The sequence below is a fragment of the Bacillus rossius genome, unplaced genomic scaffold, assembly GCF_032445375.1.
Source record: "Bacillus rossius redtenbacheri isolate Brsri unplaced genomic scaffold, Brsri_v3 Brsri_v3_scf57, whole genome shotgun sequence".
NCBI lineage: Eukaryota > Metazoa > Arthropoda > Insecta > Phasmatodea > Bacillidae > Bacillus > Bacillus rossius.
In genome coordinates, this window is record NW_026962777.1 from 9,530 (window position 1) to 81,618 (window position 72,089).

Sequence of the window (72,089 nt, forward strand, 5' to 3'; positions counted from 1 at the left end):
AAATTGTAATAATCCAAATTTCGTGATTATGTGATGTTAAATGGTTTAGTGGCATTTGGGCAGTGCTGTACGGGGTGTTGCTCGAAAATTAAAATCTGGGATTGAAGCTGACACTTAATTCAACATATTAACATATCAGCTTCATCTCTTCATACTTTCTTTGTACCTTAAAAAAATTGTAATAATCCAAATTTCGTGATTATGTGATGTTAAATGGTTTAGTGGCATTTGGCCAGTGCTGTACGGGGTGTTGCTCGAAAATTAAAATCTGGGATTGAAGCTGACACTTCATTCAACATATTAACATATCAGCTTCATCTCTTCCTACTTTCTTTCTACCTTAAAAAAATTGTAATAATCCAAATTTCGTGATTATGTGATGTTAAATGGTTTAGTGGCATTTGGGCAGTGCTGTACGGGGTGTTGCTCGAAAATTAAAATCTGGGATTGAAGCTAACACTTCATTCAACATATTAACATATCAGCTTCATCTCTTCCTACTTTCTTTCTACCTTAAAAAAATTGTAATAATCCAAATTTCGTGATTATGTGATGTTAAATGGTTTAGTGGCATTTGGGCAGTGCTGTACGGGGTGTTGCTCGAAAATTAAAATCTGGGATTGAAGCTGACACTTCATTCAACATATTAACATATCAGCTACATCTCTTCATACTTTCTTTCTACCTTTAAAAAAAATTAATAATCCAAATTTCGTGATTATGTGATGTTAAATGGTTTAGTGGCATTTGGGCAGTGCTGTACGGGGTGTTGCTCGAAAATTAAAATCTGGGATTGAAGCTGACACTTCATTCAACATATTAACATATCAGCTTCATCTCTTCCTACTTTCTTTCTACCTTAAAAAAATTGTAATAATCCAAATTTCGTGATTATGTGATGTTAAATGGTTTAGTGGCATTTGGGCAGTGCTGTACGGGGTGTTGCTCGAAAATTAAAATCTGGGATTGAAGCTAACACTTCATTCAACATATTAACATATCAGCTTCATCTCTTCCTACTTTCTTTCTACCTTAAAAAAAATTGTAATAATCCAAATTTCGTGATTATGTGATGTTAAATGGTTTAGTGGCATTTGGGCAGTGCTGTACGGGGTGTTGCTCGAAAATTAAAATCTGGGATTGAAGCTGACACTTAATTCAACATATTAACATATCAGCTTCATCTCTTCATACTTTCTTTCTACCTTAAAAAAATTGTAATAATCCATATTTCGTGATTATATGATGTTAAATGGTTTAGTGGCATTTGGGCAGTGCTGTACGGGGTGTTGCTCGAAAATTTAAATCTGGGATTGAAGCTGACACTTCATTCAACATATTAACATATCAGCTTCATCTCTTCATACTTTCTTTGTACCTTAAAAAAATTGTAATAATCCAAATTTCGTGATTATGTGATGTTAAATGGTTTAGTGGCATTTGGCCAGTGCTGTACGGGGTGTTGCTCGAAAATTAAATTCTGGGATTGAAGCTGACACTTCATTCAACATATTAACATATCAGCTTCATCTCTTCATACTTTCTTTCTACCTTAAAAAAAAGTAATAATCCAAATTTCGTGATTATGTGATGTTAAATGGTTTAGTGGCATTTGGGCAGTGCTGTACGGGGTGTTGCTCGAAAATTAAAATCTGGGATTGAAGCTAACACTTCATTCAACATATTAACATATTAGCTTCATATCTTCATACTTTCTTTCTACCTTAAAAAAATTGTAATAATCCAAATTTCGTGATTGTCATGTTAAATGGTTTAGTGGCATTTGGGCAGTGCTGTACGGGGTGTTGCTCGAAAATTAAAATCTGGGATTGAAGCTGACACTTCATTCAACATATTAACATATCAGCTTCATATCTTCATACTTTCTTTCTACCTTAAAAAAATTGTAATAATCCAAATTTCGTGATTATGTCATGTTAAATGGTTTAGTGGCATTTGGGCAGTTCTGTACGGGGCTATTGCTTTAAGGGATGTTTTCACCATAATCTAATTTTTTTTTGTGATTAGATATGATGTTAAATATTTATGAAAATTTAATTACGGAAATTCTGAAATTATTTTTTGTACAACCTGTGTTTAAGATACACCCACTTCTGCGGCACCCTGTACTTAAGCTCCGCCCTCTGTTGTGCTCTTCAGCGGGCTTGCTCCGCCCATTGCTGCGGCATCCTGTGATTTAGCTCCGCCCACTGGCGCTTGGTAGTTGGAGTGGGGGAATGGAGGGGAATCAGAATAAATCTGGGATAAAGCCAACTTCACCTCAGTGAAAAAGAGGCAGGTTTTTTAAATGTGTAGACAGTGACATTCCTCTAGTTTCAAAGGTTAAATGTGCAAAACTTTATTTGTGTAGAATAAAATTGTACATTTGTATATAAAAAAAACAGCATGCAAACAAACATATACACTTAATTTGTATCAATATAAATTTTTATTTACATGTTCGTAATTAATCTCCTTGATTGTGTTTGTAAGATGAATTTTTTGTTACAAGTAAAAAATATATAAATGTTGTAAGACCACCTAGTGAAAAATGACCAAGCTAATAGTAATTACAACAATTATGTGAACAAATAACCATCAATAATATAATCCACTATAACTCTAGTGTGTTAAAATGTAGTAAAAATTTATGTACCTACTTAAAATAATTCTTAAGTGACAGGATTTAAACCTGGAAACTTGTAATCCATAACTACGTACAAACCACTGAGCCAAATAAACATAATAATTTACTGTGAAAAATATTTCATTGTAGGTAAGTGTTTGTATCCTAGGAGTGTAACATCTTTTAAAACTTGCAATATTTATTTTTGTGACTATTAAATTTATTACTAAATGTACTCGTGATTATATTGATGATTTGCATTTCGAAGTCACCATTAATTTAACAGATTTTCATTATTTTTCATGCACATAACACATTTCTCCATATCTTAAATTGTTTTCATTTTATTAGATGCAGTCTGTATACTCTCATCATAATTCTTTACTGCTAGAAATAGTAACAAGGTAATTTTTCTCAAATAATTCATCAGAAATATTTCAACACTCCAAATCTGATCCCAGAACATATTTCATTACATCAAAATTCAGTATTTAACAAAATATATAGGTAATTCATAATAATCTACATTTCCTACTTATGCCTATTATAAATTGTGGTGAGTAAGAAGCTATAAAACAAATACAATTAGTCACTATGTTCTGTCATACAAACTACATCAATTGACATGATTTTTTTCTCTAAATATTTCATCAACATAAATAGGTACTTCAAGTATGTTTTATAATGAACACATATTTGAAAGATAAATAAAAATCTGACAAAAAATACACAATACTTTATTTTTTACTACAGGCATTATCTCATTACTATTTTGCTTTAATTGCTTTTTTCAATGCAAATGTGTAGGAATTGTTTTCCCAACTTGTAGCTGATCATTTATTACATTAATTTACATAAAAAGTAATTTAATATTTTTTCTGTAATTTTACATATTTGCGAAGTTTCAAATGGTTTAGCGTTAAGTCTCCTTAATGAAATATGTACATAAATAAATTTTGTTACCAAGATATTTATGTAAATGATATAACATTATTTACATGTTGGTTAATACCACCTCTATTAAATGTTAAATTTATTTATTATACTGTTGCCATTAGTTTTTTTTTTATAAGTCATTTCGCACAAAATCCTGGATAAAAAGAATTAGTGTGGCAGCTAGCCATGAAAATTAATACCATATTTTCTTTATCTCTGAAATTTATATGGCATATGTATGTGTGTGTGTATATATATACATACACACACACATACATTACTATATATTTGTACGAATAAAATATAAACTGCATGGCTTTCAATATCATCACACTTTAATGTGATTGTTAAATGGACAAAGTCACAAGACCCACTTGGCTGACCCAGCCACAGGCTGGAAACGGTGGATGATGATGCTTAGTATAAATTTTGGTGTGTGGTAGACAAATACAGGTTATAAATTGAGGTAAAACTAAGCATGACTCCCTAAATACTTCATTTGGAGCTAACAAGACATATTTTACATCACTAGATTATTACTTGTTACCATGGGCACCCATACCTGGGGCAAAGCACCCCCCCCCCCCCCCCTTGATAGAGAAAGACAAAAATGTAGTTACGTATAAGTCGTCCAACACTGAAATATTTTCACGTAGAAGATTTTAAATATATGTACCTACTTACAAATCACCATTTGTCTTCCAAAATATTTAAAACACCATATACCTCCAGATCTCACTCCCCCCCCCCCCCCCCCCCCCCTCAAAATATCTCATGGGTGCACTTGCTTGTTACATAAGTATACAAACACATTTGTAACTTTTCCATGCATCTGAATTACTTAGTTTGATATGCTACATATTTTCTATTCATGTTGAAAACAACTGTGGTTAGGTTCAGGTTTTTTTTTGTTAAACTGCATTAAATCACTGTGGCCCAATTATGACCACAAAACATATTAAAAATTATAAAATGCACAAATATGTAAATATAATAAGAACATAGACAATTACTTGTGAATGTAACAAGGGACAACTCTTTGCAATATGACCAGAGTTATTTATTTAGTTTCAATTTAGTGAAAAACCAGAGAAAGAAAACAATACAATGAAAGAATGAGTGATCTGACAAGCTATGGAATGTTTGCTATTTAAAGATAAACAAAGCAATGACAAATTCATTAAACCAGAAAATGAAGTTCATTAGGTGTGGTTCACATCAAACATGCTTTTATTCAATGAACGATGAGCAATATCAGGAGCCTTATTGTTTTCCTACAAACATAATACATCCAATAACATTTAGTCCTGTCAAACAGTTTTAGAAGTTCTATCTTGCGAAGTCATAAGTTTTTGTTAAACAATTCTGTAGCAAACACACATTCTGAAATTATCCATGACTGCAATTTACAAATAAATTATTTCATATGAAATACAAAAGATTACTATCACTCCAAACACACCCCACAATTTTTTTTTTTTGCTAAATCTAAATTAAATGACACTTCCTTCAAAAAGTCTATAAGCCTACTATTTATGTTACAATTTTTTTTCTTTTCTTGCACACTTTGTTGCTGCTTCTTCCAACACGTTTTTTACTTAGCTGTCGATTGAGATGATTAAATCTTTAAAAAGTCCTTATTCTTACAAATGAAGCAACCAATTTCTTCTCAACAGCAGGCATTTTTACATTACTAAACCACAGCACGAAAACAAAATCAAAACAAGCACGCAATTTCACAGTTTTGTTTACTTTCAAGGTCTAGCGAATACGTCATATCACGGAAACACCCGAACGACCAAACTCGTTTTTCTTCTGTTGAGACGACCTGGTATCTAATGACCTTGGGCTATATATACATATATATTACTTCAGTTTATAAGCATGGGGTGTAAACCATGGAGGTAAGAAGTTAGGGAGTGGTTGTTTGGCGTGGATGCTGAAGTCATTTTGCTTTTTGGGACACGCCCACTAATGCGACCAAAACAAACGGCGAATACAAGTTTGAAATGGTGTTTTTAATGAAATAAAACAATGTCGTGTTGTGCTTATGGTTGTACGAATAGGCTAGCGAAAAAGCAGACGGTAATTACATTTCACAAGTAAGTTTATATCAAACCAGGAGCTTCTATTATTGAAGTGGTGAGATGAATAAGAGAAGACAAGACATGTCTCAAGAAAGATGAAATAGTTATAGTAGCAGGTGGAAATTACGTGTTCAAGAAAGAATAAAAAAATTTGTGCTTATGGTTGTACAAATAGGCTAGCGAAAAAGCAGACGGGAATTACATTTCACAAGTAAGTTTATATCAAACCAGGAGCTTCTATAATTGAAATGGTGAGAGGAATAAGAGAAGACAAGACATGTCTCAAGAAAGAAGATGAGATAGTTATAGTAGCAGGTGGAAATTACGTGTTAAAGAAACAATCAAAAACTGTGTATCTCAGTTTGAAATATGTATTACCTTCATTATGTAACACAAAAGTGGCGGTATGTACAATCCCACACAGATTTGACTTGATGGATAACTCATGTGTAAATATAGGGATAAGGAAAACTAATGAAAAAATTCTGACTCTGTAGTAAGTACAATTTTGTACGAGTAAGGTATCTTTTGCTGATGACACAAATCTTCTTATAACTCCAGAAAAATATTCGAATTAAAAAATAAAACTGAATTTGAAATAATTAACTTGAATAAGTGGTTTGATGCAAATAATTTAAAACTTAATATAAATAAAACAAAATTTATTAAATTTGGTAATAAAAGACTGCTCGATCAAGTATTATCTAAATTTCAGAATCAAGCGATAAGTCAAACTGAATCAACTAAATTCTTGGGCTTACATATTGATGATAAACTAAAATGGAATGAACATATCAATCAAACTATTCATAAATTAAGTAAAGCTTGCTACGCCCTCAGAATTCTTAGCCAAATTATAGACAGAAATTCTCTACGAACTGCATACATTGCACTTTTTCACACACACATGGTATATGTAATTGAAATATGGGGTAAGTGTAGTAATAGTATTAAAATTTTTAGATAGCAAAAAAAAGCCATATGTATTATATGTTTAGCTGATACAAGAGCCTCATGTAAACCTTTATTTACTGAGTTGAATATATTCCCTTTTTTTTTCGTAATATATTTATAGGTTGCTCTTATTTGTAAAATTGTAAATAATTTTGTAGAATCTGAACATACTGGACCATATATCACAAGATATAACTATAAACTGAAACCAAAATTCCACACTTAAGAGGTATAACACTATTTAATAAACTACCTAAAGAAATTATATTACTACAAAATTTTAATGAATTCAAAAAAGTTGTTAGAGAATACATCAAAGGGAAAAAATATTTATTTAGCTGGTGAAATAACACCTTGTAATGACAATATAAATAATATGTAATTTGCTGTATAATTAATAGGACACCCTACAAATGATTCAGAGTATATTAAATGAAAAATATGTACTGTTTGTTGTGTTGTGTAAATTGTGAAAATTATAAAATTTGTGATTATTTGTTGAAAGTGTAGGTTACCAAAATTCATTATAATTGTAAACTTGATTATTTTATTGCAATTTTAACTATGTTTAATTTTTGTTTATAATGTGACAAGGTCAATATCCCTTGAGCTGTTGGCTCATGTAGGGATCTGCAGGTGGATTGAAAAAAATAAAAAAAATGAAATAAAATAGATTGTGTTATCTGCATGAAACCATAATATATTTTCCATTGATTTTTGTTGTCCAAATTATATACATTTATGTAATGTCTTGTTATTTGTTAATAAATTATAGTTTTTACTTCAGTACGTCTTGTTTTGTAGTTGATTTCGCATAATTTCACCCTATTTTAAATTTGCAACACTGTGCTACCAGCTTGCTTTTACCAAAGCCCAATAATGTACCAATTTTATCATCGACGATTATAAGACTTAACTTAAAAAATATGGTGAGGAAATGGATGAGGAGAAGTGATTTAATCTGTAAAACATTTCACTTTTAGTTTTATGCAGTGTGGTTTAGTATCATTTTGTTCTAAAATTCCCTCGGCGTAACTTTTCCGTAATTAAAGTAATAAAAATCAATTTCGAAAATATTTCTTTCGAAGTAGTCAAATGTGGATAGTGTTTGATTAGGCTAGGTTAGTAACAACACTAGATTGTAGGTTAGGTTAGTATAGCTACATTAAAAATGCTGTAAAATATTTTTAGTGTTTTTCAGGAATTACCAATTTAAGATGTAGCCCACCAGTTGCCAGAGGGAAATGCTGAAAATTCATTAATTGCACAGAAAGATAGAGGTGGAATAACATACCTGTCTAAGGACGTGCAAAGTATTTGTAAGACGAAAATACATTTTTTTCCTCTTTGAATCAGCATATGCATGACATGTCCCCATTGAATAATCATATTGTTTATTTGACAAAAGCAGTTTCTGATAAGTATGTTTGTATAAGGTTCAATTATTTTGCTAAGAATATAATTTAAACTAGTGATTCTGTTCAAAAGATGTTTACGAAGACAATTTTGTTTAAGGGTCAATGAGAATTTTTGCAGTCAAACTTCTAGTAGCTATGTATGCCTTCTTCCTTTTGAGCTTCGAGTGATCTTGTTATTCCATTCAAGAATAACTGTTTTACCTATTACAAATCAGAAACATAAGTATTTTTTGTATTTATATGCAGTCTTAGTAAGTATTGATTGGTTATTGCTACATAGTATTTATGTGTGTCATCAAGTAAGGGAAACCAAGAAAAAATCTTGACAAAAATAATTAGGTTTCCTAGAAAAAATTTCTATGAACTAATTTTTGCAAATCTATAGTTGAATGGATATGAATATTAGGGAAATTGTGGGTAAATATTGCCCCCTATGAGAACAAAAAATACAAAAATATAATTTTCAATTTAAATATATCTTCACTAGCATTTTATAATCCTCACTGATCTCAAAGAAGCTTAAGGCACACATTCAAGGCTAAAATTGTGGGATGAAAAATAATTAAAACGTAGACAGTATAAATATATAACACTTGGAATCGCTATAGTAAAAAAAAAAAAGTTGCAAATGGAATCACTGCAACATTGCTGCAGGTAGGCATGTGTGCCCTCTGTTATTACTGTTACTTTACAATACTGGCTCCTAAAGTGAAATATTCGTGCAAAGGACTAATTTAGCTCTGAAGAAACTACTGGTATGTTTACTATTGCGTGGCCACTGCAATAAATAAATAAATATATAAATAAAATGCAAAAGTTGTAGCATGTACAAGTTAATATAGGCGAGTGGGCTCGTGACAGCTAATCCATCCATACACATAGGCCTAATAATTATGACGAGAATTTAAATATCAGTTAATTTGTTCATTTCGTTTACAGTAACATGTAGGTAATAAGCTAATATCTTTAACATTGTAATAGTCCGATAAATGAAATGACGAAAAAAAACCTTCTTTAAGCACAAATAATGTAAACAAGGGTACTATAATGTTATTGACACAACATACTGCCTTAATAACATCAATGCACCCTACCTGAATGCTGTTAAGTAAGCAATAAATTAATTTTATAACCCATTTCGTCATTACATATATCGGGATTTATTGCCTTATTTCTACTAAAAAATCACACGTTACAGTCTTGCAACACAACATTATATTTCATTTCATAATCTTAACAAGATAAACTTGCACATATACGCCGTTGGTAGCTAATATCGGATTAACAAAATACAGTATTCTGCATTTAAATGCATTGCAACCAGTGATGTTTTGCTCTCACAAGGGGGCGTGGTCGTTTTTTGTTTTGACTTCAACTGTTAACACAGCAGAGATTACACACACCTACTCCCTAACTTCTTAACTCCATGGTGTAAACTGTATAGGGAGCGTACGAAACAATTTGTAGTTGAGTGTACGCCCGTGTTAGCGCTAAAAGCCTACTAAACCGTTGCATGCCGGGATCTTGTCGTATTTGATTATTAAAATGGCGGTTTTTGGTTATGAGAGGTGAGCCAATGAGTTACGTAGGATAGTTCTAAATAATCAAGCGTATTTGATTGTGAGTTATGGAAATATATATTTTATGTGTTTGTGTTCACATTAATTTCGCCTCGCACTGCTGAAATGGGTGGTATTAAGAAGTGTAGTGTACCGGGTTGCGATGATAGAAAATCAACAAGACTTCGTTTTCCTGTTTATGAGGAAGATGTATACAATATTTGGCTACAACGGATTCAGAACATAGATTTGAACAGCTTACATCCTCTAGATGTGTACAAATATAAAGTTATTTGTGACCGACATTTCAGTGACGTCTGCAAAATATTCGGCACCAAAAAATTGAAAGTATACAGCCTTCCAACGCTGTATTTACCTGGTAAGTACGTTATTTGGTTATTCATTTTTTTACATACATTACTGAATTCATATTGAGAATCTGATATTACACAGTATTCGTCTAAAAGCTTAATCAATCGTGCCTATAATATTTTTTCAAAAATTTTTAAAATGCAGGTGAGAGTGATGTGGGTCTGTAATTTTCTTTTTCATTTCCTATTTTAATATTGTTTTAACTCGTGCTACTTTTAATTTATCAAGGAACTCTCCCATATTTAATAGCATACTGTTGCAGATATCACTAACTGGTGTGGTAATTATATCACACATATGTACAATTTAGCTACTAACACCATCATAGCCATTAGTGGATTTATGTTTCCGTGCTCTAATGATTAGTTATATTTCATTTTTGTGTAGTTTGTGGTACCTACTTGGATATCGGATATAATTTTCGAAAGCGCTTCATATCTACATTGATAAAGTTTAAGAGAACAATTTGTCATACTTTCTGCTACAGAAATGAAATATTTATTAAATAGCTCTGCTACATGTAGTGGATTACTTACAAATATTATATTGTCTCACAATGTATGTGGTTCAGTGTTATCACTACATTCGTTACAGAATTAATTTCTAATTAGGTAATCCCCATGTTTTAACTTTATCCTTAGACTTCTTTACTTGTCTGTCTCCATTTGTTTTGCCCTATTGATAATCTAATGTAATATATTATGGTATCATTTGTAGTATTTTTTTATAGTTATCACAGCTAATTTTATAATCTCAAAAATATTTTTTTACATGAATTTTAATACTTTACATTAGCCATGGTTTATCTTTTTGGTAAATATGTATTGTACGGATTAGCGCCAAAAAAAATCTTACAAATATGAAATAACTTTCATTATATGCTATCTTACGTCCTCTTTTCAGAACCGCCTGCGGAGATAAAAAATTCCAAATACTTTTGGAGATATGGCCGTTCTTATTTTGCTATACCAGACGTGTGTATTAATTTGACCGTCGCCATTTTATATTTTGCCGTGTGCGCGTGAATGTCTAAATAACAGAAATTTTCCATTAGGTAAGGTTAGTTACATTATAAATACTTCAAAATAAACCGAAATTAAAAATTATATCAATTTATTTTACATGTTGTATAGTTTTAAGTATTTATAATGTAACTGACCTGACCTAACAAAATGGGACAAAGGTAGATTAGGTCAGGTCAGGTACATTATAAATACTTTGAAACTGAACAGACATTAAAAATAATAAAATTAATTTTATTGGTTGTTTAGTTTTAAAGTATTTATAATGTAGCTGACCTGACCTAACAAACCGGGAAAAAGGATGAACAGAATAAACTCACGTAAGTTTCTTTTTACATGATGTATTCGTTCACGTGAGAGTCCTAAGATCCACATAAAGTTCTGCCATTCCCGATTACACCCGAATATTCACCTTCGGCCAACCTCGGGATTTATTTATTTTTGCGCAGGAAAAATGAATTGAAATATTAAAAGTGGTCGGATAGGTTAGCTACATTAAAACACTTAAAAACCATTTGGATGGTTAGTTAGGTTAGTATAGCTACATTAAAATAAACACAGAAATATTAATAAATAAACCCGAGGTTGGCCGAAGGTGAATTGTTCGGGTGTAATCGGGAATGGCAGAACTTTATGTGCATCTTAGGTTTCTCCGTTTGGGAACATCGCAAAAAAAAAAAAAATGATACTTGTAAACAAGCAACCGTTATCGCCGCACGAGTTCACAGGATGAAAATTAAAAAATTCGATATCTCCAAAAGTATTTGGAATTTCTTATCTCAGCCGGGTTTAATGAAAAGAGGAAGTTTAAGAGCACAGAATAAAGGTATTTTCGGATTTTTAAATTTTTTTTTAAAAAAAATCGCCAAAAAATGAAGATTAAAAAATTCGATATCTCCTAAAGTAATTGGAATTTTTTATCTCCGCAGGCGGTTCTGAAGAGAGGACGTAAGATAGCATATAATGAAAGTTATTTCATATTTGTACGATTTTTTTTGGCGCTAATCCGTACAATACATATTTACCATCTTTTTTATTACTGACAATTTTGAATGGAATATTGAATGGAATATTTTCTTCAAGTAATTTCAAAATGCTTGGATGATATAAGTTATAGCTTAGCATTTTTCGTACATTCTTAACAAACGGGGTACCAATCTTGAACTAATAATCATTGCATACAAATGGTAATAGAATAACAGGATATGTGTCTTAGCCATTTTCCTATATTGGTATAAGGTTTGCAGCCAGGTTTAAACGGTGTATCACATGGTAATGACACATCTCCCACCCTGCTAACAGTACAAAATTTGTAATCCTCAATATTGATATGTTTTATTTCCTTCTCTTTTAGATGGTAGCCTATTCAGTAAAACACAACACTAAGACTTTAAAATTTTTCCCCTTATTTGGTAACTGTAAGTTGGCTATTAGCCTATTTCATTACTTTTGTTATGTAACCTTCTGATGTTTTGAGGTATAACACAAAATATTGTATGTTCATATCAGTGTTTTTATCACTACAAAAGCTGCATTTATGTTAAGTCCTTTACTACTACAACCATTTATGTTAATACAATTTTTTTTATGGTAAGTTGACTTGTTTATTTCTGAAAGAGCTTTCGTTCTAGTTTTTTAATTCTCAAGACACTAGATTGCCCAGATTCTTTGTGTAAATGCAGGTGTCACCATGTCAAATGAACTGTTCTCTCCCTAACTGAGATGTATCTAATACAGTTACAGTGCCAAGCTATGTACACACAATTTATTCTATTAACATTTTCCTCCTCCCTGTTCACACATTACAGTATATAATCAAGATAAAATTATTCATGTACCGTATAAGAAATATAAATTTAAAAAAAAACCTTTAAAAAAAAATTTTTTTAACATAAATTATATGGCAATAAATGAGTAATGTGAAATTATTGTTATTGGTTTTTCTCCTTTTAGGTTTCAGTGATGAAACAACTAGAGAAAACTCCTTCAAGTTCCCGGCACATGAAGGTAGGTACTATAGAGAGAAAGTTATTATTTTATTTTTTAGTTAATCAGAAATCTTTAAGCTCACAAACTTCCGATAAACATGCAGGGTGTTCTATTTTGTTTGAATTATTTTCAGAGAATGCACAAACAGGAGGCCTTTATAATCATGTAGCTGAATTATGTGTAGGCCTACAAGCTTGCTTTAGTATATATGAATATTAAATAATGCTGCAGTAGGGCAATTGGAAAAATCACACATCAAATTGCCATGCATTTGCACACACAGACTGACACACACACACACACACACACATATATATATATATATATATATATACACATACATACAGGGTGTATCAAAATTCATGGTACAATGCTTGAGGGTAGATAGCTCTTATTATTTGCAACCATTTTTGCCAATAAACATGTTGCCGGAAACACGTAGTTAAGCCCCTGTAGCCCCAGAAAAGAGTCAGCGTAGGCAACCTGTTGTAGAGTTTTATGTTGTGGATATGCGGGCGTTCGAGTAGAGAAATAACCTTTTTAATTGTGGCACAGAATTTAATTTCACTCCAAAATCAATCACAGCTTCGGTTTGTTTCACAACATTGAAATTGTTGCATACGTGTTAACAACACACATTAACTGAAAAACGTTCCTGGTGAGCTGTAACACACGTTGCATGCGGATAGACATCATTTCAAACATGACTGTTGTGCGAATTGAGAATAGCGTCTTCAGTGAACTTGGCTTCATCGCAGAATAAAACCACTAACTCGGGGTTCCTCAAATGTACCACTGGAATTTGTCGCTTTTAAAGTAATGTTGCTATATCTGTAGTTAATATCTAGTGTAATTGTCAACGTGTCATGTAATTCTAATTTTTTTTTAAGTTGGCATGAGGTTCAACAATTTGGCTTTAACAGCTTTCAATAGCTTACTAGCTTCTGTACATATATTTGATGGGTTAATTAAGAATATAAAATAACTGAGAAGGTTAACTTTGGGGAATTTACTACCAAGTATTACAATTTTGTTCATTGTTTGAAATGTTCAACAATATTATTATTTTTGGATAGTAACATTTGAAAATTGTGATTGAAGTAATATATTTATTGTAAGAAATGTTATTAAGAATGTTAAAATATGTATTCTATTATCTTGATTGCATAACCAACAGAATTCTGAAATTGTAGTATTGGACAGTAATTATAATGAATGGGCTTTAAGTTTTGCAACCAAATATTTTCACTGCTTTTCTTGTTATGTTTTTCTACTGTAAGTTAACAGTTCAGCATTAAATTAAACACACTCAGAGGGATTTTTTTTACTTAGTATTGTATTTGTGTCATTAACACCTGTTACGGTGTCTCTGTAGTTGGCACATTGGTTCAAGTTTTATTATTTGATCATAGTTATGATGCCATGAAAAGTCTTAACTAGTCAGACACACTCTTAAGTAAGTATATAATTAGTTTGTTAAAAATCTGTAAAAAAAATTTCTTTCAAGCACAAAATGGCTGAATCCTGTTAATGTACTTATATATCATACTGGAAGTTCTCATCTTTCCTTGTAACTTAGAAAAGTAGAACTTAATTAATATATCATAAGGTTGTTACAAAATAACAAAATTTCAAAAACTTAGTATTTAATTACAGTAGTCAACATACAAAGTTTTGCATTTTGATAGTATATAACACACAGCAAACATAGTGTAGTAGTTGATGCATGAAAACAAACATTATTTGAACATTAAATTTTAAGCATAGTTGCACAAGTTTGAAATATACAATTCTATTTGCTACTATTTGATACGTGTTGAATATATCAACATTAGGGACACGTTTTGTAATACTGCCACTTTAAGAAGTATTATATAATGGAAACATATTTTACACGTCACCAAATGTCTACATTTCTATAAACACAAGACATCGTACCTATATTATATAAAATGTAGTTAAAATGTCTCTCATAGCACTTAACGCTTTCAGGAACAAATAGTGTAAATTTTTGTACTCGCTGAATGAAGTCTTTAACATGGGATGCATTCAACAAATAATTTATTTAACAAGTTATTGAAAGTCAATTTTGAAGTATTTATTTCCTATAATTTGGTGATACATTGCCTCTTAATTTTTAGTTGAAAGTCTAATATGTTGACTACTGGGTGTTTACCTTCTTGATGATGTGTCACAAAATCATGAAATGAAACCAACACATTCAGGTTATATTTTTCAGTAGCTGCATTTAATTTTTTAATATATATTAAGGCGCTGGCTAGTTAGAAATTTGTATACATATAGTATGTCTATTCCAAATGTAATGTTGGTTTTTGGCTGTAGTACATTCCAGCAGTGGAGGGACCAGTGCATCTTGTCCAGTTGATGACATCAACCATTTACCTAATGCTGCCACCAATTCAACTGCTGCTGCCACGTCACCTTTTTCCGCTGGTACACCACCTGCTGTCATCACGTCACCTGCTGTCATCACGTCACCTACTGCTGGTATACCTGCGACATCCAACTCTCCTGTAACTTCCACTACACCTGCTGCTAGGGATAATAATAAGGGACTACTAAAATCTGTTAATGTGTCATTTCAGAATGAACTAACACCAAAAGCAAGTTCATTGTACAAGGCAGCCGTAAAGCTGAAACGGCAGGCTAGACTGCTGAGAAATAAAAACAGTTCGTTTCGTAAGCGGTTGAAAATGGCAGAGGAGACATGTACATCTGAATTTCTAAAAATACTTTCTGAGAAGGTTGATACAATTTCTTATAAATTGATTATGTCTCAGATAAGAAATAAGGATGTACGACCACAAGGACGTAGATTCACCCTGGATGACAAGATTTTGGCATTGTCGATTTATAAACAAAGTGGCAAAGCTTATCGTTTGTTGGCTAAAGTCTTCTCTCTTCCAAGTAGGCAAACAATGATGAAGCTGTTGCAGAATATCCCATTTAGCCCTGGTTTGAATCAGCAGATATTTGACAACCTTCAGCACAGTGTATCAAGACTTTCTACATCTGATCGTTACTGCTGCTTGTTATTTGATGAAATGGCTATCAAACCAAGCCTTCATTATAGTACAAGTGAAGACATGATAATCGGCTGGCAAGATTGTGGCAATAACAGAGTTCCATTAGTTGCTGACCATGTACTTGTTTTCATGGTACGTGGTATAAGAAGAAAATGGAAACAGCCAGTGGCATTTACATTTTGTCAGAATGCAACAAAAACTCATTCTTTAGCCATTGCCATCAAACAAGTCATTAGGCGTGTAAATGCATGTGGTCTTAATGTCATTGCCACTGTTTGTGATCAGGGTGCAAACAATCAAGCTGCAGTGAATTATCTGTTAGAAGAAACAAGACAGCAGTGTTTGAGAGATAATATAGAAAATAGAAGTTGTGGTTTCATTGTGGATGGAAATGTCATTATCCCACTTTTTGACCCACCACATTTATTGAAATGTATTCGTAATAATCTTCTAACAAAAAATGTTATATTTAAGTGGAAGGATACAGAGAAAACTGCTTCATGGACCCATGTTGTGCAGTTTTATAAACTGGATGAAGGCGATGATGACTTGCGAATGTGCCCTAAACTTACAGATGAGCATGTAATTCCTGATAGGATTAGAAAAATGAAAGTGAATAAATGTGCACAAGTGTTTAGTCAGAGAGTGTCTGCATTAATGCGAAAGTTAGCAGAGGGTGGCAAGTATGAACCAGAGTTAGACAGGAAAGCTGTGGACACTGCAGACTTCCTTTTGTTAATGGACAAATTGTTTGACTCTGTCAATGGCAGTGCTCTCGAAGCTCGAGAAGGTAAATACCTTAGATGTGCTTTAAAGAACAAATCACCCCATATACCATTTTGGGATGAAATGATTCAGGTTTTCAGAACAATGAAGTTTGTTGGTGCCCAGGGGAAATTGTCTGTACCTCCATCTGTAAAAAATTGGATTCGCACACTGCAAGGCCTAAAGTGTATTTGGAAGAGACTGCGGAAAGAGGGATGGACATTTCTGTGTCCAAGAAGGTTAAATCAAGATCCCTTGGAAAACTTATTTTGTTGTGTAAGAAGTCAGGGATGCCGTAATGTAAACCCAACGTGTGATTCATTTATTTCTTCCTTCAAAAGTTTAATTATTAACAACTTTTTGTCAAGCCACTCTGTCGGAGCCAATTGTGAATACACGCCAGAAGACGCTCTTGATACATTGCGAAATTTTGTCACCAATGTATCATTGCCAGGCCCAGCCAACATTAAGTCCATAAGTAACACTGCAAATGACAACTTTCATGAAGCAATGTGTGATGATCATTCAAAGAGAAAGAAACACCCTAGTATCACAGACAAACAATATTATCTTTCAACAGCTGTAAAAAGGTATGTAAGTGGATATTTAGCTCGAAAACTAGTCCATGAAACTAAGTACTGCAAAATCTGTCGTTGTATACTAATGTCATCTGCGACTGAATCAGTGGCTCAAGAAGAAATAGCAGAGAACTTTGTAATATCTAGTCGATCATATTCTCCAAAGGCTCTCTGTTATCCAAGTACAAAGTTCAGTCAAACATTCCGAAGAATTTCAGAAATTAGTGCATCACTTTTGCCTATTTGGTGTCATGATGAGAATGTAGGGAAGCAAATCGTCACTGAAATTTATAATTCTGTTGACATGAGTTTCATGATGTGTAAAGAACATGATTTAAAGATGCTCTTCACTCGTCTTTCTGTCAGGCTTTTAATTCATGCATGGTGCAAAAATGTAAACAAGATTTTGAGTGGTAGGGATGTGCATCGTATTCATGCATCGTCACGGCTTCTGCAGGATCCTATTAAGAAGCAGGCTTTGCAAAAGTTTGTGAAGAGGTCTTGCAGAAAAAGTGAGGCTATGTAAGCCTGAACTAACTAATATCGTTTAGTGGAATCTGTGCGATTTAGTTTCAACAAAAAATAGTTTGTTTTTTCGTGTCACAAGGTTAACATTTGATAGTAACTGAGGATTAAAATACAATGTTTTGTTGCCAGTAAAGTACTGGTCATACATGCCTATCCAGTATTTTTTTTCTGATTTTTATTTTCTTTTTCAATTTACATTTTTTTTTATTTAATGACCTATTATTTGTGTTTATTTCATTTTTGATGCCAAAAATTCTGTTGTCATTATCACTATTGTATTCTGAATTTTGACAAATGGTTTCATGACTGTATTAATTTATTTACGAAGGGGATGACAGTAGCTTGTTTCTTTTAGCATACCTATTATGTCTGACTGGAAAATTTAAGTTTTAATGTGACACATTATGTTTTCAAACTTTTATTAGTGTGATCTGTCATCAGTTTAGAGAGAAAGTCAGGATGTTAAGAAAAATATTGGATTTCTGACTTCCGTAAGGAAATTTTAACGTGATAAAGGTTATAACATGGAAAAGAAAACCTCGTAGATTTCTACTGATTGGCTGATTGCTTTACTCCTTGAAATAAGCTGTGCTGGCATGGTCAGTAATTATGTTTTAATTTTGGGCTGCACATTATACTAACTTAAGTTTATGAGCTGTTAAAGTTGGTTTACATTCTGTTTAAATTGACTAAAATTTTGACATGGTTTTGTTTTATATCGAAATACATTTCACTAATGCTCAATTCTACTACATAACTTATGTGAGGAAACAGTTTTTATTAGCCATATAAAAGCCAGTCCAAGATTATTCAAATGTCCTTAAGTTAGGATTTACAGGGTGGCCACAGACCTGGAAAACAGGGAAATGTCAGGGAATTTGAAAAAGGTCAGTGAAAACATGGAATTGTCAGTGAATTTTGTGAAAGATCAGGAAAAAGGTTCACCTATGGGTTTAGGTCTACTATACATTGAAAGAAATGAAATTCTTGATCAGTAGTGCCAAAAGAGTTCAGTGTTCGTTTTCACATGTATGTTTTTTACACAATCGTTATGGAAGAATGGATTGGTTGAAATATGTTATGTACTTTGGTTTAGCAACTCCAGTACATTACTGAATTTTCTAAATGAACGCATCATAAATTTGACACAATGTTGTATGCAAACATGCGTGTAACAAGAGAATACAGAAGTATGTGCTGAGTGACAATTAATGATAGCAAATATGAAATTGTAAAATGTTTCATAGGTTAGATTGGTTTTCTAACGCATTTGAATTTGTGCTATCAGTCACTGAGGTTTTTATTTATACTCGGGGAATTTGATTTCCAATTTTCTGTGGCCATCCTGATTTAGGCAATCATAGTTATCCAGGGAACACTTGCCATGAAAGGTAATTTATTTTGTGTTTTGTCTGTTTTAATATTATATATAGACACAGATTAATAGTAAAGTAATCTTAATTTGTATTACAATTTTATTCTAAGCCTGTTTTATGAACTGGGAATGTTGTAAACATAAGGAAGTAACACTTTTTTGGAATAATTTCTTTTCTCTTTTAAGCAGCACAACATGCTTGTCTGGCTGTAATTGATGTCACTCTTATGTTTAATCATTACTGTTGTGATTAGGAATTTGTGTTTGTTCAGCAAATTGTTATTGAAAAATTAAACTTTGGTAAGATTTGTTTCTATTTTGTAAATAATGTTGTGTTTTAATTGAAGTATTGTCATCCCAAAACATTTACATAGCTTTATGTTTCTGTTGTAATGACAACTAATATGTTTTCTGCTTACATGTACCAAACTTTCCTCACTTATGTCAAGTAGTATCAGTGTTTTTTAAATTTGTGCAGTGGTAGTGTACATATACATATGTCATGAGTTATGTTATCTTTGAGGGTTTATTTCTTTTATATAAAAGTCATTTCTTGAGCACATTGGTTTTATAGTTATTTAAAAATGACATTTTAATCATCTCAGGAGGTTTGTGTATACTTGTCAATTGTAATGCATAGTGTATTAGATACTTATGCATACTATTCATTACAAGCAATTCTTGTACATACGAAAACATTGTGGAAGTGTATTTCAGTAAGAAATAGCACCTGACTTGTGCCCGTTGTTTCTTTTTATACAAATAAATGATAGGAAAATTGCTTTCGTTAGTGTTTATTTGTCCCGCAGAGTTTTTTCTATGAGTACCAACCTGTTTGTACTTTTCCTGCACATCTCTTGTAAAAATATTACCTAGTTTATTAGTAAAGTTATCTTTATGCATAATTTATATTTTTGACAAAGGTTAAACTACTCAGTATTCTTGCAATTGTGAATTATTATACGAAAGTACTTTAGCCATAATAAAGGGTACCATCTTAATTTAGTCTTTTTTGCAGCTTATTTCAGTTAAAAATGTTTATGACACTTTTGTTGCACTAAAAATCATAAATTTGTTTCAGAAGATGTAACAGTAGTCGTACAGCCTGTCCCTTAATATCAATAAAACAGTTAATCAATACTAACATTGGAAACAATCCACGAAGTAGTGTCATGTCATTGTGTGTGCTGCTGGGTGCTGTAATCATCCTTATTAGCTAGATTTGCTAACAACTGTGCACTGAATGTCCCAGATATAAAATCATGTCTTATTTATTAAACTTTTGTGTGCCAATTATTATTACACAGTCTGCGTGCAAACCTCAGCTTGGGTAGTACTGATGGAGCACTAAATTTCCTGCATCATCATCCAATAGATAGAAAATTGCTCTTTGTAAGCCCCAATTTATTAAAATCTTAAAACTCGCAATAAACATACTAAGTTACTGTAAATTAAAGTGACACATGAAGCCTAAAATTTGTATTCTTCAGGGTGAAAGTTAGGAAAGGAGGGTAATTTTATCAAATTTATACATCTGTTGCATGCAGTAGCTAGTAGCATATAGTTTTCATGGTGTGTGCATATATTGCTGAAGCACACTATGAAAAATGTGTGAAAGTTTCATGAAATGGCAGCCCCAAACCACATCTACTGAAGCAATTGCCCTTTAAGGTGGAAGGGTAATGTAATTTTATATCTAAGCCAGTGTATATAACCATTTTCTGATGTCAGAAATTGTTGTTATTGGTTGAGTGAGATTAAATGGAACATCCTTTTTTTTTGTCCATTGTCCATTGTCCCATGGAATATGGAGGGGGGGGGGGGGGGATAAATAGTAAGTGTAGAGAAATTTGGAGAACTTTTTTTAAAAATCCAGAATCATCACGTAGGTAACAGGAATAACGCGGGCATTTAGAGGATGTTTTACAGTGATTATTTTATTTTAACACAGCAGTTGCACAATAGGTTTAGTCTCTTATGTGAAGCCAGACTTAAGAACTGAATGTAATAGGAAAAATTTGATGGTAAAATTAATTAAATTGTGAGGTGGAACCATGTGTTATTTTTTTTTTGTGCTTCTATTCTAGAAGTCCAGCAACTACTTAAATTTTTGTGTTGGGTTTGTCTAACTGTAACATCTGCAGAAGCATGCATACATTCATATCATACAAGTATCTAACAAAATTAATGTTATTGTTGCTATTTTAATTATTAATACACATAACTAATGGTTTTCAGACATTCGTATGGATCTTACACTCCCCCTTCTGACTACAAAACTTAAAATTTTCCATTTGTAAAGGTATTTCTGAATTAGTTTGAGGAGAGAACAGTATATTAAGTTGGGTTTTTATTCGAAAAGGTACATATATGCAAACTTCTCGGGGCGATGGCTGTGAAAAAATCCGTACTTAAAAAATAGGTTATGTTTAGAAACTAGGGTACGTGGACCTATTTTGCTACAAAGGATATAGTACACTTTTGCATGCGCATGTTCGTTAGTTTGGTGTACAGCCGTCCGAGCGCTGTCGCAATAGTCGCACTTGTTCTATGGTCAGTTTGCATTCTATCTCTATATATATACTCTCTTTTCTATGTTTATAAGTTTGCAAGTTAAGAACAAATATCCATGAATGATACGGGGCTCTTGGTTTGCCTATTGTACTTGCACTTGGCAATTGTTTTATAAACTTAAGTTTTAATACGTCAATGTATTAGGTCCTCATTTTTTACATATCGTTAAATTGTCAATGTGTAGCAAGTATATGTATGTACATCGTGTTTTATTTCTTACGAAATATTTATGTCTTGACTCATCTCGACTGGTACTGTTAAATTATTCAGTATTTTACAAATTGTTTAATATTTCAAAAATAGTCCTGCCCTATAACTCGAATCTTAATATATATATAACATAATTTAAACATTTGGTCACAAGCGTAATATTCGCATACATTATGTGGAGAAGTTAAAATATTCTAAATTTAAAAAAATATAGGTTTGCTCATAAAATTAAATGTGTGCTTGTAGGAAAACCCACCAGAGTTTCGGGTGTTACGGGACGTGTAAGTGCACGTAATCCTTGAACATGACATGCGATAGAGTCCAATTTAATTGACCATTGGTTGTAGAATTATAACTAAAAAAATATATTAAAAAATACATTATCAATTTAGTATCTGAATTCATCTCCAAAAAACCCTGCTCTATACGATGCCCAATGAAGATTCCTGCTGTCCCGGGCTTCTAGTGCTGAAACACTGCTGAGTGGGTGTGCCTCGCCTAACGGTCCGCCCTTAGCTAGACACGCGGCTGTTCTCCTCAATGGGACAAAGAACCGGCAACACCGGATGAACACGTGTTCCCGCCGGCGCATTCCTTCCACCCTTCAGCCCACTCGCTGCCACGGTCATATTTCTGTCTGCGATCTCTCGCTCTCATCTCCACCCCAGCACTACCTGGTGACCATGATTCACAACCGCGACCTTGAAGCTTGCCCTTAAAACGAAATGTATAGCACTATATGAGAGTGTGGTGGACATAGAGAAATAACATACAATTGCTGTTTGTATGTATATGAGCCTTTGTCCTATAAAAAAACTTTTCATTTGAAAAAACAAATATTTGGTCATTAATTGAGATAAAAACTATCCTACCCCTCAAGTTGGACTAAGTTACGTATATGCGCAAAATGTCATTAAAATCGGTTAAGTAGTTTCGGAGATTAGCGTGGACGAACATCGTGACACGGGATTTTTATGTATAAAGATATATCAATAAAAATATACAGCATTTCAGCTAGGTATATATATCTATATTCAAAATCATAACGACTAAAATTATGTTATTTAAAAAATTCTTCTGTCTGAATATGCTTACTCATATCAGCCTCAAAGGCAATATAATATTTTATAGTTATTAAAAATCAAAATAACTATATAACTAAAGATCAGAATTTTCAAACAGCTTTCAATCTATCTTATAAGTTCTATTTTAAATGTAGTGCAATAAAATCTCTCACAGAAAACTCATTTATTAAATTAACAAGTTATTGTCATCTTATTTTTCTGAGACATTTGCCCAAAATGCAGATCACGGCCATCGCTGTTTTCAAACCACGTTATTGCGCACTGCTTCACAAGAAAAAGTCAGCTAGAACTCTGAGGGCCGCTTGCAGAGTCCCGCCTCAAAACTCCGAGGATTCTCCGAGTGCGAGTGGAGTGTGAGTGGAGTTCGAGATAGAATTGAATGATATTACTCGAGATTTCTCCGTGCGTTGCAGAGTCGTCAAATGGAGGTTCCTCGAAGCCGAGTGGAACTGTTACCACACGCCCACGGGGAAAAATATTTCTCTCGATGTTCACCGCCTTGTAAATGTAATTTTTGTCTTTTTTATGTTGGTGATTTCATCCGAAACATCGATAGAGTTTCCCCGCTTCACTCTTTGAATTTTGAAAAATGGACCCGATGGGTATGAGAAAGTTTAGTACTGAAGAAAAGGATATATTGTGCAAGCTAGTACATAATCATAAATGCCTTGAAAACAAGCGAAGCGATGTCACATCAGTGACAGCAAAAAAGAAAGCCTGGGAGCAAGTTGCGACGGAATTCAATGCGCAAGAATTCGTGCAAAAGGTAAAGTTTAGTTTCAATAAGGATGCATGATAAAATATCGCCAGGTTTGTACGCAATTTTAATCAATAGTTTTATCGGTGGTTAGAACTAAAGTACCTATCTGAAATAATTTTTGTCTACTGGCCTAACTTCACACTACAGAAAGGTATGTTTATAAATTAATACTGCTTTCTTTCAAACAACATGTGTATGCTATTTGCTACTGGCGTTAAAACGTACACTCCTACATGTATGCCAGTTGAAATTATAAAAATCGTTAGATAATTCATCATTTTACCAATCATTATGTATGACCCCAAGCTGTGACCAATTATTTTGCTAGTACACAACTGAATTGAATTAAACATGTGTCGGGGTAATTATTCCATATCACATATCCAAGTTTACTCCTTGATCTTGATGGTATGATCATGTGTTACACGATGCTTGAGTGTGTTGAAAGAGCCTGGGTGCCACACACAAACAATCTCGGGGTCTTGTGGGAATATTCCTTGATGTGCATTTTACTATTATCATTATAATGCTACAAGTTTATTTTGTCCAGGTTCCTTCAGTGTACTAAATTAAAACAAGCATAATGTACCACAGATACAATATATACGGTACAAGATCATTCCATCTGGATGAAAGAATAAACTTTGATATTACACTGAACGTTTACTCAATAAACTTTTATTTATTTGTTATTATTTCAGCTTTAACTTTTAACAATTAAGTATTAAGAAAGTTGGACACACTAAAATATCTAGTGCATATTTAACTTTAGTCACTATTTTAGGAATTTATGCTTGTTATTTTTTTTATAGCGCACTTAGTTGCACTAAAAATATGAAGATGAGGAGGGAGCTGGCTGCAGAATCCCGGTACAGAATGGGAACAGGGGGTGGACATTTCATCCTCAGCAAGCCTGCACTTGATGCAGCAGTGCCTCACTTAATGGAAAATCTTGGTTTTCTCTGGGACAGTGATGCTGTTGCGGTGGAAGAGGCAGCTGCTGTCCCAGAGGAGACTGCTGTGGAAGATGTGCCTCGTGATCCAGCTCCTGCTGCTTCAACTGCACCAGTCCCTCAGACTTCTGCCCAAGGCAACTATTTGAATATTGTATTGTGTCTGTTCTCATACTTCATTCAAAAGTAGCAAAATGTCCAGTGTACTGACCGAAAACATTTGAGAAATTAGAAAATGGTGGTTTGAGTACTAATGATGCTTGATTGTCCTGCAGAACACAATTTTTCATTCCTAAAAGTAAATGGTCAGGATAAATACATTAAAATGCCATATATTTTATTTATTTTATTTATTTTATTTATTTAATATTTGTTGCGTGCCTTCCTACAGCTTATGGCCTTGGGTGGTAGGCACGATACAAACAACACTGATACATACAGACAGAACAAAACAATACAAAATACAAGACAACAAAACAAAAACAATACACACAACATGCAACATACAATAAGTAAATAATTTCTTTACAAATTTATAATGCAGGGAAAAAAACTAACTTGAAACAATATAATTATTAACCACAAAAAAAAATAAGTTATGTATAGTTGTATTTTTTTAAATTTTATTGTGCTATCTAATACAGGAAAGAACCTTGCATATTTATTGTAATTTTTAGTGATTCTGAATAATAGATCATTTGTTTTACTTAACGTACAAATTAAAGATTGCGTACGACTATTGAAAGTAGGTATTCTAATTCCAGTATTGTGAAGAAAATAATTACAATTAATTGTATTTTTGTAACAATTGTATACAAATAATGCATCATATCATCATCATCATCATGCTCCCCGATGAACTAACACATTGCTAAGGGTAGATGGCAAAATAGTTTGTGTTGGTTGATTGTGCAAAAGCCACTTATTGTAAGTGATAACAAACAGAATATTGTACAAGTAATGGGGAAAAGGAGGGATAGTATATAACGTAGTAGTTATCAACATTAGGAATGACTGACACCATCAATCTGAAGTCTGGTTACAAAATTACACTTTATAATGCATGTTTCAATCATATGTATTTGATTAATACTACACCCAATTCAGACTGAACATTTATATGCATTAGTTGAATTCTATCTCATTCGTGCACTTAGACATTATAGGCTGATGTTGTATAATTTTAAATAATTAACATTTATGTGATAGAATCTTCAAATCCAAACCATAAAGGTGACTACTAATTGGCATATCTCAATAAACTTCTTAATTTAGAGGCAAATTTGTTAAACATTAATCTCACAGCAGATGATTATATTTTGTTTCTCATCCTCACAAAACATATTTGCATTCTTTGTATATTTCAGAAGACCCAGCTTCAGACAGTTCTTGTGAGGATGTTGCTCCTACTCTTCAGCCTCGATGCTCTACTACAGCTGCTAATTCACACAAACCTTTATTTTGTATTTGGGTGTATAATTTTCAAGAGTCAATTGCATGCCAAATAACGTAGGTATATTATTATTAAGTAATATATTACATACAAAGCAGACAATTGTATTGTTGCTTTAAGAATTTCATGTTTGTATTAACTATGGCAATTAAAACCCAACAACTTATTCGTAGCAGATGTAGTATTTTTCATATATTATTTTTCATCACACACTCATGAGTCATCAACTTACCTACCCAGTGGCAATAATGATATTCAACTTTACGTAAAGTTGGTGAATGGAGCATTGTTAAATACATGCAACAATGTTAACACCATTAAGAGAAAATTGAGAAAAATAAGTCAATCTTCACTTGGGAAACATAATTAACTTTTCCATCCATTTGTACATTTATATATTTTGTTTTCGTTAAATGTATCTACTGATATTTTAGTGTTATCCAATTTCAAAGTGAAATCTCGTTCCGAGTTATTGGTACAATATTTTAATTTAACTCACACTATTGATACTATAATTGATAAAGTATATTGCTACAGGTCACTACATAGTCACTTAATTCTCATTGCTGCACAGTAATATTTGTAAGTTATGTTGTCTTAAACTACACATTGATACCACAAATAATATGTTAAAATGGCAAATGTACCTTTAAATATATCAATGTCAATAACTTAGGTTAACCAGATGTACCATACAAAGCCTAAAGCAATAAAACGTTTTGCATACACCCAAATAATGAAAGGAATGTGGTATTGCCTGTTTGTTTTATCACCTAGTTTTCTTATGGCTTGTACCCTCTTGTGCAGTAAAAACTACTGAGTTTTAAGGACACCTTTACTTCATCTTCACCACTATAAAGAGGTAGAAAGTTTGTAATATCACAAAACCTTCAACGGAATAACAAAGTTAAATAGTTAGTCTAACAATTAATTTCAGAGATTAACCCTCTGATACCACACATCAAATCTAAGCATAGTGTACATCTAAAATTTGTAGCCCTGGTGTTTACTTAAATCACCACTTACATTTACTTAATAGGTTCAAAGTTAGACAGCAAAATGTGCCATTTTGAATTTAAAGGTGATCAAAATGAACAATGAATTGGACAGTTTTGTTATACATAAAAGTTTTGGGCCACAGAACTTACGAAAATTGAAGGACTTTGAAGTGGCCCTTAATAAGAGACAAAAGTATTTACTATTTATGTACAAATATATATATAATTATTTATTATAAAACAGGGTGTGCTGAATCACAAAACGTATGAGCCAGAATGAGTTACAATAACATTTCAGGTTTACTCAAAGGGGTACGAAACACACATTAATACCACATCCCGTAATTCAAAATTCAAAAACATCAACTCACAGAAATTGAACATTTTCAGATTCATACTGAAAGTAATAAACATAAAGTAGCGGTATGTGAAATATGTATGTAATGTACATGTATGTGTACATGAAATGTTTTAGCTGATGGAAATTACATACGGCATGCAATATAAATTAATGTGTGTGGCAGAGCGTTTAAATAAAAGTAACAATTTAAATAAATAATAACATGCAAAGGTGACCATAAAGTATTTTGTATTGTGTAACCATATTATAAATACATGAAATACATATATAGTAGCAGTCAATATCAGATCTAAAACAGATGGCTAAAGGTCTCCAGAGAAACATCAGACAGAAATGTACAAGAATTATGAAGGGCTTTTAACACTGTGTACTATGTTGTGATTTGTGTTAATAGTATTGAAATACTAAGATCGTGAATAAAATTAACAACTTAAAAATTGTTGCCACAAGAAATAACATACAACACAATCAATTACAGTAGAACCCTGTTATAATGAATCTGAAGGGAGTAGTTTATATGTTCACTATAGAGGGGAAACTTTATATCTGGGAAAACTTTTATATTGGCAATTCATACTCAAAAGCATAATCTTAACTACACATAGGCCTAAGCCAAGAAAAGAACGAATGAAAATACTCAAAGCAAGTTTTATGAGCAAATGCAGATATTTTTAATACACTACACATGTACAAACTTTCTATTAATGGTTCTTCGACATCGGCGTATTTTCATTTTTTCAGGCGTTTAATACTCTGTGACGTGTTCGCAACTTGAGAAAGAAGATTGTTCAGCTTGTTTAATATTGTACTTAATGTGGATGTTGCAATTCCCAATTCCTTTGATATTAACACATGCGGGACTGTGGGGTTGGAGTCTACCTTTTTAATAATGTCCAGTTTATCTCGCACAGATAATGCCTTACGTTTTTTAACGCGTTTTTCACCCTTTTTTATGTATGTATTTCTTATTGAAGCACATTTGCAGCTTAATAACACGAAATTCTTTTTACCGTCAAAAGTAAATAAACGAAAAATAACGAGTGGCGCATCAAAGATCACTACGTATCATTTAGTATCGCAGTTGCTATAGCTGGAACGAAAATTTCTTACTTTCTATGGAAAAATTTAGTCCACAGAGTTCTATCTAGTGGTAGTCTTACGAACCTTACTCTATCAAAATGTCCGAAACGTGAACGATAAAAATGAGACGTAAAAATATTCAATTTGCTGCTATAATGTACATACGTATTTGTGTAATTTATGTTTAATTTTGATAACTTATTAAATGTACACGCGTTCGCCCATTCTTTAGCTATGCAGGGAAAACTATTTTTTATTTTCACCAAACTGAGCACCATTTCTGGCTACACGTAGCCTACTGAGGCAACTCGATTACGACTTGTTTATAATATGAACAGTGGACAATCGAGTAGCATATTGCGGAGAAAAACGTTAATGTGATCCAGAATAGACGTTTTGTGAAAAAACTTGTAATTATATGAAAATATTTGAGATAAATGTGCATTATGTCGGCAAAATTTGTTCGTTATACACGGGAAAACGTATCAACATTGACAAAAGTTGTACGCCATATCCAATAAATTAATACATAACCTCACATCATTTTGCCGGGACCGAGATGGAAATTTACAATAAACGGGAATTCATTATAGGCGGGTTCACTATAAACGGGTTCTACTGTATATACATACATTAAAATGTTATAGTTCAATAGGTTCCATAACAATATTTCTTGATATTATCTTGTTATGTATTAATGCATGATTATTAAACAATTAAAACAACTGTAACAAGTAAAATATTAAAACGTACAATCTTTGCTTTTGGCATTGCATTTAAAAGATTTGTAGCTGTACTTTTGTATTTTCATAACTTTACCCTTCTTGTCAAAAATAAAAAACATTGTAGAAGAATATTGTTATTTTTTTTAAACAAAGAAGGGTAGTTCAGTGGTAAACCACACGAGTGCTTATTACAAGCCTAGGCAAAGTATGCCCACAATTTCCCTGAAATGTTTGTCTAAATAACATGCAAAATCATTAAATAATAAATTATCTTCAATATGATGTAATTCCTGCATGTATGAATGTTCCTGGTCATGCCCACCGAGGATGATGACACTGCTCTGCACACACAGCAACTGCACGTTGCCACTGAGGGGCAGCACCGAGCACTTGAGTGGAGCCACGACTGGCGGCAGCAACAGGATCTGCAAAACAATCAACTAATTTTCAATGTTCCATTTGGAAACATTCTTACCCAACACATCAAAGTATTTCAATCATGAAACCAGTTTTTACCAACTGATTCCCAATGTTTTTGCATAATAGTTGAATTCACAGTTTCCTACCTATTTTCACCACACCTGTATATCTAAATGTTTTTAAACAAATATATTTTATATTACTTTTCTTTCTTAAGATATAAACCATTTTAACTAAACAAACGTAAAATGAAATAAGATCCTGCAATACAATCCTATATCATAGGTAAGTGAACAAAATGATACTTGAGACAACATAAATATGTTTGCACAATAATACTTTTAACAAAACATTACCTATTTCATCAAGTTAAAATACAAAAGAATCAAAAAGCAAAAATATAAACAAATGTACTTCTTTACTCAGACATTTGTAAAAGGCTGCATTATTAGAAAGTTCATGTAAATTTCTTAATTTAATTGAAATTTGTTTACAAGTTGGAAATAAAATGCCAGGGCCTGTAGGTATGTGAAGGATTAAAGAAACTGCAATGGAATGGCTTAGCAACAAATGAAGATATATCATTGAATTATTCATAAGTAGCCATAACAATGAGTGCAAAAATCATAAAATATTCATTCCAGCCAAACAAACCTAATATTAAACAGTACAATCAGGTCACGGATTTCAAAAACCCACATGAAACAATGTGTGTAAAAATCATTTCAAAACAGCTAATTGAAATGCCGGATGATGAACTTGTTCCTGATGGCCAGGCGCGCCCAGGTCGGAGAGGAACTGGTGGGATTGGCACATCATTGTTGCCTGTAACAAACCAATCAATATATTAGAATGCAGGCAATAATTGTTTATAGGTAGATTATCATTACTATAGTGTAAATGGTCTCTACCTTAGCTTTGTATCAATTATAAAACATGTTTGTTTTACACACACGCACGCACTCACACATATACACACATATACACACTGCAAGTTGTGTATAAACAACAGAAGACACCATCAGAAAAATACAGCAAAAAGCTTTTCATCTGGCATGCTAGGGTTTGCCTTCTGTAATGTAGCACCAGTCGAGCCCCTCATGTGCAGATTTCTTCAGGTGGATTTTGCCAATTGACCTTGGCTGCCAAGATATCTAGTTTGCTTCAATGTTTATTGCCATTGCCTGTTTAAATATTTGTACAAGGTTCCTATTTTATAGCTGTTTATATATCACATTATAGGTACAAAAGCATTTGTATTTTCAAAGAGGAAGTAATATGTAATAAACATCATTGCAATTCACAAACTGAACAAGTAGGTATTTGTACTATGCACTTCATTTGCAAATAATACACTAAGTTACAGGGAAGAAAACCCAGGTGTCGCCAATACTAATTAATAATATATAACAAAACACTTCTCACCTACAGCTCAGCTTCTTCCACATAATCATTGTGCCTGATACCAATGTTGTGACAAATGGCACAGGCAACAATGATAGCTGCTGTTGTCTGCAGCTTGTTTCATAAAACAAGCTGCAAGCAGGGAAAGCGCTGCTTCCAAACACCGAACATCCTTTCCACCAGATTCCTCGTCCGAGCATGAGCCATGAGTACCTGTGTGATTACCTTAATGTGTATCATTACTACACATAATATGTACATTATACACATGTAAAACATGCTGGTTCACACTGTATTCAATAGAGACAACCTTAATATCACAGTTGAAACCAGCAATGGCGAATGTCACAAAAGTTTTAAATTAATTTTCCCTAGTGCAAATAACTTTCAAAGAATGTATTAATACCATATATCTGTGTGTGTGTGTGTGTGTGTGTAAACACAATTTGTATGTATAGATTAACTATCTAATATACTTTCCAAAATGTAACATTAATATAACAATAATTGAAAATATGTTCATAACAATAACTATTTGGCTGTAGAAGAATATGTTTCTCCCTTGCTTGGTGGTTTTACAATAATAGATGTTTGCACTACAAAACTTTGCTGTAGTCTATTTGCACCATGTTTTACTTTGCCAAAACAATTACGTTGAAGTTTAGAAATGAGTAAAGCTAAGGTGTTGGAGCAACAAATTTTGTTGCGAACTTTAAGAGTTAGTATATGGAGATTAGTCCAGTTATGACACATTTGCAAACAATATATTATATGTATTTCACATTATTTAATTTAATCACACTTGCAGCTTTAAAAATGCTGTTAATGTTGTTATGAAATATGTCATACCTCTGCTCTGCATCTGTACGGACTGGCTGCTCTGGTATGGGCATGAACAGGTATGGCAACTGTGGGTAACCACTGTCTCCCAGCAGCAGTCCCTGCACACGCCCATCTTCGAATAAGCTAGAGAACATTTCAAGAATATCATAAACACAAATTGTTTCAAACTAACCATGTTTTTCTGGTTACTAGTAGTACATACAATTGTGACATCTATTTATATATGTGTATAAAGTCTAAACATATACCAGAAAGTGCCACTCCCACTACTGGAATAATTTGGGTAAGGCACATTATGCTTCCCTGAGCAAAGATTGGAGCGAATGTCACACCTGTCCACCAACAATTTGATGTTATTCTGAAGAACAGTCTGTTTTCAGTAAAAAACTTACACAATTCCACTGTTTTTTTTTTTTAAATATTTCCTCACATTTACATTTTCTTAAAATCATACTTTTAGAACATACTGTTACACCTTATGTACCTACACAAATATTAGTGTAAATGGTGAGATCAGTTGGTTACATTGGCCATGTCAACAAATCATGAATACAAGTGAACAGTTGGTTAGCTATGTTAACAATGCTATACATTAGAAAGAATGGATAGTATGAGGTTTAAGTTCTGTATCACATATCCAAGTTTTTCCTTTGATCCTGATGGCAGGATCCTGTATACATTGAGCCTTAGATAATTGAAGTTTGCTGTTTTCAATTACTCTGTCACTAGGTAATGGACAAAATAAACACTTGAATCAAGTATTTGAGAAACAACATAAGTCACAAACAACAGATTTTACAGAAAGTGAATAAAATGTAATAGTCCATGGCATGTGGCAAAATATGTATATGTGATACTATGGATACATTACAACGTTAATTTACTTCTCTTTAATGTGAAAAAGAAAGATATTGTATTTACAACCCCCCCAAAAACTATATTTAAAAATGCTGGACTTATGTTGTTTCTCAATTTCCTACATAAACTAAAAATATATTGTTCTGAAATGTGATATTTTTGATTTAAGGTAGTCATAATATTCCACAAAACATACTATTTATTTGCGTACACAAAGTAATACTATAATTTTACTTAGAACATAAAAAATACCAATAATTATATGAATATAAATGCATCCAGTTCCTAATGCACTAATCTTGCTGATATGAGAAAGTCTATACGATGTAGGTTTTTAGATCTACCTTTGTATATGCGACTTACACCAACTTTAACATTGAGAGATCACATTTTAATATAAATAAGTATGCACATGTCCCTCTTCAAAATGCACGATTTGCTGATGATGTGCGGTAAAGTCTACATTGATGTGATTAATCATCAGGCTGGTTTTGCGTTACTTCTGTTACACATGTTGGCCACAAGAATAATTAATTATAGAATGACTGGCAATCTTCTGTGTGTGGCAAGTAGTTTTGCAACTTGCGGAGGTCATCTATTTTGTTCTGGTTGATAGGGATGCAACCTGCAGGATACCCCATGTTTTTTTGGAAGAACAAGGTCCGCAAGTGTGCATTTTAGAACCCTAAAATGACGCTTGACAAGGGAATCAATGAATGGTCGTGCCACAAGTCCAGCATAGTTACTTGCATAACTGAAGTGCATGAACTGACTTGGTTTGAATCTAGTTTTCTGGTCTCTAGGCACAGATATTCCATAGGACTCTTGTAACAGCACATTCCTCTTAAAATACTTGGGCCACCATTGCTTGATGTCGAGAATGCTGATGGAATCTGCTATTACAACAGTGCAGGGGCGTGCCTAGGGGGGGGGGGGGGGTCGAGCGGGACCGGACCCCCCCCCCCCCCCCTTCCGGGGTTAAAAATATTTTAATATTAAATTCATAAAATGAAAAAAATTAATATTTAGACTTCATAAAACTGACTTTTATGAAGTTACTGCCAGTATTTTTAGATAGCCTAAATGTGTCGTTTTGCCTAAAGGCGTTTTGCCTAATTTTAGGCAAAACGCCGTTAGGCAAATCGCCGTTAGGCAAAACGCAGTTAGGCAAATCGCCGTTAGGCAAACCACTGATAGACAAAACGCCATTAGGTTAGGTAAGGTTAGGTAAGGTTAGGTTAGATTAGGTTCGGTTCGGTTAGGTTAGGTTAGGTTAGGTTAGGTTAGCTTAGGTTAGGTTAGGCTAGGTTAGGTTAGGTTAGGCAAAACGCTGTTAGGCAAATCGCCATTATCAAAATGCAGTTAGGCAATTCGCCGTTAGGCAAAACGAGGTTTTGTCATCATAGTAACATTTTAGGCAAAACACCATTAGACAAAATGCAGTTAGGCAAATCGCCGTTAGGCAAAACGCCGTTAGGCAAATCGCCGTCAGGCAGAACTCCGTTAGGGAAAACGCCGTTAGGCAAAACGCCGTCAGGCAAAACGCCTTTAGGCGAAACGACTTTAGGCGAATCGCCGCAACGAATTCATGTTTAGGCAAACCGCCGTTAGGCAAATCGCCTGTTACTCGCCTAAATCAGCAATATTGAACACGTATTTTTCAAAATTTTCCCGGGGGAGGATCCCCGGACCCCCCGCCTAGCTGGGGGGTATTCCATACTCCCAGGCCCCCCGGAAAGGCCCTAGCCTTCTGCCTGACCCCCCCCCCCCCTCCCAAAGCAAAATCCTGGGCACGCCACTGCAACAGTGAAGGATCTCTTGCAGGATGAAGTTACAATTATCTCAAAATTCTCCTTGATGGTGTATACTCTGTCGTACTTCTTGATTTTGCCTTGGAGTACTGAGAAATCCCTATCGCAGGGCAGGAAAGAGTGTCCTCTTATTGGGAAGTAATGTTCGATACGTCTAAAATGTTTAAGAGAAGTCAAAGCAGACAACATTCGTATGAATGTATGGTTCTTACTTTGTGCGCTGCACGCATCTGAAAATATGTACAACTCTTTGACTCCCTTCAATGACGTATTCAAGAACTCAAAAACAAATGAACATACCTCATTAGGCCCCTTTGTTCCAATTCCCTCACGGTACACAAAGAAAGTTGCATTGCCATCTTTGAGATTATGTATGCAGAAAACACTGATGGTTCACTATCTAAGGTAAAACACCTCCTGGACTGGAGTGCAAGGCAACTGTAAATTCTGCGTGAAATCTATGCAAATGGCTCCCAAATCACCCGTTTTATCAGCTTTGATTATCTCGCTGATTTCCTTTATTTTCGCTGAAAATTTCTTTTCTGATTCAGCTACTTTCTTAACACATTAAATCTATGGCTATACGGGAATCAAGCAAATTGGTGCTTTGTGGTGTTTGAGTGGGGTATTTGAGAAACAACATAAGTCCTGGACTTATGTTGTTTCTCAAATACATAGCAACTAGAGAAGGCTATATCTATGGAATGATTGCGTGGACTTCAGTGGTTATTTGCTAGCATGTACAACTACCCTCCAACAAACTGTTATTGTTGGTAACTCATTTTTGCCAAAATGTGGACTTATGTTGTTTCTCAAATTCCCGATTCACTTGTCATGTAACAATTAATTATGATCAAATGTATGTATCTGTGTGTGTGTATATGTGTATGTGTGTATGTGTGTGTGTATGTGTGTGTGTATGTGTGTGTGTGTGTGTATGTGTGTGTATGTGTGTGTGTGTGTGTATGTGTGTGTATGTGTGTGTGTGTGTGTGTGTGTGTGTGTGTGTGTGTGTGTGTGTGTGTATGTATGTATGTATCAAAACACACAAAAAAGGCATTTCCACAAGACCAGAGACATAATTTGTTTGTATAGCAAAATTCTAGATTTAATGTCAAGGATCTTTTGACATAGTAATTTAAAACAGCATTATGTACCAAATGATGAATTCAAAGCCATGAACTTGGTAAAGTGATATGGAATAATTACCATGTAGGTGACATAACCAATAACACTATTTCCAGGTTATTTACATGTACCTAACCTTGCAAAACAGACCTTTTTCTTAATATCATACACACATCCTTACAACTTGTAAAAGCTATAAATTACTCAAAGCTACTTAAGGTATCAATTTAATTCGATAATAAAAAAATGTCAGGAAATTGACACAATAATTTGAGGATTTTAATTTTACATAATAAAGGGTGGCTTTTAGAATTACCAGATTCAAGAAAATGCTCTTGACAAATTGAAATACTTTACAATCAAGCTACCTACATGAAAGAACTATGTGCTAACATGAATATTGTATTAAATATTGAAATAAATACAAACTAGACAAATTATTTCAATTTATCTCACAGTTCACATTTCATATTAAGGTCTGTCACGAAACATGTTTCAACATGCCTTAACAATCTTTACCTACGTACCTGTATACTTCCCCCCGACCACCGCCGGGGCTTTTGATTTTTATGTGGGTGCAGTCACTCCTGTAACACCGGGAAAGTGTTAAAATCGTAGCTTGTTCAATCGAAATTCATCGCCAGTGGGAAACCGTATCCGATGTAGAGTATGTTGCGCTAAACCGACAGAGATACGTCTGATAATTCGGGAAACTGTGGACTCGCTAACGCCTGTTAACTCGCCTGCCACCATCTGTAAATAGTATTTCACATTGCACCGATGTGTCTATGCAAACCACAAATTAAACACCACATACTGAAGTGCACAATAGGCTAACCTAGGCAAAGAGTGAGAGATGGTATTACTGTAAACAAAAGGTATTGGTTAGTAACTATTATTTCTGCTTACCTGTAAAGTGCCTGTTGCGTAAAATCGCAAGGCAATTAGCAGCTGCAGGACAGGCGGTAGCGGTAATCCTCGACGACTCCGTGGTTCTTCAAACACTAGCAAAGGCAGAATGTGATGCCGAACAAGATCCTTGGTAAAGCGATATCGTCGTCTGAACAGCACGTCACTAAACCACTCCTGTGGATTTTTAAAATCCCTCAAATACTGACGTGGGTCCCTGGCAACGTTTCTTTCTTCATTTTCTAGAAATACTTCATCAATTAAATCAAGAAATTCCACAACAATTGGTTCTAATAACGCAGCCATCTTGAATTCTTTTCCATATTTCACTCCGAGGGCCCTCGGAGTGTAGCTGAGCGTACACTCCAATATTCCTTCGTTTTTACTCGGTTTCATTCGGATATTACTTCGTTTTTACTCCGTTCTCGACTGTGCAATGAAAATTCCTCCACTCAAACTCCACTCGCACTCGGAGAATTCTCGGAACGACTCTGCAAGCCGCCCTGAGCCTCTGGAAGTGTGACCCCACCCAATCAATATTTACAAGAACAATATAATATTAAGAAATAAACTCTTAAGTAGGTTTTTTTTACGAATATGAACTGATTTATTTTTATTTATGGAAGGGCCACGGGGTGTTGCGCTTCGTCTCGGAAGCAATAGCCTGGCTTTAGCAGAGGTTTAAGGTGAATTTTTGAATTCGTAGGCATCGTCTGCAGTTTGAAGTGCATTTCGGTTTGGAATCGCTGTAGACAGATAATTTTAAATACAAATTTTTATTCTTGGTAAAATATATATGCACCTATTTGAGATACCAGACGTTTGGGATAAATTACAATTGAACCTTAAATGTGCAACATTGCAGCTCGTAACCTATAATTCGCACTAAAATCAGAAACGAAGATATCTAACTTAAATATAAAAGATAAACTAGTTTTGAAATAATATCATCTAATCCAGGCCATCATAAAATGGCTTTACAGTTAAAATTATATATAAAATTATATTTATGAAAGCATGAAAGACAAGCGAACTTAATCAGAAACACATAAGAATAATCAATATCCAAAATTTAAAACAAAATATTTTTCCAAAAAAATGGTTGTTGGTTGTAAAGTCGGTTTACGGACTTGTTTAACGTGACGTCATAACAAAACATTGATGAAATAATGATTGCATACTTTTATGAATAAAATTGAATCATTTTTATTGAATTATCGCTATTTTGTATGGATACAAAGAAGGAGTGAAATTAAATCTACAATTTAATTGTTAAATTTACTTTTATTTGCACTCATTAATTCAAATATGTTTATTACTTTAACGAAGAGATTATTTTAACTATAACTTTTATACATGTTTGCTATTTAACTTCTTCCAATCTGTGCGTGCAGCCGGCATTCATCGATTTATTAGACGTTGTCACGTCAAAAGTGTCCCGTAACGCGCGTTGTCCCGTTACGCTGTGTCCCGTTACGCTCATTATATGATTCTACTCGACTGGAACAACCATCGATTTGACTTTTTAGAGGCACATTAAACTTGAAAAACTCCCATTCGTTTCCTACTTTTCCTATCACCGTCCTATCCTTAACAGAATAACACAGATTGGAAGAAGTTAAATAGCAAACATGTATAAAAGTTATAGTTAAAATAATCTCTTCGCTAAAGTAATAAACATATTTGAATTAATGAGTGCAAATAAAAGAAAATTATTCAATGAAATTGTATATTTCATTTCACTCCTTTGTATCCATACAAAATAGTGATAATTCAATAAAAATGATTCAATTTTATTAATAAAAGTATGCAATCATTTCATCAATGTTTTGTTATGACGTTGTCACGTTAAACTATCGTCCGTTAACCGACTTTACAGACAACCATTTTTTTTTCTGAGATGGTGTATTTGTATTTGTTGTAGCTTAAGAATTTACGAAATTATTAGAGTTTTTTAAGAATTTTTTTTTGCAAATAACTTTAGATAAAGGCAGTTAACACACATTGAGCCTACCCCACACAAAACCATTAAATAGGCCTATACATAACACTGCAACTGAAACAAATGTTTTCATCATATTAACATAGTAGGCTATTTGTTTGTACTATTTTCGAGTCCCCCAAAATTGAGAAAATCTTCTCTTCAAACGATGGTCTTTGTAAAAAAAAAAAAAAAACCTCGCTTTATATATTAGACAGAAAATAAATAATTATAAACACACATATACCTAACTATAATTTTATCGTATTGCAAAAATAATGTTTTGAATTGATAGTAATTAAGTAGGCATCAAACAAATAACAATAAAAATTTCTACTAAAAAACCGACTTTCCGCCTTATTTTCAACTCATTAAAACATCAAGAAACGAACGAAAAATATGAACAATACTTGCTGCCTACTCTTGCAAATTAGTTTTAAAATCTGCGTTTTTCAACCAAAAAGTGTATATTGGCAACTTCAAAACTACACAATTATTTTAAAATCGTACTTACAAAATTAATTTAATAAATGTGTGGCAACATCAAAATTGCATACATTTAAATATCTTTCTTAAAATTGTTTAAAAAGAAGTTGAATTATAAAATATTTATGCTATATAAGATGCAAGAGAATCGGCAAATTAATTTAAATTTTAAATATAAATCAATCAACATAAATTTCACATAAGTTAACTAACTTTTGAATTCATTAAAAATTCAGTAATGATGTGGTAACATGTTTTATAATTTTTTTTACAGAATTCAAAAAAGCTGAACCTGCAATCGGCTTAATGTTACAATAAATAGCATATTGACAACTATGCACTTAAAAATTACAGGCATAAAATAAATCATGTGTGCAAATAGAAACCGAGATATACAATAAATTATAAAATTATAAATGGAAAAGGGTATACTGGCGCACCCTGCTCAGTGATAATTCGCAATGAGCTTCAACAATTAGTTATGAGTAACATGCAAGATGGCGTTGCTAAACCACGCGAACACTGCACTCTAACGTCGTTATGTAGGTACTACTTGAAAAATTCATATTCGATAAAAATCCGGATCGGACCATGTTTCACCAAACTACATGAATTCCATCGAAAAAAATTCGACACTTTTCCGCATACAACTAACCCGACTTCCACCATACCCGGAATCTTCACTACACGGAAATGTATCGAACCGGAATAGTGACTATTCCGGGTCAGCACAAGTCCGTGCCAACTTGTGAGATTTAAATCTTGTATGGAATAGTGACTATTCCGATTCGACACAAATCCGTTTTTTGCCATTGTTTAGGCAGAATAGTCACTATTCTTTTCGACACAAGTCCGCGTACCCTACAAGCTGCAGTACCCGGCGTTGCCCGGGCTGAACACAGGGTGAATGGGACCTTTTTCGAAATAAGATGTAGATAGTAATTGTCTTCTTAATTTGAATGTCAAGTGTGCAAAATAATTTATATCACTTTCAGATCCCGACAGACGTTTTGCCAGTGCATATTTATTTACCTGTATATATCTCAAAATTGGTAGTCTGTATGTAATCTAGACTCTATAAAGCACTATAGACAAAAAGCTGAAAAATAAGAAACATACTAATATTGAAAAGAAAAACCATATCACTGATAGTAGAAACGCAGTTTACATCAACATAGAGACCAAAAGACATGTACATATTACTAGAACATCCATTTCAATAAATAAATCAATTTTCGTTTTTTTTTTACATCATAGTATACACAAAATAAACAACTACATATAAAGTTCTTCGAAATTCACTGTAAACAATATTTTAAATGTATGTCTCCCCAGAACATAAAATATAAACTTCAAATAAAATTAGAACCTTATATAAAACTCATGAACAGTTACTTCCAAAAATAATTTTTTCTCACGTTTAACTTAATGTTTTCGATGTTAGAACAGGGAGAGTGGCCAGTTTTGGCGCCAGTTTCCACGTTTAGCATCAATAGGTAATTATCTCCGAAACCACTTTCTATAGCTGCACGGTCGGCCCTAACCCGCCGTACGACATGTCGTGCGGTCCTTAGATAAAGTGTGAAACCCGACTGCGGGTCTTTCAACGTAATATGTAATCTTGTGTTTTAAGGCGGTCCGCCGAGGCGCCTGCGCCTCACGCTATAACACCTCCCCACGGAGAATTAGAACTTTGCCCACGCAGGGCGGCATTGCGCCGAATGGGCAAATGAACTTACGAATGCTTCAATCCCTGGGACGTGCAACGGACATGAACGAGAGACCACGTCCGGTCCCGTTGTGCCTGGTCCCAGTTTAAACATGGCTCACGCCACTGTGAGAATCAGTCTCACATCACGTGATCCTTGGAAGTCCGGGTACCGAACCCACTTCGAGTCCAGGATGAACTCGTAATTATTTAGTGTCAATTGCCATGTTTAGATTAGTGTGTGTCGTCATCATCACGTCTATGTATAAATCAGTATTAATTGTAAACCCGCAAAGAAAGTAGTAGATTAACATAATAAGCGTATAACGAACTATCACATGCCGCGCACCAGACTTGCCGCGCCACGAGCCGTCAACACCGCAGGTCAGGCTAGCCTGCACCCCTCTGTGGATTAGTCCTGGGAACACCGTGAGACGTAATAAGTGCCGCCATTCGAGGGCCGTGTAGGCGGAGTGAAGGTTGACGACGATACGGCCAGTCACGTGCCAGTGCCTTGTGGGACGTTCTGTAACGTTTGCTAACGGAATAAAACACTTAAAGTTACGTGTGTATTTCACTAATACGGCGTCCTGGGAGGCGATAACAGCCCGGGGTCCTTTGTCGACGCGTCCCTGCCTGCAGCCACGAGGCCAGGAATCCCGCCCTTGAGACTAAATTCACTTTATATCATTTGAATTAACCAAATTTCAGGACAGGCAGCGGGGACGGCGTCAAATTGTCAACCAACTTGTGTGGCTAAAATATCAACAAACTTTTTCGACAGACAATCCATGGAAAACGAAACAAAAAATTAGCAGACAAAGGTCTTGAGTAGGGACCAGTGCAACAGCGCGCAACGTGGCAACACCGCGCGACAGAGCAGCGCAACGCCAGCAAGATAAGCCGGGCCGGGACCAGACAACACCTCTCTTCCGCTCTCCACTCATGCTGTTCACTCGCCTTCCACCCCCGCTCGTCACCTCCGACATCCACCCCTCTTCACCCCTACCACCCTGCCCCTCATCATCACTCTCCAACACCGCTTCCCCACCCCGCTCCCCTCACCACACACCGGCACGTCAGCTGGCGACGGATACGTCACGCGGCCACGCCACCACAGGCTCCCGCGAGGCAGGAAGCGAGCGAGCACGCGAACACCAACTGAGTGACGAGGGGAGACGAACCCCGTACCTACTCGCGCCCTGCCAGCGACGTCACGACCCGTCGCTCGGGTCGGCCTGCCGCCTCGCGATGCAGCGAGACGCCACGATTGACATGGGCGAATGGTGGAACATGGACATACTGACAGGCGAGAGAGAGATGACAACACGAGCCGAAGCGCGCACCACACGCAAGTGCGGCGCACGGGAGGAGCCGATCCCGGTCAAGAGGGAGGACAGATTCGCGTCAGCACGCCGCTGCCACGCCGTAAGGTGCCACTGTCAGGCAGATGAGGTGGCTTACTGCCACCAGTGCGGCACCTCTAGGCACCGCACGCGACGGCCTGTTCATGTGCGCAGCCTGTGATGAAAAGGTGAACGCACCCGTACCAGTAACCGTGGTGAGCGAGATTCGGCAGGATAATGTCCGTGTCAAGCTGCCAGAATTCTCGGGACAAACGAAAGAGGACCCGGAAAAGTTCACGCAGGTGTGCCAGGACCACCTGGCCAGACATGGCGTACCGAAAGAAGAGTGGACGGAACGCGTCACCGAGCAGCTCAGGGGTCAGCGATGGACTAGTGGACCATGACCGGCGAATATGTCGTGGAGTGGGAAGACTTCACGCCGCACCTGGAAACCCGGTTCAACGCCGCCCGCACACGCGCCCAGGGCCAGCGCGCACTATTTTGTGAGCCACAACGAGCCGAGTAGGATGTGGAAACCTTCATCCGGTCCAAGGTACGGCTACACCAGCCTTGGACGCCAGCGGACAAACCAACGCGGCGCTAGACATTGTGGTGGAGCTAATGAGGAGGGAGCTGCTCCCGCACCTGAGGGGGGTGGTGGACAGGGAGCTCGAGGACTTTGTACAACTGGCAAAGGAGATCAAGCGGGACCTACACCTGTCGTCGCGCCCGCGGGACACCGCGGCTCGCCGCGAGGGACGTCCCAGCCACACGTGGCGGCCCCGGAGGAGGCATGGGCAGTTGTGCCATACGTGAACCCCCCTCCCCCTCGCGACAACCCCAGCCGGGGTGGCGAGATAAGGGAGCGGGGGGCAATGATGCCACCTACCACGCAGCAGGCCAACACCACCAACCTGCGGGCCGCACGTCCCAACCTGCATGCCGATGGACTGCGGGACGGACCCCCACGGTGCCAGTACTGCAGAGAGGAGGCCTACCATTGGCACGAGGTGTGCCCCACCCAAGCCGCGCTGTGGCAAGACCGCCACCAGGCGGGACACAGCCGGGAAACGCCAACTAGGGAGCAGGATACCGGCGAGCTACTGCTCCTGGATAACGGCCGACGCACCACCCGCAAGGCCAGTCCGCACATCGCCGCCCCTCAGATCAGGTGGTGGTGCGCCGCACCACCCGTCAACGCCCCGCACCGGGTCGTCGGCGTGCGACGCCATGTCACTGGCGCCCCCGACGACTCCAGCACTGCCTGCGGGGCCCGAACCGAGCACCATCGCCGCCCATCATACCAGGTGGTGGTGCCCCGCACAACCCATCAGCGCCCCGCACCGGGTCGTCGGCGTGCGACGCCGTGTCACTGGTGCCCCTGACGCCCCCAGCACCGCCCGCGGGGCCCGACCGGGCATTATCGCCGCGACTGGGACGACGCGGGCATGCTGATGCGAGTGCCCGTCCTGCTTAATGGCCAGCCCATCTACGCCCTGGTGGACACCGCTGCGAGCCACACGTATGTCGCGGCCCACCTGGTGCCCGAGGCGGACCTGGAGCCGCAGGAGGGAGGTGTCCAACTCGCCACCTGGGTAGCTAGCACGCTAACGACGGGGCGCGCCCAGGTAAGGATTGCCGTCAGGGACATGTGTAGCCAGACAACAGCCCTTGTGGTGCCAGAGCTAAGGGACGACCTGATTCTGGGACTGCCCTGGCTCGTCCAGGAGGAAGCCGCCATTGACTTAAGTGAGGGCAGTATACACGTCGGGCGCCAGGAACGGAGAACGCTCTACAGCGTTAATCAGATAGGAACACCTTCACCAACACCTACCGTCACCCTCGCGGACTTGGTAATGAGGTACCCCTAGAATACACGGACCTGTTCAATGGAGTGCTGACCCAGCAAGCACAGGTGTTCGCTGCCGCGGACATGCTGCTCCGCACCACAGTCACACAACATACCATCCCGACACGACCACACGAACCCTGCTTCATCAAGCCCTTCGGTTTTGGACCTAGGGAGCGGGAGGCGAAGCAGACACAGATCGCGGAGATGTTGCGGGAAGGGGTAATCGAGCCGAGTGAGTCGCCCTACAATTGTCTGGTGGTGATGGCCAAGAAGAAGGATTGCTCACTCCGGTTCTGCGTAAATTTCAAGCCCATCGACTCAGTTACCATCCCCGCACCACCACCAATCATCAACATCACTGATGCACTAGCCGGGTTGGGGGAGGCCGGCATATTCACGTCGCTGGATCTGAAGTGTGGGTACTGGCAGGTGCCCGTCTGCCTCGACGATCGGCCCAAGACGGCTTTCACCGCGCCCGACGGCCGCAGGTTTCAGTTCTGCGCCATGCCGTTCGGGCTGATATACGCCCCCGCGACCTTCCAGACCATGATGGTCCGCGTCCTGGATGGGTTCGTCGGCAGGTTTGCCGCGGCCTACCTGGACGATGTCATCATCTGTTTGCGGACGTGGGAGGAACATGCGCACCACCTTGCCATGGTCCTCGAGTGGCTGGCCCGTCATGGCCTGACCTGCGCGCCCCACAAGTGCCATGTCGGCGCAGTGGAGTTAGCTTACCTGGGGCACATGGTGAGCGCGGACGGATGCCGTCCCCTGCCAGCTCAGCTCGACCTGATCAAGGCCAAAACTCCCACACGTACCCGGTAGCAGCTTCAGCAGTTGGTGGGTTTGCTAAACTGGCTCAGAAGCTTCATCCCCAACTTCGCAGCCATCACCGCCCCCATGACCGATCTTCTGTCGCCCAAGTTTCGATTCCCGTGGACCCCCGAGGCTGACCACACCCTGAACGCCGTCAAGCGCCTGTTCCGGGAGTGCCACACACTTGCCCGCCTAAAAGCCGCTGAACACATTTACCTGCAGACCAACGCCAGCCAGGAGGGCATGGGCGTGGTCCTGTACCAGCTGGGTACCAACAGGGAGCGGCACATAGTAGAGTACGCCAGTGCCAAGTTTGGGCCTGCAACGCGCCGCTACCATGTCAATGAGCAGGAGTGCCTGGTGGTCGTGTGGGCCGTGGGGCGCTCCCGGCATCACCTTGAGGGCAGGCCGTTCATACTTAGGACGGACAGCCAGTGCCTTAAGTGGCTGGACTCAGCACAGGGGCGGAAATCAAAATTCACCCGGTGGGCACTCACCTTGCAGACCTTCGATTTCCATGTGGAGCACATGCCAGTTCGGAAGAATTAGCTGGCAGACGGGCTGTCACGCCACCCCGACCCCGGCTCCGAGTTCGAGGATGGGGAAGGTGGAACGACCTGTTACCGCCACTAGGGAGCCCCCCTGAGCAACGTGAAGGGGGGGAACACCGCCACCCTGTACGTGAATCAGACCACCACGGTACCAGGGGAGGTTGTACCAGACAACTTGGCAGGCCTTGGTCCAGGCCGTGCGTCGCGCGCAGCGGGCGGACACGGCAGTGCGCGCCTATGTGGCCGCATGGGCGGCGGGACACCGCTCCTTTCAGCGGTGCCTGGACAGCGTGCTACAGACCCGTGCCCCTGGGGATATGGAGATTTGGCGGACGCATGTTCCCGCCGCCGCCTGTCCGGCCGTGCTGGGCTTCTTTCACGATCACGACTTGACAGGGCACCCAGGGGCGGAACAGACACAGGAGGCGCTACGCCACACCTTCCACTGGCCCGGGATAGCCCGCGATGTTCGGGAGTACGTTAGGGGATGCCAGCTGTGCCAACAGCACAAGGCCCGGCGGGCTGATGGGGTCGAACAGCAACAGCCCCGCCGACTACACAAGCCCTTCCACACATTGGCCCTGGACGTGATGGGCCCATACCCGCAGACGCCCAGGGGGAAACGCTTCCTCGTGGTCATCACCGACCTCTTCACACGATGGGTGGAGGCATTTCCCGTGTCCAACATCCGGGCCAAGACGATCACCAACTTGCTGGAGGTGGAGGTCTACTGCGCTATGGCTTCCCTAGAGTACTCCTGACGGACAACGGGAGCCAGTTCATGGGAAGGCAGTGGTGAACTGACTGCTGACGCTGGGGCATCACACATCACACCACACCCACCTACCATCCCCGTTCCAACCCCACGGAGAGGAGAAACCAAGAAATAAAAGCACAACTATGTCTGCGCTTGGGGGACGATCATACCAAGTGGGACGTCCACCTACCCAAGATCCTGTATTGTCTGCGGCGGCGCGTAAACGCTGTCACTGGACACTCTCCTGTGGAGCTCTAGCAGGGGTAAAACCTGTCACTCCTGGAAAAGTACCGCGTAGCAAACACAACCATGGAAGACTGGTGGGGAAATGAGTTACGACATCACATTGAGGCCATGCAGGAGCAGGCGAGGGAAAAGTTGGCCCACTTCCTCACGAACAAGACACCTTCCTCCACGCACACACCGGTCCCCCTCACGCCTGGACAGTGGGTGTACGTGCGGCAGCACCACCTCTCAGCAGGGTCGAAGAATTTCTGTGCCATGCTGGCCCCCAAGTGGTCACTGCCGCAGCAGATCCTGTGGAAAATGGGGCCGTCCACTTTTGCCGTGCGCACTCTGAGTGGGCGTCCGGTCAAGGTGCACAGGGACGACCTACGACTAGTCATTACAACCCCGAACCAACCACCTGACAATGACCGCATACTCTGCGGGGACGCGGACAGGGACGAGGAGGCCCCGACACCGAACGGCAACATAACACCCGGGCAGGAGCCGCTTCCCGACACACCCACCAGCGAAGCAGGGGAAGGGCACCCGGACGACTCCACCCCTCCTCGCCCTGCGAGTGCCACCGCCCTCCCAGCCAGTCTAGACGCCAACCCCGCTGACACCCCACCCAAGGAGGCGGGGAAAGCTATCTTTTCCCACCCCATTCCCATTACCAATCCTCCTGACGGCGACGAGGCGCAGCCCATCATCGACCACCAGGACTACGAGGCCGCAGAACCCGAGTCCGACTAGCACGACGAGCCCTGGTGGCCACTGGACCTAGACCTAAGTACGTACACTTTCCGGGTAGTCGTAGAGTAGCCAGAGGCAGGGACAGCGGAGGGGGAAGAAGTCGCGAGTAGGTACCCCTGTCGGAAGCGGCAGCTGGTACAGTGCACATGCTGCACAGGAGAACCGTCAGCTGTGCAAGGAGGGGGGGAGGATAGCCGACACTCAGGCCATGCTGTCCAGGGACAGCGAGGACGCCAGGGAACCGGACGCACATGCTGACGCCGGGGCGACCCGACCACGTAGGGACCGCCGAGCACCCACGCACCTGAGTGGCTTCATCACCGCGACCAACCAGAACACTAGGGGGTCGAGTGGCGACAGGGAGGCTAGAGGCCCGGATGGTAGCCGCCGGCTCGAAACAGAGCCCCAAAGTACCCGCGACCGACGCGGCCGCGCGCCGGGCCTTGCCCCACCTCAGGGACTACTTCTTGAGGGCGATCACGTCACCCGCCAGTAACATACGAGCCAGGTCATCCGACGCACACACGGGAGGGAATCACCCAAGGCTTTCAACACCACCCGAAACACAGTATGGGTCGCCACCCGGGGAACCCCTGTTCTTGTGGGCGAACCACACCAAGGCCCAGTACACCACCCAGAGCCTAATCCTACCCACGTATGAACCAGTGCGACGTCCGAGTGAGACGACACAGTGTGTGTAAGGGTGCTGAGGCACAGAGCGGCCTCATTGAGGGGGGTGGCATTTGACGTCGCCGTCGGTGCTCCCTCTGAGAGCACAGGCCACTATGTGTCCTCAACACCTGAGTCAGTGCTAGTGCAACGAACACGCCCGCGCCCGCGCCCTTAGTGCAGCGCCTCGAACGACGTGACGTCAGTCACGGCCATCTAAACGCTCAAATCGCCCGGCCGGGTGTGGCAATGCGCATCAGATATCTATTCATTTAACAGACAGAAACTAAAACTTTTAATATGTATAAAAATTGTCTCTAATTAAGTAATAGGAGTGTCAAATATTTCCGCTCACAGAACTGGCCGGCATCGCCTTCCCGCGCTCCATCGTTTTCCCGCGCGTTTCCTCCCCTCCCTGGTCTGGTTTCCAGGGAGAGTCGTCAGTCGCCATCCAGCACTCACCAGGGCCGGCAGCCCCGCGCACAGTTTTCGCGCCAGTTTCCACGTTTAGCATCAATAGGTAATTATCTCTGAAACCACTTTCTACAGCTCCTCGGCCGTACGACATGTCGTGCGGTCCTTAGATAAAGTGTGCAACCCGACTACGGGTCTTTCAACGCCACGAGACATTCGATTTTTTAAATTTTTCTTTATCATGTGCTTAGTTGTAACATCGAAATTGAAATACGGTTTATGAAATGTTGTGGCCAGAAAATTTGATTAACGTATTTCGATTACAACAAGACTCCAGACAATGTCACTCTATGTCAACGTATTACAATTTAATGATAACTGACACAATGGTATGGGCCCTACTCTAAACAATGAGTTTTTATATGAAAACAATGGCTGAATATAAAATGGAAATGTTCCATTTAAAACTATATCAAGGGAGCAGTAAAATATTGTCAGCATACCTGTTATGTTACTTAACAAATACATAATATTTAATTTATGTAATTTTGTGTTAAATTCATGCAAAACTAATGATAACGATTAATTTGCGTCTACGATATGTGATCCAACGAGCTACATCATTTTTCTTCACCAATTACAACCAAAGTTAAGGAAAACTCAGTTTCGTATTTACAAACAGATTAAGTTTGAATGTTTTTTTAAGTATTTACTTTTACAATAAAAATTTCGAACTGAGTAGGTATTGAAAATCAGTGGCTTATATAGGGGGGTGGATGGAAGGGTGGTTAAGTGTTCAATTCCCCCCCACCCACCTTAGTGACAAATCATTAATTTCTTATTCATCACTCAAACAAATTTCATATTAAAATTAATAAAAATTTTACCATTACAATATTTAAATTTAAGAACCGAAAACTGCTAAAATAGCACTATTTTACACCTTAAAATCAAAATTTTCTCGGGGGAGGAGACCTGGATCCCCCCTTTTAATACGGGGGGCCATGCTTCTTAACACCTCCCATACACAAATCCTGGCTACGCCACTGCTGAAAATACTTTCCTCCCTTTCTTTTTCCAAATGCACATTTGTCGATGTTTTAAGATTTCATGGACAACTAAACAAGTGTAAAATTTTAATAATTTACTTTTGAGCAATATTATCATTTAAATTAGGACATAAACAATGTTCCCCAAAACGTTTTACACATAATGTGCAGAGCTAGACGAATAAACCATTTTACCTTTAGAATGAGTATTTATATTCTATAGGCAACGTTTCAGATATTTATTTCACAGCATATTAATTACTACTGACACAATTTACACTGATTGTTATTTATATCTATTTACATATGCACACAAGCTAATTATATAATTGAATTGCCCAGTGTCGACAAGTTACCAATTGTTAATAAATATGTTTCAAAAGGTAATAACAATACAAACTTTTAATATATTATTTTCGAAATATATCTTTTGACTTTTTGAAATAAACGTTTCCTTATGTGTAATGATAAACACACTAAAAACACATTTAACTGGGAAATGCTTGAAATCACTTTGAAAAAGTTGTTTTAATTACATTCTGCACTTAACGATTCAATTTTTTTTACGTGTTTTCACATTGCTTTGAAGACATATGGTATCAATATTATACAAATTGAAACCAGATACGAAATTTGCATTTTTAATCATTTCGCAGATTGCGTGCCATATAACATGCACATTTTCTTTGAAATTCTATGGAAATCGGCTACAGCAAAAGACCTAACTGTAAAATGGTGTTCACAATTTTTCGTTTTAAATTACATCATTCTGGAAAAGACACTGAAACCTCTACAATTTTTCTTTCTATAAATATAGCATCATTATGCATGCAGAAAAAATTCTCGGTTCTATCTTTAAAATGATTCACAATGAATAAAAAAAAAACATCAAGTCACGGTTAGGTTTTTTAAGGCCTCCTAGATCCAAAAAATTATTTTCCCCATTAAATTACTTACATTAAGAAGATTAATGGATAGTATTGTTGGAAGAACAGTTTACAATTATGCTGACAAATTTGAACATCATTTAACTGATTGGTTTTTGAGTTATGGCGAGTTGAGTTTGACAACTTTTTTGGGGCGCATGTGACAATCAAAATAACGGATGCGCATACCCACTCCTTGTGCATTTCACATCCCAGCTACGTCACATGATGATGTCGCTCCCCCTTCCGCTTTTTAACATCATATCGGCCCAACCATGGTGGGAAGAATAAGAGGTGTAGTCACGTGCATGCCAACCCTCGGCGTCGCCAGGCCAGTGGAACGTCTGTCTGACCTCACGCAGCGTCTGCTCCGCACCTGGGTGTCCCGCCAGGGGGTGGTCATGCAGGTAGCCTATGACCCAGCGCCTAGCCTAGGGCGGCACGTGGGTCTGCCACCTGCTTGTCCTGTGAGCCCCCTCTGGTCTGGAGCACCCCGTTGAGACTCCGGCAGCCCCGTACCACCCCTTCCCCGCACTCCGTCAGTCGAGTCTGGTTGTCGGGGTCACGGAGTTGTGCAGCGTGGACCCATGTAAGCAGTTCAGTCATAGTCTCTGGTCGCGCGTCAGGCGCAGGGGCAGTGGAGCTGGACAGCACGTACAACGCACACGGTCGCGGCACCGAGTCGTCGACCCTGCGTTTGCGCTCAGGGAGGAGCACTTCCTCCCATCCCTGGTCGTCGCGGAACTCATTCTCAGGATCCCGGTTCCGGGACAACTCGTCGGCCAGCTGATTTTCACGTCCAGGAACGTGTTCGACCGTGAACGAGAATTCCTGGATCAGCAAGGCCCACCGAGTGAACTTAGACTTCCGGCCCTGAGCGGAGTCTAGCCAGCGGAGGCATTGGCTGTCGGTTCTCAGCGTGATTGAGCGCCCCTCGACGTGGTGACGGTAGCGCTGCAGGGCCCAGACCACTGCAAGACAGTCCTGCTCATTCACGTGATACCTCCGTTCCGCCTGCCCAAACTTGGCGCTGGCGTACTCGATCATGCACCTCACACCTTGGTCATCCATCTGGTACAGCACCGCACCCATCCCCTCCTGACTCGCATCTGTCTGGATAAAGATGGGGCGGCTGGGCACTAGGCGCGAGAGCGTGTGACAGTTCCTGAACGGGTGCTTCACCTGCCGCAAGGCCTCGTCCGCGGCAGGGGTCCACCGGAACTTAGTCTTTGGTGACAGTAGGTCCGTCATCAAAGCCGTGATCGTGACGAAGTCGGGGACAAAGTACCGCAGCTAGTTGAGCAGCCTTAGCAACTTCTGGAGCTGCTTTCTGGTCTACAGTGCCCCCTTCCCCTCGATCAGCTCCAACTGCTCAGGTTTGGGACGGCACCCCTCCGCTGTCACTATGTGTCCCAGGAACTCGATCTCAGTGGCCCCAATGTGACATTTCTTTGGAGCACACGTCAGTCCGTGTCTGGCCATACGTTCTAGCACCAGTGCCAGATGGTGCTAGTGTTCCTCCCACATCCTGGACCAGATTATAACGTCGTCCAGATAGGCACTGGCGAATTCACCAATGTACCTGTCCATAATACGTACCATCAGGGCCTGGAACATGGCAGGGGCATCCATAAGACCAAAAGGCATGGCGCAGAACTGATATCGCCGGCCATCTGGTGCTGTGAATGCCGTCTTTGGGTGGTCCTCCGGGCATACTGGCACCTGCCAGTAGCCCGATTTCAAGTCAAGAGTCGTGAAGATGGTCGTGTCCCCCAGTCCGGCTAGAGTGTCCCTGATGTTGATCTGCGGGGGCGGGGCGGGAATAGTCAGTTTGTTTACTGCCTTGAAGTTCACGCAAAAGCGTAAACTCCCGTCCTTTTTGGTTGCCTTAACCACCCGCGAGTTGTAAGGGGAGGTGCTCAGCTCAACCACTCCATCACGTAACATCTCGTCAATTTGAGTCTGTATGGCCTCCTGCTCTCGGATACCAAATCCGTACACCTTCTCAAAAGGAGGGAAGTGCGGTACCATCGGTATCCGGTGGTCAGTCACGTTCGTCCGTCATAGCTGGTCCGTGGCCGCAAATACCTGTGCTTGGGAGGCGAGGACACTGTTGATGGTGTCGACGTGCTCCTCGGGGACACCGTGCTGAAGATCCTCCAGGCGTATGACTGACTGATAGGGACTGGGGGGGAACTGGTGTACGCCGTACACCATCCAGCGCCCCCGGGTGCCAAAGTGCATCCGCCCAGCTCGTACTTCCACGGTTGTGTCGACCTCGTACAGCCATGGGACTCCCAGGACCAGCCCCTCGCCTAGCTCGGGGACCACCCAGGCCTCAATGTGGCTAACGTGACCAACGATGCTCAATGTTACCTGAGTGATGCCTCCTGCTGCGACGATGGCGTCCCTGGTGGCCAGCTGCACCATCTCCCTTCGCGGGGTCACCGCCTCCGCCCTCACCAGGTGGGCTGCGATGTAGGATCGGCTGGCGGCGGTGTCCACCAGAGCCAGCATCTCCCGTCCGTTAGCATGGACAGGGACTCGCAGCAGCTCCTGCTCCTCGGGGCCGACCTGCCCCAGCTGTGCAGTTGTCTGTCCCTTACCGCCCCCGGCCTCCTGGCCGTCTGGGCATGGGGGACTCGCGGTGAGGTCCTCAGCCTGTCGCGGAGTTGGCGCGTTGATCTTCCGGTGGTCCACCTCGTCGACGACAGGTCGACGAGACAGCTGGTCCGGCACCAGAAAAACCTCCATCGGGGCCGCTGTGGTCATGGTGACACTCCGTCGTCCCCGTGGCCCCCGTGGCTGCCCCGGCACGGAGACCGCTGGTGGGATGCCTGTGTCGATGCTCAAGTTGCCCACCTCGCTGACAGCATGCCGACCAGGCGGCTGGTCCGGCCCCGGTAAAACCGGCGTCAGGGCTGCAGTGGTCTTGGTGGTACTTAGTTGTCCCTGGGGTTGTCCCGGCATGGGAAGAGCTGACGGGGAGAATTTCTATTGCCCCTCGCTTCCCAACGACAGACATGATGTTGGTGTTGTAGGCGCGGGCGGTGGTCGATGAGTCCTGCTGGTTACTGGGTCTGCCGGTGATTGGCGGGTCAGGAAGTGGCACCAAGTTGTCCCTCCACCCTCGTCCCTGTGTTTTCCACCTGCGACGTGTAGCCCTCGCGCGCTTCCTCTCACGTGGCTCTGGTGGGGCACAGGCGATGCCAATGGTATGCCTCCGAGCAAAACCAGCATCGCGGTGGGCAATCGTCCCTCTCCAGCGATCCTGTCCGCTCGTGACGTCCCCCTCCTGCTGCAAATATCTCTGGGTGTCCCCTGGTGCCACTTCGGTTTGCTGTCTTCCGAGGTCCCGCCCTGTCAGCGCAGCTCACCATGGCCATGTCATTGTCCGTGACTTCTGTGACGGACACCCCCCTCGGTTCTGAGTGGGCCCGGGAAACTCTCGCGCCCCTAAGTGCCGTCCTCCACTGCAACATGTCGCGCTCAATCACGCGAGCGAGGGCCACGAACTCCTCTGTGTCACGTCCGGCGGCTGTCCTCATGAAGGGGCTGAACTCTGGTAACAATTGTTCGATGATGATTCGTAATGCTGCACTCACGTCCCCAATTGTCCCCAATATGCGGAACATGCACAGTTTTTCGTAGATGAACTGTTTCCGCGCTCTCGTCTTTGTCCTGGTTCCGGCAATAGAAAGTCTGCAGACACATCGCGCGCGCCTGATTGTGATCGAACCTAGTCTCGACTTGACATACAAGATGTCCCCACTCGGTATTAAAACTCCCGGCCATTGACCACCAGTTTCTCGCCTCGCCGCAGAGCTGTCCCACCACTCGCGACGCCCACTCTGCCCATCGCACTTCGTACAGCCTCAGGAGGTTCTCGCACTCACGCAGAAACTCCCCCGGGTCCTCATTGTCTCTCCCTGCAAACACTGGCAACTCGAACTGCACATTCATGTATCACACAACCGGCCCCTCAACGTCCGCGTGTCTGTCGCTCTGTTCCCGCTTGCAGCTGTTGTCTGTGCTGTCCATGCCGTCTGCGCTCTCGGCCGCGCCATCGGACCCGCACACTACACTTTTCACATCAACTTTTGCAGAGTCCCCTTCCTCGTACATGTCTGTCTCGAAACTGATCATGTCGTTTCTGTCCTGTTCTATCTGTCTCCCTGCCATCCTACACGCCGGCGATACTGATCCGGGACACAATCGTAATATTCCCCAGTAATACAGTCCGATCCTTCCCGTCGCATTTTCTTCAGCCGGTGATCCCGCTGCGTCGCCGTCTTGAATTCTCGTCGCTCACTCGTCGCGCTATCTTTTGCCGAAATGTCTCGGGTTCGCGCCTTCCCGCACCACGTTATCTCCCGCTGGCGCGCCGGTGCGACATCTCGGGTTCGCGTCGCTCTCACGCCGCGCTGCCGCACCTGCCTCCATCCTGTCTGCATGCGCTTACGTGCGCTAACGTGCACTTCCGTGTGTTCGTGTGTGTTTACCGCCCCACGTTGGGAGCCAAATGACGTCCCTCGGCCTATGGTCCCTAATTTCCTGTCTGCGAAAATGTCCTATTTTGCCCGATGTAGCTCTCGTCGGTGAGGAAGTGAGTTCAGGCCAACGTGGCCAGGACCGGAAAATACGGGACCTGGAGGGAATGTTACATGGGTAGGAGGAACGGTAGGCAGTTCAAAGGATAAGGTGATGAAGTCCGTTTTCACGAGCCCCGTTTTATTTCCGTCTAGAAATCCTGCCGCAGCCTGGCCGGCACGTCGGAGAACGTGCGTCCTCCCCGCCACGATCCGGACTCCCGGAAAATAAGTCTCATCCTTAGGATGCAACCCGAAACGAACAGAGTAGGTAGCCCCGTAGCTAATCGTAACGGTTATGAAAGTTCCGTATAGATACACAGCTCGTATACGGCCCGTCACGTGAGCGGAAGGTCCAGTGATTACTCGTACTGACTGAGAGGATCGACAGTTCGAAAGGCACTTACACGGCCTATGACGTATGCAGCTACAGTCCCGAAAAGATCCGTAAAACTGAGAAAGATCCAGCGGTTTAACGAATGCAGATAATAGCAGCTCGGCTGCCGAGACAGTCCCATGATGTTACCACTGACTGCAAACTCCGAACGCAGAAACGCATCTCCCGAGCGGAGCGGAGCGGAGCGCACGTCTGCTCGCGCTCCCGTCTGGTTCGCCACTGCCCTCCCCCACCCGCTAGTGGGCCGAGGCCCGCGGGCCGCGGTTGAGGGGAGGGGAAATCGGCCGGCGTGGGATCAGCCCGCCTCGCGGTGCGCCAGGCTGTAGTTACATAGCTGACATAACACTAGCATAAACACATAATTATTAAGAAAAGACATGACCAGAAATTAATTAATAAAACAAAACACCAATTGATAAATGAATAACACATTAATGATAGGCGAAGTATTTGTACAATATCTACACACTTGTGGAGGCTCGTGTTCACTTAAAGAAAAAGGCATAAAACATAATTATATACAACATTCTGACGTATCAGGGCACACGCGGGTGCGTCCCTGCTCGCCGCACTTCACAGTCGGTGCACTGGGGGAAAACATATCTCCCTTAGGACCACATCGGTGGACAGGTACGGCCTCTGCATCTGGGAGGGTACGACGACTGTCGTCAAAATATATTTGAATTAATGAATACAAATAAAAGTCAATTTATTATTAAATTGTAGATTTTATTTCACTCTGTGCCCATACAAAATAGTGACAATTCAATAAAAATGATTCAATTTTATTAAAAAAAAAGTATGCGGAGGTAGATTTTATCACACAAAAGATAGAAAAAATTTAAAAAAATTTCTTCCTCAAAGAATATAATTATTTTTAATGCCTAAATGGTTTGGTTGCGAAAACCTATTACGGTTCAGTCTCAGGCCGAATATGATATTTCATTTTCTTCTGGATTAATCATTTCATCAATGTTTTGTTATGACGTTGTCATGTTAAACTATCGTCCGTAAACCGACTTTACAGACAACCAATTTTTTTTTAGAAGCTATTGTCCCCAATTTTTTTTCATTTCTCTACATTTTGACGTCGACCCAAGTGTGGACCCAGCTTTCACAGCCCGTTATGCCATGCCAACGCCTTCTCCTGCCCTGTGTTGCGTGTGCGCCAATGTGCAGTGCGACTAGGGCAGGGGGGAGATTCGCGCGCTAGGGGAAGTTTAATGTAAAATACATAAGGAACATTTGTAAATGGTTTATATTATTATTTGAAGGGTCGTGTTTTCTTTATTGTAAATAGTTTATTATATTGTATGAAATGTTATGTAGAATAAGTTCTCATGTGTTCACCGGGCGCCAAGGCCGTGGCTTCCGCCTGTGATCAATCAGCGTGTTCCACGGGCTCGCGAGGAGGGGTGGGACGCGGCCGCTGGGTCGCGCGAGGCGGGGAGGGAGTCAGTCGGCAGCTAAGCGCTGGAGACAGCGGACGTGTCTGCGGCATCGCTCCAAGACGGTGATAACGGGCGCGGTGTCTCGCTGGAGTTCAGGTCTTGCCGAGAGGAAGTTATTCCTACCTTTCAGTCGTGTTATCATTTAGGCGAGTGTGTCACCGAGTCATTTAGTCGCGGCGTGAAGTCAGTCACTTCTCTCGTGTGCGTGTTGTCTGGTCATTCGTTCAGCTTAGGAGGCGAGTCATATAGAGTTCAAGTCTTAGCGACGCGAGTATTGCTCGACACGAACGGGACTTCACGTATTTTTCCTATACAGTAACAGTGCGTGGAACCGGGCTTCGCCCTACAGGATCAGTAACAGGCGGGAACACGGCAGCCCCTTGTAAAGGGTTTGATTTACCGTATATAAAGAACCTGGAAACTGTCTTTGAGTGTGTCAATTGCTATCATGGTGACTAAGTCCCTTGGCCACGCGACCCGAACCCCTCTCTACCGAACACTGAGTAGCCGGCAAAATACTAGCATTCAGGGGCTAGTCGGCCAGGCGACGACAAGTGTTGCCCAACTTGGTGGCCTATCAAACATTTTCAAACTTTCAAACTTTTTAAATTTTTAAATGTTCAAATTTTTCAACGTTTCAATTTTTTTCAAATTTGGGAAAATCCGGTAAAGACAGTGAAAGTGCAGGTCACGTACGCCACAGGACGGGAAGGAAGGCGCGCAGGTGCAGAGGAAGTCGGCGCGACGGAGCGGCGCCACGGAGCGGCGCGGCAGAGCAGCGCGGAGCGCAAGATAAAGGGTCCGCTTGTATTACGGCGCGTCTCACGCCGGGATCGTTTGAGCGATAAGGCGGCGGAGATACCGCGTAACTTCAGCCGGGCGGGAAAGTGTCAGGCGAGCCTGGAACACGGAGATAACAACCGAGAAAAGGATTTGTTGTCGGCGGCAGGGAGATAGGAGAAGATAGGAGATAACAACCGTGAGAGAAGGATTCGTGGTCTGCAGCAGGAGAGAGAGTAGACAACATGAACGACTTCCAAGAGGCATATGAGTCCTGGGCTGACGCGGGCTTTCCAGAGCTGGGCAAGAGTTGCGTTCACTTCATGGACTATGAATGTGGATTTTGTTTTGAATATCGGACGTATGGGATGACAATGTGCGGTGCACGTTCATGTCCCGGCGGGACACCTGATGGGTGGTTTTTGCAAAGAGTGCGGGGGTTTGGGGCACGAGGAGTGTTTGCATCCTTTAGCTCGAAAAGGGGCATGGAGGTCTGGATTTACATGTGAGCGGTGCCTGGCGAAGCTGTGTGTACATGCTAACAAAATCGTCATGACGCCGCCCCCAGTTGTTCAACATCAACATCATCTGAAGACCAAATGACCACGAAAGCCAAGGGTGGCCACACTGGGCAGACGTTGACAGGGCGCTCACCACGCCTCTGCTGGAAACGACAGAACTACCGATGCTGCTACAACCGACGCCGCCACATCATACACCGCCGCAACAGACACCACCGCAACAGACGCCATCACAACAGACGCTGCCGCAACCAACGACGCCGCAACAGATGCCGCCGCAACCGACGGCACCACTCCAGATGCCGCCATTGATGCCGCCCCCATAAGTGCACCCATCCACAACTCCTTGGGGCCAGGTGAACATGAAAGACGAGTGGTCCTACTGTGCGGATGCCGACACGTTGCTCACAATGTCACTGCTTGAGATGACAACACTCCTGATGCCGCTGCAACCGACGCTGCCGCAACCACCGCCACCACCACAGACGCCACCGCGACAGATGCCACCGCGACAGACGCCGTCACCGCGACAGACGCCATCACTGCAACAGTTGCCGCAACCACAGACGCCGCCGCCGCTGCCCCCGATGCCGCCGCCTGCGGAGAAAGCTACTGGTGCGGTGCTGTGTCACACCAAGACAACATCGCAGCGCTTCCAGGACGGCCAACCGGCCGCCGAAGCAGTTGTGCACCAGGCAATGACCATCACGCCGTCGCACGCGCCACTGTGGGCGCACCACCTACACATGTCATGCGCATCGCTGAAGGCGCCGCGCCACCGCCCACCACGGGGGGTGCGCCACAGCTGACCACCGCATGTGCCGCTGAAGGTGCCGCGCCACCTCCGCCCGCCAGGTGTGCCTCCTGTGGCGCATCGCCACCGCACGTCACGCGCTCCCCTGTGTGCGCATTGCCGAAGATCGACATGTGTGCCACCTGTGGTGCAGCGCCACCGCACGTCACGCACGCCGCTATGGGCGCGCCGCCGAAGCTCGACATGTGTGCCACCTGTGGTGCATCGCCACCGCACATCACGCATGCCGCTGTAGGCACGCCGTTGAAGCTCGCCATGTGTGCCACCTGTGGCACATCGCCACCGCACATCACGTGCGCCGCTGTGGGCGTGCCGCTGAAGCCTGCCATGTGTGCCACCTGTGGTGCATCTACGCCTCCCGCCACGTGCGTTGCTGTGGGCGCGCCGCCGCCTGCCTCTGAAGGCGCCACGACGCTGCCGCTGCCGCCCACCTCGGCCACCCCCATGGCGACAGGTGCGGTACATACACACACCACTACGCTACCGGACACACCAGGTTAGTGTTCCAGTGCAATGGCCAGGTGCGTCACTCCCGGGCACGTAAATAAATGAGACGTTGGCGAGCATAACGGTCTCGAGGGTGGAGGGGGGGGGCATTTGACGTCGACCCAAGTTTCGACCCAGCTCTCACAGCCTGTTATGCCATGCCAACGCCTTCTTCTGCCCTGTGTTGCGTGTGCGCCAATGTGTAGTGCGGCTAGGGCAGGAGAGAGATTCGCGCGCTAGGGGAAGTTTAATGTAAAATACATATGGAACATTCTTATTTGTAAATGGGTTATATTATTATTTGAAGGGTCGTGTTTTCTTTATTGTAAATAGTTTATTATATTGTATGAAATGTTATGTAGAATAAGTTCTCACGTGTTCACCGGGCGCCAAGGCCGTGGCTTCCGCCTGTGACCAATCAGTGTGTTCCGCGGGCTCGCGAGGAGGGGTGGGACGCGGCCGCTGGGTCGCGCGAGGCGGGGAGGGAGTCAGTCGGCAGCTAAGCGCTGGAGACAGCGGACGTGTCTGCGGCATCGCTCCAAGACAGTGAGAACGGGCGCGGTGTCTCGCTGGAATTCAGGCCTTGTCGAGAGGAAGTTATTCCTACCTTTCAGTCGTGTTGTCATTTAGGCGAGTGTGTCACCGAGTCATTTAGTCGCGGCGTGAAGTCAGTCACTTCTCTCGCGTGCGTGTTGTCTGGTCAGTCGTTCAGTTTAGGAGGCGAGTTATATAGAGTTCAAGTCTTAGCGACGTGAGTATTGCTCGTCACGAACGGGACTTCACGTATTTTTCCCATACAGTAACAGTGCGGGGACCCGGGCTTCGCCCTACAGGATTCAGTCACAGGTGGGAACGCGGCAGCCCCTTGTAAAGGGTTTGATTTACCGTATACAAAGAACCTAGAAACTGTCTTTGAGTGTGTCAATTGCTATCTTGGTGACTAAGTCCCTTGGCCACGCGGCCCGAACCCCTCTCTACCGAACACTGAGTAGCCGGCAAAATACTATCATTCAGGGGCTAGTCGGCCAGGCGACGACAATTTAATTCTAAAGTTTTTTTTCTATATTTGAGAGTAATTGACTGAAAAATTTTCTAGCAATGTTGTTGAGCTAACATATATTTACTAAACTTAACACATATAATGTAGGCTTATCTAAATATTACATTTGATACCATAAAGTAAGTTCATTTCTTATTGAATTGATGATTTTATTTTTTGGGAGTTAATTTGTAAGTTTGAATTTTTTAAAACAATTTTTTAAAATTCATATATAAACTGTTTTTGAGTTTACTTTTCTTAGCAATGTGGAAACTATCGCCAAAATTTATTATGTCAATATTCTAATGAATGTTAATTTTTATTTTACTTTTACGTCGATTTAGACACATTAATACAATATTATAAATTATTATTCTATTTTAATTGCAAAACCATTTGTATTTTTGAACATTAATACCTCTTTAAGCTATTTTATTTAAAATCTTCTTTGTTTGTGGCCACTTTTTGTAACGGATAGAAATCTGCCTCTATCGAATTGTTGATTATAATTATTTTATCGTAGTCGGATGCACACCGGCTTACGGTGCGAGGGGTTCTGGGTTCGAGTCCCGGGTAAGGCATGGGTGTTAATTTACAGTAAAAGATTTGATTGCTACGATATGATAAAGATTGTAATGATTTAGTTCTGGTTGTGGGCGAAAGCCGTTAACCATACAAACAACTAAAAAAAAAAAAAAAAAAAAAAAATTATTTTAACCGTTAAATTTGTTGCCATTTCTGTGCTGTTCGCTGACAAGCTTTCTTCTCAGTCTTTTCCGGAAACGTTAACTCATTTTGAAGCATGGAAACTTTTGTTTTGGTATTAGCTTAATCCGTAGTCGTCTCTAGTGGACTTCGTGCCGAAATACCTAATTTCTTCCAAAAAAGACGTATAATGGTGGCTAGCCTTCACGATCGCTGTCGATTCCTGAAGATGTATCTGCAAATACTGCGTGTGCTTCTCGCTATCACTTCGTTGTTTTGTCCGGATTGTATCGTTCTTCTCTCGCCAATTTATCTCGTGTCTACAAAATCATTTGTTTTTCTATGTTCTACTCCATCATGGTTATTTGTTGTGTTTGAGAGTTATCATATCACAACTAACAGCAACGTAAATGGCCTCGCAAACCTACGGAGGGTTTTAGACTCGCCATATCATCCGCCCCAATCTTCTAGGATTTAGTCCTTTCAGAGAGAAGTGGAGTTTGTCTCAGCGGTGTTCTAGCATCGGTGTCTTTTCTCAACGTTTTTTCGTCTCGTAGAATATTGCTGTTATGTAACCTCCTTTGTGTTGATAATGAAATTTAACAGGAGGGATAAAAAAACTGATTGCTAGTGCAGGATTAGACTAAAATTCTACAGTTTTATGTTGTTTTTCATCAGATACATATAGAAAAAAAAAATATTGACAAATATAAAAACAATAAAACCTATTTTTATTTTAAATTTTATTTCAAATAAAACCACTTAAGATATATTTTTTTGCCACTTAAGACACACATAAGAGATTTACATTAACAGATTTCAAAGCACATTTTTTAAAATGAGTAGGAAAATACAACTATTTCCTTTTATTGTCAGGTTTAAATGTAAGGCTGTCCTAAAAAACATGGTGATCTTTTTCTATGACATCCTTTAGCTCTTGCAAATGTTTGTACTTCGACTCTCTTATTGGTAATGGTTGCTTATACAAGGGTTGTAGATCAGCAAAGGCTGCAACTTTAGATGTCCTGCGTTTTTGGGGCAATGTTTCGTATTCAGCTGTATGATCTTGTTTGTACAAAATTTCGCCAGTCTGTTGATACTTAAGTGCTGGTATGTCGGTGACTTGAGGGTCTCCCGATTTCTTTCCTGGCCGAAGTGAAATAAGATTTGTTGCAACTGTTTCATAGTTCTTAAAGAAATTGTAATCTAATACATTGACCTTATATGGCTTGGCCGGCCTGGCAAGTCTCACAGGAGCCACGTAGTCAGAAGGAGAATTGATCGGAGTTTTGAAATATTTCTCAAGTGTGGCATGGACACTGTCTGCCTCCATCATTGTGTGCCCCTTTTCCAGGAAAAGCTGTTCAATCACCAAAGATTGTTTTTTAGCAATGTCCCTAAGAGCACTTGCCATTACTTTGTTACGGTTTTGATAGTTGCATCCATCAGAAATTAATACAATGTGACATACTTGGTGTGGCTGCTGGGAAATGAACTCTATGATGTAAATTCATTTGCTGATACACCACCATTGGCTTCATGCCACACATAAAGTGTAACCTCTTGGTTTCTTAAGTTACATATTGTAAAGTTATATACTTGCACTTTTTGTTTATAATATAGCTTAGAAGCAAGTGTTTTAGGATACAACAGAACACTTTGTAAGTCCATTGTAACAACCAGTTTTTCTTCACTTGCAGATTCTTTAGCTGCATTTTTTGCTGCTCGTGCATCGTCTTTCTTCTTAATGTGCATTTCATATTCAGCTTGACTGGCCATACCTACTTTATAGCTGCAGCAAACATTACACTGGTCTTTTCTGGGCATGTGAATAGCAATGTTCTCTTCTTTCAGAATTTCACTGGACAAGGTTCTCCCAACTGGTATAAAACTGTTTGTGGCATACCATTCCTTATATTCATCAAACATGTTGACTCCACATATATTTTGCTGGACGAAGACCTGCAGTAGTGACCTTAGGAAGCAATCCAAACCATGATCTGGTTTGTTCAACTTGCTCCAATTTTCTGCGGTTCCTCTTTTCTACACTTCCATTACTGCCTACTTTCAGTCTTTTGTTTTCACGCATTGATGAGATTTCTGGAGCTTCATTGGCAGGTCTGACTGTAGCAGCGACCTCTATTGCTGTATCCCTTTTTATCCAACGTTTGTAGCTGTCTTCCTCAATATTGAGTGTGCTAAGGAAAAACTCGCAGCACACACTATATGTATCACCATTTTCTTTTTGTAGAAATATATCATGACCTTCACCTTTTACTTCTCCTGTATCATTCCTCCTCTTGCGAATATTTCTTGTTTTTACTACTGTCAACTGGGGTGACATTGAGAGGTAACTAATGTTTTATGCTCAAAAATTGTTATTAATTATTTTTTGTTTTAGCTGTTTTATTTTATAGTGAAATACCTCTTATTAATACAAATTTTATAATAGTTTACAAAATTTGCAGTTTATAGTTTGTGGGGTGTAAAAAATTACCCCGTGCGGGGGCAAACAGCCCACGTCCATCTCTACCTGCACCGCCAGTTACAAGCATTATTTTGCAACCCCGCTATCCTTGACTTCGCCAAGGTCACTTGCGTAAACGCAGTAGAGACGCAAAACTAAATTACAAATTTGATTGGGTGTACAGTAGGTTATTGCAGCGTTCAAGACAATTACCTTATATGCAAACATTTAAATTTATTCCCGATAAATTAGAATTCATGAAGTACAAACAAGTGAAATAAAATATATAGAAAACTACATAAAATTTACAAATGCTATACATGACGCCCGGCCGTAGCGATCACGTTAGCTGCGGCACAAAAACCTTGCCATCGCATAAGTCTAATCTGTCCATCACCGCGCGAGGGAGGGGAGGGAGAGTCCACACGAAATCTTGGCTTGCGTCCCAAAAAACAACCTCTTCTTTCACCATTAATAAAATTAAAGTTTTACTTACATTGGTGCTCGCCGTGCCGTAGAAATTTACCAAACTGTACCGCCTCGGGTACCCGGGCTGTAGACTGGGCGTAGATGACCATGTTGCACAGTCAAATGGCGCCGGTCGACGCACTTCAGGGCGTGGTGGATTAACACTCGCGATTTGCGAAAAAGTTTAAAAACGTTGATGCGAAATACGTCGCCGTACATTACAGGTTATCCAAAATATAATGCAGCTGATGCGGGCCGCGGCAACGATAACTCCGCGTAGCACTGTCCATGGTTAATCGTTCATACCGAAAAGTGGGTCGTGTCCCAACTCCTACGCACGGAGTTACCCTGGGAAACCATATTCACAACTGACCCGCCCGCAAGCTTCTCTCAACTCCGACTGCCAAGTGTCCAAAAAAGTTCGCTCGCCGCATACGTCACACTGCCGTGACGTCAGCCAACTCCCTCCGCTAATTTCCCCCTCTCTCATGGGTGGACAAGTCCATTCAGCAGGGGGTCAATGGCCGCACGGTAAACCATAGTACTTGATTAAATATTAACTAAAACTAGTAAAGACGTATATAAAAATAAATATTAAAACATTACTTCAAAAAATTACGTTAAAATTATAATTAAACATAATCACATGAGACACACGAAGTGTCTCAAGTTTTACTGAAAAAAAAATAATAACTGCCTATCAAAGTCACACCCTTGTATGGGGTGGCTTTAATACCCTGTAGGAAAAAGCTTTAAAGTGACTGTTACTTGCTCACATTATCAATGTCAACCCATGAGAAAATTCTGTCAACAGGTTTTGTTGGAAATTTTTTTTTTTATTTCATTTGTATAAGGGGTGACATTGATACCTAACATTATGATGGTAGAAATCTATACATTTTGGAAATACTTTACGTTTTAAATGCACAAAATAAATTACCGGTATTCAAATATGACAGTGAATAACCTTACCTCTCACAACACCAAAATCTTGGTCCTTACCCTAAGTTTTTATAGAATATTAATTAAAAATGCACCCGGAACATACACGTCCAATACCTACACCAGAACCTTGTTCCTTATATTCTGATGTTATGATATTAATTACAAGTAAACTGAAACACATTCTCGTATAGTGAGTGGTAATTTTAAACCATGAAGACATTTTACAAACATGTCACAAATTAACACACGCACATGAACACAGCCCCATTCACTACAACGGCGAATAACCACTGAAGTCTAAAGCCCCACTGTAGCAAGAACCTTTGAAAGTCTTCCCATCTAAATTTCTTTAACATCCAGTGTAAAATTGAAGTGATATCTTAGTCTATCACCTGACGGGAATAGGCGTGGCTCTGGAAGCACTGCAATGATGTCACTCAATTCTACTACTGACACATCATTATTTCGAGGAATGAAAACCATTTTATTAGTATCCATTGACTTTAATGCCAGAACTTCATATTCTTTACTGTTACCGGTACCAGTACTCAGCACTGACTGGACTATGCATACATATTTGAAGTGAACCGTTTTCCTTTTTCCAGACAGGAACTTGACGAGAACATATGCTCCTGGCTGCAGATTATCTTCACAAGGATCTGCATATTCAGGCAGGGTATCTTCTACTGCATGTGTCTCAATTTCACGATGTTCGTCATCATCATCATCATGAAAATTTACTTCCTCTTCACTCATAGAGGAATCTGTATCATTGACAGGTGCAGAAACACTCTTTCCTGGCTCTACAACAAGTTTCCTCTTTTTAGTACGTGTGTTCATACTTTTGTTTGCGCCCGGAAAACGTTTCTTTTCCAAAAATTCTACAAGAGAATCATTAATTGCATCTTCGTCAACTATACTGTTGTGAGGAATTTTAGATAGCACTCTATCTTGATTTAGTGGGACAATACCAGTGGCTTCAAATCCGCTTGCAATATTACAAGCCACAGCGCCAATTTCATGTTCTGCATTTCCCTTGGACTTTGTATTGTCCATTTTCCTCAATGCTTCAGCCAATAAAGAAGGAAACACTTCTTTACGTAGAGTGGATTCACGTGGATGCTGCATTTTCCATTCTGTAAGGACTGCTCTCCAAGCTATTTTCATAGGCCTGAAGAAGCACACATCAAGTGGCTGGCAGATATGCATAGAATTTGGCGGCAAGCACGTGAATATAATGTTGTTAACTTCACAGAGGTGTAACACCTCCTCAGTGAAATGGGATGCCAAATTATCACCAATAAGCACTTTTCGGCCCTCTAGACGTTTCGCATGTGGAAGGAAAATGGATTAAAACCAGTCAGTGAAACATTTTGCTTCCATCCAGCCATGACTAGTCCTGTTGAACCTGGCTCCTCGGGAACAACATGGCTCTGCACAACACGGGTATCCTTTTAAGCCTCCTTTCGTCCAAGTATCCCACATGTGTTCACTCTTATAGACAGTATACGGTGGCAATAACACTCCAGAAGCTGAAGCACATATCATGATTGTGGTTGCAGATTTTGAGTGATTTAGTACCTTTTCTGGATACTTGACTCTTCTGTATAGCACACGTTGTTTACCTGGATCATCTGTGACGTTGGATTCATCGTAATTAAAAATGTTTTGAGGTGGAACATCTTTTACAGTTTTTTGAAAATTGTCAAAGTAAGAATTAATAATTTCTGGTGATACTTGTGCCCTAGAACGAGAAATATTTGAAGCAAGTCTCTGTGTTATGTTGGATCGGTGGCGCTTAAGAACACTGTATGCCCAATCCACACCTGGAACATTATTTTTGAATGCTGCGATAACTCTTCCTTGTCTATCAAGATATGACTTGGTAAATAGCTGCAAATCAAGCAATGTCAAAGGATAACCCCAGTCTCCACAAGTTGTGATTGCTTTTAAAATTGCTGCTTCTTCCTCAAAACTAAGAATAGTTTGTCCACCAACGGTTTTAGTGTGCAGTCCCTTAACTTTGTTGCGTAGAGTTCCAAATGATATTCCATATGTTTTCGATGCTTGTAGAATAGATGTTGAACCAGATTTAATTTTTGCTACAGCTTCTTCCAACAAAGCAGGGCTGTAATTTTTGTACGACCGACTTCCGGGCTTTTTCGTATGTGAACGAGGCATCTCTGTACTAGTCTTTTCCTGACATAAAAGTCATATACACTGTAGGCCTGGTATCAGTGTTAGTACAGTTATGGAAGACATGAAAATCTGGAAAAATAAGAGAATAAAAAAATTGTCAGTTAAAGTGTGGAAAGACTGGGAAAAGGGTGCTGATGCTGTAAATTCAAACTTTTAAGTCAAGTTAAACATCAAATGCCTAAAGTATTCAGATGTAACCTAATAAGAACATTTCAAAGATAAACTATGTACCGGTACCGTAGGGACTTGCTTAAAAATCCTTTAAATTGGCTTAAAAAGTACAGTAGAACCCCGATTATCCGCGACTCGATCATCCGATTCGCGGATTAACCGCGATTTATGTCCATCAAGTCCAATTTTTTAGTTACATATAACCAATGATTCAAAATGTATGTAAATGTTAAAATACTTTGCAAAATGTATGTTGGTCAAAGTACTTTGACTCAGTTATGTTTATATACACAGAAAGTTTAAAAAAAAAATACTAGTACATACATACGTATGTACATAATATTTTTGTGTTCCATGTTACGTGAATAGATTATACACTGGTGCGCGATTCCACGTCCGCATGACCGGACTGTACACTCCCGCGCGCAGCACGGCGCCGTGCCACAGAGATTACCCGGCGCATGGAGACAGTCCATTCCATTAGTGTACGTTGTTGAAGCGTCAAGGTGGTGATAATTTTATGTATTGTAACAGTGATCTGCATTCCGACGGATTATACCGTTGTGTTGTGCGGAAGTGTTGAGAGCAACATTTCATCATGTCATCAAATGAACAGAAAAGAAAGCGAGTGGTACTGTCCATCGACAGCAAAACAAAAATTATAGAAAGATTTCAGAGTGGAGAAACGATTGCAAACTTGCGACTGAGTTTAATGTCAGTAACACAACAGTGCGCGACATCATAAAAAATCGCGAAAAAATCCTTCAGTTTGCTTCAAAGGCTGACACTTCAAGTAGATTAAATAAAAGCAAGACGATGAACGAATCCACATTTAGCAGCTTGGACACTTGTTTGTTTGAATGGTTTCAACAGAAAAGGTCGGTGGGTGTAGCATTAAGTGGCGTAATTTTATCACAGCAGACGTAATTTTTTTAAAAAAACTAGGCTTGACAGAAGAACCATTTTCCTGTTATATTACTTCTCCGTTATTTTATGAGCACCGACTGTACGGAAGTGTGTGTGTTGCAACTAGTGCTTGGCACGCAAGATAAATTCAGCCTATCACTTGCTGACGCGGCACAGTGATACGACGGTGTTTGTTTATTTCAAAACTCAGCTAAGAGTGAACGGAGAATAGATATAACGACCCCTCACGGTTCCCGAGATTAGGGTCGTTATAAGATTTCCGACCCATCTGCAACACTAAGTCATAATAGGCCGTTTTTGCACTAATTCCACGTTCAGCAAACTAAAAATAAAAAATCTAACATTTAAAATTCATATAAATAAAGGGTGATAAAAACACAGTGAATTATACGAGACAGAGACACCGTTTCAAAACCATCAAATCAAGTCTCAATGCACTGGTATGAAAAATCTTATCTCGAAAAGAATTTTGAAGGCAGTCGTTCTGTAAAACAATAACCAGCCCGATGGTGTTACTGACAACAGAGCAATGAGCAAAGTGTGGCAGCGTCGCTTACGGGCGATGAAAAGAATGCGTGACCTTGGCAGCTATCAGCTGTCTTGGGCCCTCGGACTGGCGGGCGGCTAGTCACACACCTCGGTGCAACGACTCGCGTGCCCACGTCTCCGCACACGAAAGACTTAAAAACCACTGCTGCCCAGCACTAAGCAGTCCGCTTCTATGTCAACAACGCACACGCACACAAAGCATGTGTATATATGTAATCTCCGAATGTCCACAGATGGCTGTCTGTGGGCTAATGACCTTTGAGGCAAGCATGACTCGGCTAACCGCGATTTTCGATTATCCGACTCACTCGTCCCCTTCATTAACACGGATAATCGGGGTTCTACTGTATATGATAAATAGAAGTTACTCTTCTTTCTTAGTTTTCATCTCAATAAGATTTTATAAAATATAGGAGTTTTCATAAACAAAAATTTATTGGTAGCCAATAAAGACGAAATGTTTTAATTTTGCCTGGAAAACTTACAACAGCAAGATAATTTATACTGATGTTCTGTAGCTACTCTTGGCATACAAATATTAATTATCAATGTCCCCCCAAGAAAACTATCAAAGATACCCCCAACACAAAATAGGATCTACAAAAGTTTTAAACATTTTGAGGTTATGTTTTGTTTACTCATTTTGTTCAAAATGAAGTGAAGCAGTTGTCATTAAGTAGCTGAAAAAAATATATAAATTTATACAATACATACCTTTCAATTTATTTACATATTAAAAAAAAGCAAATAATTAGTTACTATAAAAACTAATGCTGACAAGATTAACAAAGATTCCAACAACCATGTGATTAGAAAATACAGCAGCTTTAAAACTCACTTTTTCCAACTGTATGTTCCAAATTTGATTACAACTTCATGGTTTTGAAGGAAAAAACCCGAAACAAAATATTTCCTCATTATCAATGTTGCCCAAAATTAACAAAGTCACCCCAATTGACGGTAATCCCTTTATATAACCTTTTTTTTCTTCCCATGTTTTAAAATTCCAGAATTGTCTGAAAACAACTTCTCTGTCAGTTTCAGTAAACATAGCGCACATAAAGGATCGATCACTAGTTTTCTTTGTGGTTGAATGAGAGCAGCGAATCCCTATTTTCCTAGCTTCTTTTTGAACATTGTGGGTTGCCTTGCTACCTACTCTTTTGTAGCCAGTATATTTCAAGCCTAACACTCGCTTGGAACGTTCTTCACTTGGCTTAACTTTATTATTCAAACTTTCTGTGCTGGTTTGTTGTTCTCCGTCTGCACCTGTTTCCTGGTGTTCTTCTGCGCCTCTTTGTTGTGCTCCTGTTTCCATTAACTGTATTGCTTCAGTTGCAGTTTCTACCACACCTTCAGTCCTGGATTCATCTCTTCTTTCTTCGGAACTAACATTATCACCACCTTCAGTACTGCAGCGTACTGGCATATCGTCATGTAACACCTCCATCAACATTTTTGGAGACACTGTAGAATTTCCTTCATTACAATGCATCCTTAAATCTGGTTCTTCAGAATGTTCCTCACAAGGTACAACGATTTCACCTGCAGTTCCTAATGCAGAGTTTAAGGCACTATATAACTCATGATCAGGGTCCAAAATTAATGTATTGTAGTTATTAATACCAGTTTCAACTGCATCACTTGCCAAATATTGTACGTGTGAAACTACTCGTTGCTTTAACCTCTAATTCTTCACTAACGAGTTGTACAGCTGATGAACCTTCATTTACTGGCATTTCAATTTGCCCTTGCATTTGCATGGCAAGTTCCAATAATTTTTGTGCACGAGACATCTTGTTGTGCAGATTCTGTTAACAAAATGTAACAAAAACTGTAATTTTTTACATTATTAAAATTCTTCTTGAAAACATTACGACACATTTATCTTGAATCGTTTTCCAAACTGTACATTTATCAATACAACTAAACCTACCAATGCAGAGATACAGTTCAAGTGAATATATTGATCAGTTAGGACCTATCTATGATTAATATGTTCACTGCTGTTCCAAAAATTCATGTAGAGGTAATTTTATATGTATTTTTTCACCCTCATAATTATTGTAAATTTCACTATTAACACATATAGGTAGACTTATTAAAATGGTATTAATAATAAATGTTTGTTAATTTTACACATGAATTAAGTATGAGTTTGTAAATAAATTTATGGGTGTTGTATCAGTATACTATATATGGGGTATAATACAATAAGTTATAATTACTAATATTCAGATAATATATTGAAAACACACTTGCAAAGACAGATTACAAAACATAACTGTAACCAGTCCAACTGTTTACAGTTATATTATTATTATTTTTATTATTATTGTAACATTGATTGTATATTTCATGAGCCAATATTATGTATTTAATTATTTTATTGTAAAGAGGACAACCAAAGTATAACAGATATTACACATCTGATTGCCAGAGACAACACACTTTTAACTTCAGGGTCTTCTAAGCATTATTCTTTGGAAACTTTATTCATTTGGTCATAGTTCAGCACTCTTACACGCTAACATCCAAGTTTTATTTCACTATGCAGTTAATTTGGTTTGCTGATAGCTATAGCTCCTTGGTTGCTAGGTACTGAAAGTAAATAGTTATAAGGAGGAAGGAAGAGAGACGCCATCGCCATCTTGCAGCGGGAAGACGTTTCTCGGGCTGGGGCGAACCAAAGCCTTGGTTGCCGCCCGAGGAATTGAAGATTCCCGTCATCCGCGGTCGTGTACTATCTAGAATTCTCCATTCTACGAGTTGAGAGAATAGTTCTGGACTGAATAAGTCTTAGATAGGGAGTATCGGCGACATCGAGTGCCAACTTCCACGTCGGTCCTGTTTCGTCCCGTAGTGGTTCCAGACGACTGATGTCAGCGCCAGCTACGATCGGCCACGACGATTGGTGAGACCAATCCAAATTAAACCAGACTTTTTAGGACGAGAGGGAAGTCGATTCTTCAGCCAGACACCCGGCTACCTCAGATCTTCTGTAGTTCGCCAATTACAGCTTACAGCGTCCAGTGTTCCAGCGTAGCAACAGACCACCTGGAGGTCCTGGGAAGAGAGCCTCAAGCCTCCGACAGCGTATAGCTAGACCCGGCATGGTATTCAATGTGTTCCAGTGACGTCATTTGCATTTAATTACCGACACCTAGGTTTGAACAGAAGTTAACATACAAAATATATTATTTTGGTTGTCCTCGCT

General features: G+C 40.0%; 1 protein-coding gene and 2 long non-coding RNA genes across 5 annotated transcripts; 1 reads left to right on the forward strand and 2 right to left on the reverse strand.

Moving 5' to 3' along the window:
• Window positions 1-21,083: 21,083 nt before the first annotated feature.
• Window positions 21,084-25,086, forward strand: LOC134545090 (uncharacterized). The gene is made up of 2 exons (XR_010078263.1): window positions 21,084-23,891; window positions 24,698-25,086. It is a non-coding gene; the product is annotated as an uncharacterized LOC134545090 (long non-coding RNA).
• Window positions 25,087-25,173: 87 nt separating this feature from the next.
• LOC134545089 (uncharacterized) lies at window positions 25,174-37,346 on the reverse strand. 3 transcript variants are annotated; one of them, XR_010078262.1, is made up of 5 exons: window positions 36,829-37,346; window positions 36,447-36,672; window positions 32,129-32,245; window positions 30,575-31,492; window positions 25,174-29,880 (listed from the first exon to the last, which is right to left on the reverse strand). It is a non-coding gene; the product is annotated as an uncharacterized LOC134545089 (long non-coding RNA). The 3 variants fall into 3 exon arrangements; XR_010078261.1 differs by having other exon boundaries at window positions 30,530-31,492; XR_010078260.1 differs by having other exon boundaries at window positions 25,174-31,492; window positions 36,829-37,344.
• A 21,461-nt stretch (window positions 37,347-58,807) lies between these two features.
• On the reverse strand, window positions 58,808-59,362 carry LOC134545087 (uncharacterized). The gene has a single exon (XM_063388544.1). It carries the CDS (start codon window positions 59,360-59,362, stop codon window positions 58,808-58,810), a length of 555 nt encoding a protein of 184 aa, XP_063244614.1.
• Window positions 59,363-72,089: the final 12,727 nt, after the last annotated feature.

Excerpts from the sequence above, each read along its gene's own strand:
- LOC134545087 (XM_063388544.1), bottom strand. The coding sequence starts at position 59,362 with ATGGGGGTGGCCGAGGTGGGCGGCAGCGGCAGCGTCGTGGCGCCTTCA.